General features: G+C 46.5%; 1 protein-coding gene, 1 long non-coding RNA gene and 1 pseudogene across 2 annotated transcripts; 2 read left to right on the top strand and 1 right to left on the bottom strand.

Annotated features, from left to right (window-relative positions):
• Window positions 1–5,151: 5,151 nt before the first annotated feature.
• LOC102018942 (leukotriene-B4 omega-hydroxylase 3-like) lies at window positions 5,152–16,220 on the top strand. Its single transcript, XM_013505064.1, has 12 exons — window positions 5,152–5,358; window positions 7,613–7,757; window positions 9,187–9,240; window positions 9,333–9,460; window positions 10,995–11,116; window positions 12,277–12,517; window positions 14,074–14,140; window positions 14,344–14,473; window positions 15,092–15,225; window positions 15,309–15,373; window positions 15,530–15,612; window positions 15,986–16,220. Exons 1-12 carry the CDS (start codon window positions 5,152–5,154, stop codon window positions 16,218–16,220), a joined length of 1,611 nt encoding a protein of 536 aa, XP_013360518.1.
• Window positions 16,221–34,649: 18,429 nt separating this feature from the next.
• Window positions 34,650–46,044, top strand: LOC102018617 (annotated as a pseudogene).
• An 8,529-nt stretch (window positions 46,045–54,573) lies between these two features.
• Window positions 54,574–58,819, bottom strand: LOC102003152. Its single transcript, XR_264168.2, has 3 exons — window positions 58,787–58,819; window positions 56,702–56,750; window positions 54,574–56,579 (listed from the first exon to the last, which is right to left on the bottom strand). It is a non-coding gene; the product is annotated as an uncharacterized LOC102003152 (long non-coding RNA).
• Window positions 58,820–64,335: the final 5,516 nt, after the last annotated feature.

Raw genomic sequence — 64,335 nt, 5'->3', positions numbered from 1 at the left:
ATTTTATTGGTACATTTTAGGTATATAGAATGATCACATTCATCATAGAGAAGTTGTACCTGTGCATGTTTGTACATGTTTATACCTGCACATGTTTGTACATGTTTGTACAATGGGGGAAAAAAGAAACAAATTATGTTCCTTTTTCTTCCCATTCCACTACCCACCCTTCATTTGAAATTTAATATGGCTGAATGGAGGAGTAGTCATATTGGAGTTATTCAGAGAAAATCAACTAAAAACTCAGGTAATGGAAGAAAGGGAAGGACATATATCCTGATGCCAAAATCAATCTGAACTAAGAGACTTGTGGATCAAACAAAACATAGGCATAGGACTTCACAAAACGGTGAAGCAGCTCATAAAGCTGCCTGCAGGACCTCTGCCTGCATGTGGAGCAGAAATCGACTTTCTGAGAAGTTCACAAAAACTGATGAACTGCAATAGCCTGGCAAACTCAAGCCATACAGGCTAGATTTGGAATATAAGGGTCCTTGCCTTTTTTCCTTCCTCTTTTGTCTTCCTCTCTTGCCTGGCACCAATTTTCAGTAGCACACACAGGAGCAAATAACCAAGAAGCTGCTCCTTTCCTGATGGGCTCCCACTTTTTTTTCTTTTTTAAATGTGTGTGCCATAGGAGCTAACTGGAACCTCTAGTAACAACAAAGTTAAGGACTATGGTGGTGGTAGTGAAGGTAGTGTGTGGAACAGCACCATCCCTCCTGCCCTGTTCTCAGCAGTGTGAGGGAAGAGAGAGAAGTAGAACCTGAGCAGTCTTGGACTGTCTCCACAGCAGTGGCTGGGACACTGAGTCAGCCAACAGCACTCCTCCAGCCCTGCTCCCAGTGGCATGAGAATGGAGTAAGGAGAGAGACGGGCCAGTGGAGTGGAACAAACAAGATAATGCAGGGCCAGGAGGGACCAAGTATACATGGCACTGGGCCAGCCTTGGGCTGTCTGAGAGTGCCACAGCAACTGGGAGAGCAATGCAGAGCAAAACGGGGTAAGAAGACATGGGCAGACCACTGAAGGGCATCTGCAAAGTTGCTGGTTGAAGACTGTGGCCTCAGCCTCCACATTTGGAGGCCAAGATCAACCCAGTACCTAGCACTAATCCTACTGTAGACTTGGTGGGGGGTTACCCAGCAGGTTTGTGCTCTGACTTGGACATTACCACAGAACTATGGACCCAGAGGGATTTAATAGTTTTTTGTTTGATTGTTTGTTTTGTTTTCCTTTTTCTGAATTTTTTTCATTGTTTAGGTTTCTTTGTTTAGCTTTTATTGGTTTCTTTGTTTACTTTTTTCTCTCTTTCCTCAACTATTTTCCTTGATGTTTTGGTATTTTCATGTGAGTGAACACTGTATCTAGTCTTTCCAGTTCACTTTGATATTCTTTTGCTTTCTCCTTCATACTTTCTCTTCTGTCCTCCAGTTTCCCAAAGCTTGGGTGATCATGCTTTGTCCTTCAGCTTTACTTCTAGTATATCTCTATTTATCTCTCTATTTTTCTATCTTAATTGCCCCCTCCTCCACCCAAACAGGGCAAATTCACTCTATTAAGGAGAAACTTGCCACATACAAGTCCCTGGTTTATGTTGGATTTTTTTTTCAGGTAACTGTAGACCTTGCTCCTATGGTTAAAGGTACCAAGTTAATAACTGTAAATACTACAGTTTGTCAGTTTCCAGGCTGTGCTTGATGGTATTGTTATTGTTAATTGTACTACTTTAGCCAAGGTGTCATACTTGTTGTAATCAGTTGTTCGTCCTTGTATGACAACACTGATTGTCTGGGGTCATAATCATCACCATAGTCCAGTACCAAAGGACTGGATGTTGGACCAAGTAGCAACTTCTCATCCCTAGTAAATTAAGAAGGTAGGATTTGGGGACAGACATAAAGAACAAGAGGCAGGTACACCTTAGAGACATCTCTGAGGAACAGACATTTCCTAGGGAAGCCTTGATAGTAGTGATAAATCTACCTACCATAAGCAATTCACAAATATCAACATAGAAAACAAATTAAAATAAAAATAGAAAATGAGAAGACACAGAAGCAAAATGCAACTCCAGACCTCCAGCCCACCCAGGACAAGTATAGGTGACAATGAAGTCACCTATAGAAGTCACCCACCTGAATTTTCTGAAATGGTAGCAGCAGAAGTAAACAAGTAGACAAATGAAGCTATAGAGAAAATCAGATTAGAAGTAATCTGTCAGGTAAAAAAAGATGACAATCATAATGAAGGATTGCTTAGTGATTCTAGAATAGACACAGATAAAAAAGTAGAGCTTAGGAAATGGATGGAAACCATGAATGCCCAACATAGAAAAGAAATAGAATTCATGAAACAGATTCATACAGATATCCAAGAGATTAAAAATTCCATTGAAAGTATATGCAGACAAATGAACCAAGGTGAGGACAGAATATCAGATCTAGGAGATAGTATTGTGGTTAGTGATCATGAAAAAAAAAGATTTCTTAAAAGTAGCAAGGGACAATGAAAAATGAATCCAACAGCTGCAAGATGATGCAAAGAAGAACAACATAAGATTGATTGGTGTCAGTGAAAAAGCAGGAGACAACACAAATGACATAAAATGTCATTTGTATTGTTTTCTAATTTTTTTTCTAATTCCAATTAATCTTAGATTAGTCTTCTTTGAGTCACTTAACAGATGTTGGGCCCATCTTTCATGTTCTCTTGTTGGTTCCAAGGTATCTTTGAGTAATTGGTCACTGACATCAGCCCTGTCTTCTAGTTCCGACAGTCTGTTCTCACATTAGTCACCTCTGCTGCCTATTCTTTAAAAGGAATTTTTAATCTTTTGGATTTGTGTTTGATACCTTTTCTTGGATTCAAATTCTTTGTTAAACTGGTCATTCACATTTTGCCGCATTTCATTTAGTCAGCTAGCCATTTATTAGTGTCTTCTGTAAATTTGGTGACTATTTTGTTTATTAAGTCTATTATATATTTAGCTATTTCCCCTTTGAGCTCACAGTTTCCATGCTCCTGGAGTGCCTGGTTAGAGTTTAGAGCAGAATCTACATGACAACAGTCAGCAGAATTAAGAGCAAGTTACGGTCAGAGATGACTGCTTTGGCCTCTGTGTGCCCCTATCCTGATAAGATTGCCTAAACTGAGTCAACATGTGTCACGTAACAAACTGCCCCATTCTGGCCCCATCCCCTGGCAAAAACTCCTATACAATACATTATAAAATGCTTTTCTTCTATGTCTTTGTTCTCATGTCCTTGAGTTACAATTAAATAACCACAGAAGTCTCAGCTGTTTACTATTTCCCTGAGGCTCTCTTATACCCAAAGAACTCTGAGTTCTGTGACTGAATTAAATCTCCTCTCTGAGTAATGTTTCTAATGCTCTGCATAGTCCACACTGTGACAAAGATCTGACAGACACGGATTCCTTTAAGCTCTGAAACATTTCTAGGGGTTTGCACTCTCTGAGTCTGTTTTCTTTTTTGTAAAGCAGTCATTCTGGATACCATCATGTGGGCCTCTCTATCCCTCAATTGCAATCACCAGTGTTCTGATCAGGGTGTTGAGGAGAGGAGAGTGGGAAGCCATGGGCACTGTGACACAGGGGAGAAAATGTCACAAAGTAAGCACACTTTATGGAGCATGCCTGGGCCTCAGTAAACATGTTTGGTATAAAGTAGGTTGTAGTCAGTAGCATGCTCTGTGTGGAGTATGCAGCACATGGTAGAAATACTTCACCTATAATCTTTACACAAAGGAGAGTACTGGATCATAGCAGCTGTGGTAGGAACTTCAAGTCCCTTTTCTTCATTCCCTTTTTGAGGCTCCCTTCTTTATGGAGCCCTCCTGTATCCCTCTATGAGGGCCTCATCTGATGTTCCACTTTTTGGATAACAAAACTGAGCCCCAGAGGGCTGGTCTGCAGCAAATCAGAGCAAAGATAGAGAAGATCTAGAATTCCACTCAGGGACCCCTGACTTTTCTCTCTCCTTTCTAGAACCTGTCACCAAGGAACTTCTCATCTTTCCCCTCCTGTGTTTCCTTCTCCTTTTCTCTCTCCTCCTACAGCCAAAAGAGCACAGCCTCCAGATATGCTCTTTTAGCAGGGCTCTTTATCGCCCAAATCTGCTCTGGGGAATCCCCTGTAGGAACGGATTTTTTTTCTCTTGTTCCTAAATGTCATGTATCAACCGAAGCTCTGTGTTTGTTGGATGCAGGGCTTGAATTCTTGCCAGACTCTGCAGCTGGTGGGCCATTGGCTTCCATTCCTGAGCCTTTGAATTCTGCACTGAGAAATAGTGTGTGCAGCACTTCCAGCCCACATATGAACAGGACTCGGAGAGATGCTCTGGGACAAGGCTTAGGTTGGCCCTGCTCTAGCTAATGAATTCTCCATTTCATGCTGTTATCCCCTGTATCCTGGCCTCAGAAGAGCAGGGGCAGCTGTACAATTGGGGGCTCCCAGTCACCTTTACCTTCACCAAACTTGCTCCCAGTCTATGTGGAAGATGCCAAGTTCTGAGCACCCATTGTCCATGCTGTGATCCTGAGGTGGTTCCTCTCTGTAACTGGATAGGCCCACCCGCAAGACTTGATCACTTGTCTAGGCAGGAAAGAGGCAGATGGGCCTGTGGGGATGGGTTGGTCAAGTGCATCCTGGCTTCCTGTAGCTTCCTCCAGGGCACGAGATAGGGAAAAAGAAGTCCTAGAGAAGGAGAGAGAAAGTTGAGGGAAAAGCTGCTCCTGATAGAAGGTAACAGGCTGGGTGTGTTGGGGCTGGAATGCCCCGTCTGGGGAAGGGCAGAGTCATGACCAAGGACAGGGAGCTCCAGGAATTGTATGGTCCAGGAGACTAGTAGTTGTAGGTAAAAGTGCCTAACCACTTCTGTGATTCAGAGACATCAGGAGCCTGATCATTCTCTTCCTTTTTCTCCTCCTCTGCTTCCACATCTTTCTCTTCATGCTTCTCTTCCTCCTCTTTCTTTTCCTTGCTTCTTCCCCTGAAGTGCCCTCATTCTCCTTTCCCCTGCTTGCCCTTTTAACAACTCTCACAGACTCTGCCTCTCTGCAATGTCGCTGAAGGTCCCTGTCCCCTTCCTGGGCTACGGAAATTCCTAATTTATCCTTTCTGTCTTGCAGGATGACACGGCTGAACCCGTTCTGGCAGTTCTGGCTGGGACTGAGCCCAGAGGAAACCTTTGCTTGGCTGCTCCTGATATTAATTTGGGCCACCAGGCTCCTGAGCAAAATTCTGAAATGGACCTACTCCTTCTATGAATACTATTGTCACCTCCGCAGTTTCCCTCAGCCCCTCAAAAGGAACTGGTTCTTTGGTCACTGGGGCATGGTGAGTGTGGCAATGGTATGGGCCACCAGAGTGGATGGGTTCCTGAGGGGTCAGGAATAGAATCAGAAAGCTATGTGCTGATCAGAGGGCTGGGGTCTAGGACACAGAGAAGCAGCGGAGGTAGCCTGTTTAGTCGTGTGTGACGCCCTCATCCCATGCTTGTCATCCAAAGCCTCTTTCACATTTTTGTCCTCCTATTTCTTGGATTTATTTAAGGCCTGGCTTCCTTACCTTGGTGTGCCTGTGAGTAGTTCCCATGTTGAGTTAAATAGAGTGAGGATCCCTTGTTTCCCCACACTCTCCACCACTTGAATTGATGTGTCTTGGGGAGCACGGTCCAGGGCTACTTCCTGACTGGACTGTATTTTTATGTCAGCTCATCTCTGGGTTTCAGGTTCTTCAAGAGCATGAAATTTGATCTTTCCACACAGCACAGGGACAGAGCTGGGCTCCAGAAGATAGGTACAAGCTGGCTCCCCTGCTTCCATTCCTGGGATAGCTTTCTCTTATCTTGTTCTTCTCCCCAAGATGCCTCAGTGAGCCTTCTTGCCCAGTCTGGAGAAAAGCTAAGCTGCTCAAGTCCTTCAGAAGCCTTCATTGACTGCATCCTTAAAGGCACATTTTGACCTTTGACTTAGACCTGCTTACCCTTTTAAGTGACATGATTTTGGTTGCTTCACTTATATAGGGACAGTTGATGAGCCTGTATATAAGTTCAGTGAGATCTTGAACCTTGGATGCTTTGTTTCAGAGTCTGGTGAGCAGCAGATGTTCATGGGTGGGAGAATTGGAGGTCTCCTGTTCTCCTGGGGTTTGGAAAGTCCATGGTATGAGGAAGCTTCTCTCTGGGAGGAACTGGCTGTGGTGTGGACTGGTCAGGACATGAAAGGATGTGGGCCAAGCCTGAGGACAGTCTGAAGGCCACACTGCTGCCCATAACCTCTCTCCTGATTTTAACCTCCCCTGTGTCTGCACATTGGGCTAGAGCTGCTTGTGGTAGGAGAAAATTCTTCTCAATTCAAGATGGATTTCACTGTGAGCAGACATTTTTCTTCTCTATGTACCCTGGGATGTACCACTGGAAGTTGGATATGGCCTTGAGGTGAAAGGAACAAAAGGAAGCAGAGATTCTTCCCATTCTTAGAAAATCAGAAAGTATGTTCATCATAGATGCCATGTCATCTCCATGGGCTGAAGAAGGGAATTGCTATGGCTCCTGGGATTGGTTATCAGCCAGGATTCTCCAGAGAAACAGAACCAAAGAACATGCACATTGTTATGCATCACTTAATTATTTTGACACCATTTGAGAATTTGTGGTGGAGTGATTTTTCTCCCTGTGCCAACATCATAGAACATGTCTTACACATATCTAAATGATCTAGACTATTACACACCCAGGCTAACCTATTGTTCCTTGTATACAAAGCTGTACAGCACGATACTGTTCTGAATATTATAAGCAATGTACCACAATGATATTTGTGTATCTAAAAGTATCTAAACTTAGGACTTGTACACCAAAATAGTAGATAGCAAGGAATTTCTCAGCTCCATTGTAATCATATGAGACCACATTCATATGGACAGAAACATCATTAAGTAGCACATGACTGGGTATAAAGTCAAATACACACACATGCACATACATATCATATAGACAGATACACACATACTTACAAACCTGAGAGAAAGAGAGAGACAGAGACAGACAGAAAGGGAAGAAAGACAGAGAGCGTGAGTGTGAGAAAGAGAGAGAAGGAGAGAGAGTATTTATTATGGTTTTTAGCTTAGGCAATTATGGAGATTGAGAAGTCCTGTAATATGCCATCTGCAAGCTAGAGAACCATGGAAGCTGATCACGTATTTCACTGAATCTGAGTCCGGAGGCCTGAGAAGCAGGAATGTGTGGCGTTGCTGTATATCCCAGAGTCTGGAAGTTGGAGGGCCTGGAGTACTGATGTCTGAGAGTAGAGAACATGGATATTCCAGCCCCAGTAGAGGGAGTGCACTTCCCCTTCTGCTGTGTTTTTGTTTTATTGGGACGCTCAATGGATTTGATTATGTTCCCCACTCTGGTGGGGGGATCCTTCCTCAGTCTATGCGTGCAAACACGAATGCATTCTAGGAACACCATCACAGAGAGTCCAGGAATCATGTCTCACCAGCTCTCCAGCTCTTCAGGGGGCCCGCACCCAAGTTGATACCTGAAGTGAACCATCTCAGGGGCTGACCACCAATGCCTTGCTTGCAGGTGCCTTCCACGGAGCAGGGTTTGAAGGATATAGCTCAGCTGGTTGCCACTTACCCCCAGGGCTTTATGATGTGGATGGGCCCCATGACACCCATCATCACCTTGTGCCACCCTGACGACATCTGGTGTGTCCTCAGTGCCTCAGGTATCGCTGTGGAGCTTGTGGTGGTGGGTGCCATGGTACCTCCCAGCCCCTCCAGTTCCACACCCCATGCCTCTATGCAACCCTGAAGTACCTTCCCTCTCCTCTCAGCTTCTTCCTCTTTCTCTTATGTGTTCTCCAGCCCCCATTTTACTCTCTTCTTTCTCCGTTGCTGTCACCTGCACCTATTGTGAACCTGGAGTTCTGGGCACCCCGAGGGCTCCAGGAGACCTCGAAATAATATGCAAAACATCTCTATGTACATACAAGACGTGATTGAAATATACAGTATTTAAATTTTTAAACTTTATTACATTAAAATTTACATTGTCGTGAATCCCCCTCAAAATACCCGCTTCTACCTTGAACACACAATTCTTGGCACTTTTTGAAGCACAAAGTATACTCCTGGGAGAGGAGTTCCCCAACGAGGTCTGAACAGTGAATCAGAAGATGTAAAGAGGGGCAGGGGATGCAGTGGTCATTGCTAGCGTCTGAGAGCGCGTGCAGGGTTTAGTTTCAGCCTTGCTTATCAAGACCCATGGGTCATGTCTGGGACTCAGCTGAGGCCAAGAACACTTGGGAGCAGGTCCAGTTTGTCTTGTTCTTTCTGACCTGCTCTTTGACAGTATCTTTGTGTCTTGCTGTTCATATCTGGACTATGTTTGAGGCTAGCCTGAGGTTGGAACCCAGGGTCCTTCCTAAAAATGACCAAGATCTTATTTCAGTCTTGTGTAAGTCAGGTCTTAAGGTATATCCAGATCATGTCTGAAGCCCACTTGTGTAATATCAGGGCCACATCTGGGGTAATAATGGGACAATATCTGAATAGTGTATGTGGGGCTCACTGAGGTCTTGTCAGACCAAAATCTCTGATGCTTGTAAGAGCATGTCATACCATGTCATGTTAGGTCATATATACTATGGCTGTACTAGGACATATGCACACATGTATGTCCATGTCTCATGGCCCAGGTCTCTATCAGAATTCAGAGAGTGCCATGGTGGACAGCATGCCCTAGATCAAAGTAACCATCAGTTAAGTGATGCGTGCAAACATGAATGCATTCTAGGAACACCTAGAATGTATTCCATGAATACATTTCATGAAATCCATGAATGCATTCTAGGAACAGTGGAGATCTTTGCTGAATGTTTTGCTACATGCAGGTGTGACAGAATGTGTTGGACTATGTAGGAGCCATGTTAAGGTGTACTCAGCATGTTATCCTGTGATAGGCTGTGTCCCTGCTCTAACCTGCTGCATGATGTGCTTGATCTTTTACCTCTCTCCCACCCTCTGTCCCTGTCTCCCATCCTGCAATGCTGGGCTTGGAGGGCAAACATGCAGACCCCTGGCTGTGACCCTCCACCTCACTCCCAAGTCCACTCCTTATCCCTCTCCATTGCCCCAATGTTCTCTTTGTGTCAGCTGAGGTTGCAGTCAAGGACATCTTTGCCTACAACTTCCTGAAACCATGGCTGGGTGAGTACCTGCAGGTGAAGGGAGTTGGGAACAACATGGGGGTTCAGGGGAAGGTGCTGCCCTTTGCTCACTACCCATGGCTTCCCCACCAGGGGGTGGGCTCTTGCTGATTTCTGGTCACAAGTGGAGCCACCGCCGTCGTGTACTGACACCTGCCTTCCATTTCAACGTCCTGAAGTCCTATGTGAAGGTTTTCAGTGACTGCACAAATGTCATGCACGTGAGTCCTTGAGCCCAGGGTCCCCGCCGGAGCCTGGAGGGTGAAGGGGCCATGGTTCATACCAGCCCTTCCAGGTCCACACCCCATGCCTCTATGCAACTCCTGAAGTACACTGACAGACAGATCAGGCCAACAGTCTGGCTCTGATGGTTACTTTGAGGACATTGCTCTTTCTATCTCAGCCTTGGTTTTCTCTCTGTAAAATGGGGATAAAAATCTTTACTTAAATGATGGTCTGGAGGATGTAATGCACTCACATCCCCAGCACATGGTAGTGCTCAGAAGGCTTAGCTTCCATGCTTCTCTCAGAAGTTCTGTGTGCTGAACACAAGAAAGACGATCACATGAAGCTATTGCTGGGTAACAAACCACTTCTTAACTTATTGTTTTAAAGCAGCAAGGGTCTATAATTCCTAATAAATGTGTAGGTCAGTTGACTGGTTTTCCTCAAGGAAGGCATCACTCATGGCATATATCTACTGTGGGTCTGGTAGGCAGCTCTGCTGATCTGGGCTCAGTTCTCTCCCATGTTTGAGATTTGGCAGACATCAGGTTGATTTGGAATGGCATCAGCTGGGACAACTTCCAGAAAAAATAGAATGGGATATTGGGTAGCAGGAAGTTGTCTATGTGCTCCTCTCTCTTCAGAAGCCATCATATGATTGGTCACATGGCAACAACTTGGGAGTGAGAGGAGGATTAGATTCATTGGAGTTATGACCTCATCACTTACAACACATGGTTCTGGCTAAAGTCAGAAATCTAGCACAGGAATATAGGGAGGAGGATAGGGTCCACCTCTTAATGTAGTTGCTGAAAAATCACAATGCACAGAGTGTAGGTACAGGAAGCAGGGAAGAACTGGACTTCCCTTACAGCATTAATGATGTGGGAAGTCATCATTCATTGAGCACAGGCAATATTCTTTAAATGCTGCCATGGAATAATCCCATAATCCATCCCGTTGAATGTAACTCTCACACCATGTAAAGTAGAGAGGTCTTTCCCCATTAGAGATGGAGAACTGGAAGGTCGGACAGATTTGTAAAATTTATCCAGTTAGTAACTGAGCTAAGATTGATGCAGAGCCAGGTGTGGTGGTGCACGCCTGTAATCCCAGCACTTGGGAGGCTGGAAGATTGCTGTGAGCTCGAGGCCAGCCTGGACTACATACTGAGACCCTGTCTCAAATGGAAAAAGACTGATACAGCAGATACTCTATCCTGATTTATTGAGCACCAAAGCAGGTCAACTTAACAGGAACTGCAGACTTGACAGGTGGTATGCCGGGAAGGCAAGGAGACGACAAAGGCATGTGGAGTGTGGGAGGCACGCCTGAGAGGTAAACTCAGGGCTCCTGAACTCCAGCCTTGAGTCTTCATCTCCTAGTCATGAGTTTCTGTTCTCACATAAGCCTAGTCCTCCTGGGGGCAGACGGCTAGCAGTATGCAGTGAGTCCATCCTGATGGTGAGGGTTTGGCAGGGGTTTAAAGGAACCACGGCTCGGGGCATTCCTGATCTCTTTTCTGTGCAGGCCAAGTGGCAGCGCCTGGCCTCAGAGGGCAGCACCCGTCTGGACATGTTTGAGCACATCAGCCTGATGACCTTGGACAGCCTGCAGAAATGCATATTCTGCATCAAGAGCAACTGTCAAGAGTGAGTCCTTTCCCTGGGCTGGGAACCTGTGCCATGCATATAAGAGAGAAGGTGGGGAGGGAGGACTGACCAGTGGCACCAGAAGAACCTCCCTGGAGGAGGTAAGTCAGACCTGGGCATTGAATGATAAGAGAGCAGAGGGAGAGTGGTCCTTCCCTACTTGTCATTTGAGTAATGACAGAGGAACTCAAACAAGCAAAGTATGTGCAAAGAGGTGCATGGTGCGGGAGGTACCTTGGAGATGAGGTTGGAGAGGTAGGTGGTGGCTAGATATTAGGACACTGAAAGGCCTATTTGATAAGGGTATGTGACCCTCTTAGAAACCATGGAAGTATTTAGAGGTTGTCTTAGTCAGGATTGTGTTACCATGATAAAATGCCTGAAATAGTCCTCATAAGTGGAAGAAAGGCTTGTTTTGGCTTACAGTTTTAGCAGCTTCAGTCAATGGTCCATTGACTCAGTCACTTCTGGCATTTTAAAGCAGTGCATCATGGTAGGACTGTGTATTACAAAAGGGTGTTTACCTTAAAGGAGTTGGGAAGAGACAGAAACAAGAAGTGGTGGGTTCCCAATAGCCCCTGAGAGGTACACCCTCAATTGTCTAACTTTCCTCCAATTTGTCTCACATTCTAGAGACTCCACTAGACCCAAATAGCACCACAGACTGGGGATCAGTCCTTGGGCATATGTTCCTCCTGGGGACACTTCCTAACAATAGCAGAGTTGGTGATGGGTGTAATCAGATTTGAGCTCTGTGGAACAATAACTGACATGCAAATACTAGAGACATGGAATCCAAGAAGGCTATGGAGTTTTTGGCCCATGGGCCAGCTGGAAGAGAATAAGGTGAGATTTGTGGAGAGTTTCAGGAAGGATAAGGAACAGAAGTGGATACTGGACAGTAACAAATGGAGAGGAAGAATGTGTATACTATGTTCTGAGTGCCTAGTAGATAGAGGCATCTCACAGAGATGGGAGGCCCATGAGGAAGAGGCTATGGACAATCACATCACAACTCATCCCCGCCATGGATCTGTGAGGCCATTTGCCTCAGGATTCTCAATTTCCTGACGTGACTTACTCCAAGCTAATGGTGAGAAGTGTTCCTCAGGTTTCAGGTATGTGAAGTTTTTGCCTTCCTTTATGGCCCTCTCTTACAGGAAGCAGAAGGAATATATTTCCACCATCTTGGAGCTCAGTGCCCTTGTGACAAAAAGAATTAATCAGCTCCACCTGCACAATGACTTCCTGTACCGTCGCACCCATGATGGGCAGCGCTTCCAGAAGCTCTGCAGACTGATATATAATTCCACATATACTGCCATCTTGGAGCGGTGTCTCACTGTATTCAGGCTCAAGACCAGAACTCTTAACTTCATTGATGTGCTTTTGCTGAGTGAGGTGGGTTCTCAGGAGGTAGAATGGGTCATGAGGTTAAATGTTAGATCAAATAACTTAGGCTTGATTTTTGGGCATTGGGAATTATGGAAACGATTGGAGGAAGGAGGGACAAGCCAGACAGATTTTATAGATGACTCTTGGAATGCAGGGATTAGGGGACTGTTATATTCAAAACTATGAAGGACCTGAAGGTTTCCACTACTGACAAATTAATAAGTTAGAATGGCACAGTTATATGTATACTATTTACAGTATTCCTATCTATATCTATATCTATGCTGACAGATGTTCCAAGCTCTTGGATCAGGCAGCCCATTTGTTACAGTGATAACAGCAGCCAGAGCAGGACTCCCCTTCCTTGGGTGATGCAATGCTTTTACTTGTATGTGCAGCAGGATTTACAGCCCAGGAAAAAGGGCTGTACATTGAGTCTTGGAGCTTACGTACAACAGCTGGAATATCTGCCTCTTCTCTCAAGGGAGATGGAGAGAATAAGAAAGAGGCAGGGGGAGAGGAGAGGGGAAGAGAACTTCATTCTGGAATATCAACAAGCTCTTTTCAGTGCAGAGGAAAAAGTGTATAGGCCTGCACACCAAATGCCTCTAGGGGAGATAAGTCAAGATTGGATACATTCGCTGAGAATATAAGCAAACGTTTTCAGAATAGTTCTTCATATTTACCTTCCAAGGGAAATTTTCACTTAATCATCTTTTAACTCATATTACCACTAACTTTTTCTCAGAAACCTCTCATAAAAGGAAAACTAAAAATATTAATAGATCATTTCTTTTCCAACCAAGGATCAAAGAGGAGCCAAGGAAGCCAGGGAGGATGTGTGTGGGATAGAACTCTGGCTAAGGACACCGATAGCCAGCTTTTCACTGCTGTGAACAAAAAGCTGAAGGAAACTTTTTTTGTGGTATTGGAAGCTGAAGCCAGGGCCTTTACACTGAGTTACACCCACAGTTTATTTTATACTTTTCATTTTGCAATAAAATCTCACTAAGTTGCTAAGTGTCCCAGGCTGAGCTACAACTTACAATCCTGCCTTATCCTCCCACAGTGCTGGGATGACAAGTGTATGCCACTCTATCTGGCTAGAAAAACAGCTCACCAGAGGAATGATTTATTATGGGTCACAGTTTTTCTGCATGGTCAGCTGGCTCCATTGCTTGGCCTGTGATGAGAAAGAAATATCATGGCACAAGGACATGGTGGAGGAAAACTGCTCATCTATTGGCAGCCAGGGTAGAGATAAAAGCCAGAGATGAAGGCGCTGGCGACCAGATATAGTCCCCAAGTTCACACACCCATTACGTACCCTCCTGAAGTAGATCTTACCTTCCATTTCCATAACCTCCTAGTCATATCATTAAGCTATGAATGGATTAATCCACAAATGAAGTTAAACACGAGAGTTGTTGGAGACTGTTTTAGATTAAGGCAGAATAGTTACTAAGGGAAATCTAGTGGTGTGAGAGGACTTGGGTTTCTATACAGGTTTCTCAGAAGCCCTGAAAGCCGGTGTGATTCAGGCGTTCTTGCCTTCTCTCCAGGATGAAGATGGAAAGGACTTGTCACTTGAGGACATGGGGGCAGAGGTTGCCACTTTCATGTTTGAGGGTGAGGGTTCCAGTGTGGGTCTGTAGATTGAACATGGCTCTCTCTCTCTATCCCAGGGGCATAGTGGGTCCTTCCCGGGTCTCTCCATTTTTCCTGCTCTCCCCATTTCTCATTCCTCCCTGGGGGGGTCTCAGGGGAGGGCGCTGTCCACCCTGTGGTGCTGAAGCAGCTCAGAGACCCAAGGCTGCCCTGCTGTTGCTCAGGCCATGACACCACGGCCAGTGGCCTCTCCTGGGCCCTGTACAACCTGGCGAGGCACCCAGAGTACCAGGAGCGCTGCCGGCAGGAGGTGCGAGAGCTCCTGAGGGGCCGTGAGCCTGAAGAGATTGAATGGTGAGTCTGGTCCTCATGGCCTGTTCCTGAGCCCCTCTCATGGCTCTAGCTCTCCTGCAGGGGGAGAGGAACTATGATTATAATTGCTTGGTGAGTATAAGAGCTGAGTTCAGAGGCAGGCCTCGTGCCAGGGACTTGTCACTTGAGGACATGGGGGCAGAGGTTGCCACTTTTATGTCTGAGGGTGAGGGTTCCAGTGTGGGTCTGTAGATTGAGCATGGGTCTCTCTCTGTCCCAGGGGCATGGACCACTGGGTCATCTACCTGTTGTCCTGAACAGCTGTGTCATTCACCTTTCCAACCCCATTCTCCAAACATTTTCTCTGCCTGCCCATTGCCATTCTGTGTCCAGCCCCATCTTGTACTATGCAGCCTTGGGAAGGATCCAGCTCAGGGTTCTGTCTTTCAAGAGCTCCTGGCGGGGGGAGGGCAGGAGCAGAGGCATGTCTTAGTTCAGGACATTCTTGGAACAATTTCTAGTGCTTTTGCTTCTCTAATTCTCAAATATTTCGTTCATTACAGCTTATATGATTCTAGGAAGAAAAGATTCACCAGGGGAACACAGGAGCTGGTGGCCTGTGTTTTTCCCCTGGGTAGTTGTGGGTTGTGGTTTCCTCAGGGACGACCTGACCCAGCTGCCCTTCCTGACCATGTGCCTCAAGGAGAGTCTGAGGCTGCACCCCCCAATCACCAGCATCTCCCGCTGCTGCACCCAGGACATTGTGCTCCCCGACGGCCGCGTCATCCCCAAAGGTGCCACCAGGGGTGGTTCCTGGGCAAGAATCAGGGTCCATCGGGCGTGGGTCCTTGTCCTGACGGTCCCCTCCTCTCCACAGGTGTTATCTGCCTCATCAGTATTTTTGGGCTCCATCACAACCCCGCTGTGTGGCCGGACCCCGAGGTGCTGCTTTCCCATCCTGTACAGGGGTTGTAGAGAAGGGGATATAGTGCTGACCTGGGAAATCAGACATCACCCGCCCCTGCCACAGGCGCGTCTGTCTCTCCCTGGCTGTGCTGGGAGACCCCACACAGCAGCTGCGGCTTGGTCTCTCTCCAGGTCTATGACCCCTTCCGCTTTGACCCAGAAAACATCAAGGACAGGTCACCTCTGGCCTTTATTCCTTTCTCCGCGGGGCCCAGGTGGGTGCAGCGGGTGTCTGAGCTGGGGATGGGCTGATGGGGGCGGGGTCATGGCAGGACAGGGGGGAAATCCGGGTGGGCTTCTCGCTGCCCCTGCGCAGCTTGTGCGCAAAGCTGTGAAGAACAGAGGTTGGGTAGGTGCAACGGGTCCCTCGATGGGCTCAGAACCTGCTCCCTGCCTACCTGTGCGGTTCAGGCCCTGGCGTCTCACCCTGGTTCGGAGACACACACGCCCAATTGGGGTCCAGGCACGATTAGCCCCCTCCCTGTCCCTGGAGTTGACCAGGGTGGGGTAGGGTCCCGGGCCAGGTTCAGAACGACGGGGCTGGAGGATCCCGGGCGCTGTCACGGTTCCTCCCCTCCCCGCCCGCAGGAACTGCATCGGGCAGACCTTCGCCATGGCCGAGATGAAGGTGGTGCTGGCACTGACTCTGCTGCGCTTCCGCGTCCTGCCCGACGACGCCGAGCCGCGCCGGAAGCCGGAGCTGATCCTGCGCGCGGAGGGCGGGCTGTGGCTGAGGCTGGAGCCGCTGAGCGCGAGAGCGCGCGGCGTCCCGTGGCCTGGGACCCAGCTGACCCCACTCACCTTTGCGGTCTCTGAGGAATAAACTGCGCTGTCACTTGCGTCTGAGTCTCAGGGAGAGCCGGAGGGGCCCTGAGGACCATGGATGGGTGTGGGGTGGGAAGGAGGGGTACTGATGTCTCTGAGCCTATGGCCCTGGCTGCTTCTGGCTGAACCCAGTCCCCGATGATGCCGGTGGGAGAGAATTTTGAGGAAGGACCAGGATCAAGGGCAAGTGTGAAGCTCTTAATCCAGGAGAGAACTAACTTTTCTCTTTTCTTTCTTGTCCTTCTTTCTTCCTTCCTTTCTCTCTTTCTTTTTTTGTTTTAAAAATTTTTATTAATACATATTTGATGAAAAGAAAGAAGGGGAAATTATGTATGTATGTATATACACGATAGCTAACATAGTTGTACTACTGACTTCTATCACTTTACTGAAAGGAACAGTTAATGATTACTTATTTGATCAGTCTTGCATGTCTCTACTCGTTTTCCTGAGAAACCACTTTGAAGATATCATTACGTAATACAACAACCGTTGTTAATGTCCTACCACTTTGTAATTCTGTATTGCTGGTATTTTTCTTATGCTATTTTGTAAATAGATGTCTGTTTGTTAATATATTTTCCTTCTTTTATTTTTAAAATAAATTTTAAAAATAAATGTTTGAGGTATTTAATGTTTACTTTCATCATTGGGAGTTGGTACACAACATACAGACCACATCTTAATTATTTTTTGTCCCTACCACTCTCTTCCTCCCCCGCTCCATGGAGCTCTTAGTTGTATTATAGGGAGCTAAGTAAGATGGAAATTAGTGTACAGTCAGAGAGGAACTGGGCTCTTGAGTCAACACAAAAATTAAGACATCAAAATTGTGGCTGGTGGCTCATCTGAAAGGCCAGGCCTCAAGCTAAAGGTAAAGATGCAATGGCCAGGCTACATGCTTCCCTAAGGAATAAACAATAACTTAAGATTATATTGTATTAGCACCACTTGGTCCAGTAAGGCCAGGTAGGCATCAGTCTCCCAGGTGGGTGATGAGAGCATCTGGACCCATTTGTTCTTAAAAATGCGTTTGTTCTCTCCATGTACCTTTGCTACCTGACTCATTTACCCATTTGATCAGTATTAGTTAAGTAGCTATACTTGTAATCTGGTAGGCTGATGGTAGTTTGACTCACACTGTACTCATGTTGTGGCTTTGTATTTTAAATTACTCCTGACAAAGGGCCTCGGTGGCCGTCCCATTCAGGACCCCTTCTGGAAAGCCAGGAGCTCTTCTTCTCTACTTATTTCCAGTAAAACTCTCCTTTGGTTCATGACATTATTCCCCAGTATCCTTATAGCCCTGGCTATCCCAATGATATTGGAGAAATAGAACTCCCAACCTGCTAGATGTCAGGTGTGCTGAGTTCATGTCTCCTGAAATTGAAGAATGAAATCCAAAGGAGGTTAAAGAGCAGGAAAGTTTTGTTGGAGAATAAGAATAACTCCTGAGAAGCAGGAGGGGTCCTGGAAGTGGGTTGTTACCAAGGGCATTTCTCTGAGAATTTTTATAGGGCAAAATCATGAGGTGGGTACAATGTGGGTCAAACTATAATCAACCAATAAGATTAAAAGTATAGCTGCTTAGCTAATATTGACCCAGTAGGGAAGTGGGGCATGTAGGAAGTGCATATGGATGACAGCATTAACCTTGGCTTATCAATGATTTCTAAAACAGGGAACATTCTGGGGAAGGGATGGGCCCAGGTGTCCTGGTCACCCCCTACTCCAGTTGTCTAATGCATATCTGGACTTAACAGACTGAGTCTTACCAATCACAGATAATCTCAAATTTCCATTCATCCCTTACAGATCTATGTAAATATGGCCATTGTGATTTTAATTTCAAGGGCTTGCCTCCTTCAGATGCACCTCCAGCCACAATTCTGATGTCTTCACCTCTGCCTGACTTCCTGAGAGCCCAGTCCATTTCTGGCTGTATATTAATTTTATCCAAACTAACTGCCTACAATATAATGTATATCTTCCTATCCAACTTGGCAGCAACCTTGTTCATAGGTTTGTGCCACAGAGCCACTGGGCACCATTTGTGGGTGGCCAACCTTTTCCAGCTCTTGCCTTTAAGTCAGTAACAAAGAACTTAGTATTATTAACACAATAGTATGATTTCTTTGTGTAGGAATCCATTCCATATTTTGGGTGACATTTTATCACAAATATGGTTTTCCTGTTTCCAACAAAGGGGAGCTATTTGGCTGAGTTGTCCCATAGTAGAGGTCAGATATGTTCATCCTAAACCTAAAAAATTTATCTGTGAATTGGTAGTTATCTTTTATCATGGAAGTTTTAGGAGTCAAGTGGAGGTAAGAATTTCTATATTGTCATATCTGAGTACTAAATTTGACTAGAGAAAAATTTTTCCTATGGCCCTTTAGAAGCTCATTTATTGGCTGTTGAAAGATGTTAGATCTGGTAACAAGCTTTAAAATCATCATTGCATTTTACTGTTCTTCTATAAAATTTTGAAGTGTTTCCAATCATTTCTCTGTAGAGGAGATATCCACTATGGTAGCCCAGGTGCACTAAAAGTAGGCAATTGTTCACAAATCCAGCATGTATCTTTGTTAATGTTTTTGGTATATTGCTAGGCCCAGTCAAGGAAAACATAAGTTCCTCCATTGGAGAATAGTATAAGTGTTAAAAAAAACAAAAAAGAATCATCTGACTTTGCTTTTAGTAGATATAGTAGAGTTGTGAGAGGAGATATATTTAAGCAAAATAAACATCAAATTTTTCCTAAATTGGCCTTCTTATTCTTCTTGAATATGACCTGCAAGTCCTCCAAAGACTCAGAACAGTATTGATTACAGGTCTCTGTCTCTTTGACTTCTTGATCTTCTAAAGTCTCAAATGGAATAGGCTTAATTTTTAATAAGTGATTCCATGATGTATATTTTGGCAGCTTCATTGCTGTGAGTGTGCTCAAAAGAACTTGTTAGGGTCCCTTCCGTTTAAGGAAGGGCTCATCTAAAGGTGACTCTTTCTTCACTGAGTTGAATTTTAGGGACATGAATTACAGAGTCTGGTGCTGTAAGGACTTTAATACCATGTTTAGTAAAGACTCTGTACATGACCTAGACTAATTATGTATATAATCATTTCCTATGTTTTAGGGTTAATGACTAGGTCTGAAGTCATAAATGGCCTCAAATAGAGCATTTTATAAGGCTTAGTTGCAGAGAAGCTTTAGGGGAAATTCTAATCTTTAGTAAAGCAATAGGTAATAGTTTTAGTGAAGACACTAAGGTTTCTTGGAATAATTTTGCAACGGTGGTATTAATAAGTAAACTGGCCTTTGCAGCCTTTCCTGATGCTGAGAATGACAAGTAGTGTGGCGATAATAAGTTAAACTCTTGCATCACTTTGGAGACAATGGAAGATCCTTTATCACTCTGAAGTGTCTTAGGAGGTCCAAACCCAAGAATGATGTTTTTTAACAGCTTTAGTGACTTGGGTCTTTTCAATCCAGGTGGGATATGCCTTCTATCTACTCAGAAAATTTCAGCAAAAACTAAGAGGCATTTCTGTCTTTGGCACAGGGGCATCTGGGTAAAGTTTAGTTGCCAATCTTTTCCAGGACGGTACCTTGCCTTTGTACTGGATTAAGCAAAGGTAGAAGTTTAACCTTTCCTCCTGGAGTGTTGTAGAGGCAAAGGGAGCAAACCCTTGTGACTTCTTGAATAGTGGATTCAAGGCTTTTCTCCCTAAAAGCATGATTGATCAAGGTTGTATGCTTCTCTCCCTAGATGGTGTAAATCATTGATTCCTTTAATGATTTTCCATCCATCATCCTGAGGTAATAAAACTTTGTGATCTTCCTTTTTCATACACCAGCCCTCCTTTTCTGGCTTCTACCTATTTCATTATAATCTCTGAATTGTAAGGGTTTATACTTGAGCTTGGAGTCAGAGATATAAAGCCATCTGTGAAGCATCTTTTAGCACCATTCATTTGGCACTGTGATCTGTGTTGGATTATACGGTAACTGTCCTTTTAATGTCCTCTGCAGTGTATTACTCCTGCCTGGTCAGTAGATGCACTGCTTCTAAGAGGGAAAAAATCTCAGGTCATTCTTAATTGAAGAATTTTTTCCTGTTACATGTCTCCTTTCACTCCATATGGCCACATGACCATGAAGACCTGAGAGAGCATATCTGCAGTCAGGATAAATGTTTTCTCACTTGTTTTCTCCCCATTGTAAATCTCAAGTAAGGACAACAATTACAGCCTTTTGTGCTGAGGTATTTGAAGGAAACAGGGCTGCTTCCATCACCTGCTAACAACTGCATAACCTCTGCTCTGAATCCCATTATTTATACAACAATTGAATAACCTGTTCTCTAAATCCCATTATTTAGGTAAAACCCTTGAACCAGTCTCCATCAGGATTGTCTAAGGTCTGCTCTTTAAAATCAGGCCTGCTAGAGAAAACTTGTTCTACAGTTTTCACAAAGGAGGGTGGACTGTCTCCTTCTCCTGGGGTAGGAAGCAGGGTTGTTGGTTTTAAAGTGTGGCACACTTTGAGAGTAATCTCTGTAGGTTCTAACAGGAGAGCTTCACATTTAGATAGCTATCCTCCATTTAGCCACTTTGATTCTGATGGGGGTGGTTTGGGCTGCTAGTTAGTGCCCTAGAGTTAATTTAGTGGCTTCATAAACCAAGAGTGCTATAGCAGGCACAGCCCATAGGCATCCAGGTCATGCACATGACACAGAGCTTAACTCTTTAGCAAAGAAAACCACAGGCCAAGAAATGTCGCCCAGCCTTTGAGTAAGGACCCTCAGGGCTATGCCTTTCTTTTGGTGACAGATATGGTAAATGGCTTATCTAAGTTAGGAATTTCTAAAGTTGGAGCAGACAGTAACAGTTCTTCAAGCTTTGCAAAAGCCTCTGTCTCTCTTTTCAAAAGCCTCTCTGTCTCTATCTAGGGGCTCACAGTCAGGCCCTTGCGTGACTCCATAAAGAGGCTTAGCCATGAGTCCCAAACTGCAAACTACATCCTGCAAAATCCAGGCACCTGAGATAGCAGAGGAGAGCATGGTGCAGCTGGCCGGGGAAGTAGGCATGACCTGTTAATTACAAGATCCTGGACACATGCACAGGACAGCTTTCAGTGCCCTAACTGTGGACTTCTCCTGAGTACCTGAGTACATCTTTGATAGGATGGCCTAGACCTGACATCAGCCTGAGGTGTGGGATCTCAGCACCACCTCTCAGGACCTGTATGTAGACGTGTTTGTGGGTTTCCTCCAGATTCAGACAGCATAAATGAGAGGTGCCACAGGAAGAACTTGCTATCATGATTTTCTTCATGGCATCTCAGTGTTTCCTCCAGGGTGTCCTTTTACTACTTTTTCTCCTTTTACTCAACCCATGCTCGCTCTGCAGAGCCAGTTTCTCCCTCACTATAAACTTTTACTTTCTCAAATAGACTTTCTCACTGTTTTTTTGCTCATTTTGTTCAATTCTTTGTTCAAGTTGAGAAGAACCTGGACTCTAACTCCAAAGGGAGAGGCAAGCAATCCAGAACCCATGCTTTTAGTTCCTGAGCCACTTTTCGAAGCAGGCTACCCAGTGGCCTCATTACTGGAAGCACGAGAGTCCTGCTTTGGGACTGGCAATGGAACAAAATGCCATGTTTGAGGAATTTAGAAGTTAGAGGCTGAACCCCCTGGTGAGCCTCTGGCTTAATAGGATATTGTCATTTATGCAGATAGCTGTGTGGATGTTTTAAGAAAATGACAACAGGCTGAGAATGAACTGTCTTTCCTGGGGTTCTAGTACCATAGACTCATGGATCTATATCTGATAAAATTTCCCTGGGGATATTTCTAAATGTATTATGTAGTGGATCTGATGTCAATGCTCCAGAAAAGAGTAATTTAGTGTCAGAGAAAGAGTTGCGTCTAGAAAGACAAAAAAAATCTCTTTATAATATCAAAGTGGGCCATTCTGGGAAAACTAGGAAAGCTTGAGTGAAAATTAGTTTCCCAGATCTGCAGGTTAGAGGCACTGTACAGTGCTTGGCAGTAGGGACATCGACACCAGTCACAATACAGGTCTTACTAGAAAGGGTTCAGGGGGTTCAAGCAAGTGTCAAGAGAATGACACTCCAGTGTCCAAGAATATTAATTTATGTCTGCCACATGGAGTTATCCCAGGCTCTACCAGGATGAAGCCCACTTTGTTGAGAGTGGCTCTAAGAGACCTCAGCATCTTCAGTCTTCCTGAGCAGCTAAAATGGAAGCAAGTGGCCTCTCCTTCCTTCAGTGATGAGGACAGTCTTGCTTCCAGTAGTTCCCCCCTTGCAGAGGGCACATCCCAGGTAAAGGGCTTGCTTACCACAGTCTTTTCAGCAATGTCCAGGCATCTCTGCAGTGGTAGCAGCCATCTTGCCTCAGATTCTCTCTCTTCACACGTGGAGTCTTGAGGTTTCTCTGAGGAGGCAAATATTTTATTTGCTAATGCCACAGTGATAAATTTGGCCTGTTTTTGTGCTGGTGGTCATTTTCCCTGGGTTTTGACATTTGTCTCTATTTTGGCCCTGTTGGTAAAGATCCCAAAGTCCAAGTTTAAAGTTCATCAGTAGGGGTTTAAGGACCCATAACCTGCTTAAGAAGCTTTCTACAAATATCTGGACAGACTGGCTAATAAAATACCATTCCAATAAAATTTGTCCTGCCTGTGAGTTAGGATCAATATTAGTATACTTAAGGAGGGTCTCAGTGAAACATCCCAGAAACAAAGTAGGATTTTTTCTTTGGGTGATTTTCCTAATCTTTTCATAATTGACTGACTTATTCATGCATGTTCTTTCTCTCAAATAATCATATGATCACACTTCTCACAGCCCTCATTTCCAATTTGATATTGCCAATCAAGAGCCCTTGAGGGTACTGCACCTATACTCACATCTTTGGTAGTATTTCAGGCACGCACTTTGTCACCCTTAGCCCGTGCTGCTGTCCATGTAAGGGCTTTTTCTTCAGGGGTGTAGCAAGTAGAAAATGGTACTTTAAGATCCCATATTTGATCGTAAGTTACAGTCAAAGTCTGAAACTTATCTATGAATCTATCTGGGTCCTCCAAAAATCATTCATATTATTGTTTACTCTGGGCCAGATTACTCATGGACAAGGGAAGATGTATTCTCATAACACTCTGCACCCCTCACCTCCGTGACTTTCTCAGAACAGAACCATATTAGTTTTTGAATCAGTGGGATGGTAAGAAGTGCCACTTCTTGTTACACCAGCAGGGTTGGATTCCTTTGGTAATGGGAGCTAGATAGGTTGATAAGGAAGTAAGATGTAGGAAGTGGCCCTGGGCAAGATTGGAGTACAGAAGCAGCTGAGCTAGGTTCTGAGCTTTCCTCAGCAGCCTTTAGAGCCTCTCCTGGCTCTGTTATTGGTGTCACAGGCATCTGGGGTGCTCTGCTTGGAGCACTCAAGAGTTCAACTTCTGGGACATTTTCCTCTATTCTGACCAGCCCTACTGGCACTGGGCATAACAGATTGATTGTACAAGATCCATCTTGATAGAGGGCTACAAAAACCTGGACACAGGGATTTCTGTACATATTTCCTCCCTCTTACAGAACAAATCAAACTGGAATATTGTATGAAAATGTAGGTATGTATGTATTCTCTATTAGTACATGTTTGCAGTACATGAAATTTACATTCATCTTGGGGAGTAGGTACATGTACATAACATATCTTTATTCTGCTTTATTCCCCTTCCCCCCACCTCTCCAGATTTCCTCTCTACATTTCCATTATTATTTTAATTCATGTTTGTGGCATATAATGTTTACATTCATTGGAGGTATTTGTTATATGTACATGACATATCTTAAATCTTTTGCAAAAATCTATCTCCGAATTTTCTTATCAATCTTATCTTTTGCTGTTTATTTGTACTTTGCTCAAATTTGTACTGCTCAAATGAGAGAAACCAGGTGGTATTTGAGTTTGTGTGTCTGATTTATTTCACTTAACATTATGTTGTTCTGGTGTAACAAATTTCCTACAAAAGCCTCAAATTTATTCTTCTGTATAGTCAAAGAGTATTCCATTATGTACAAATAATATATTTTCTTTATCTATTCATCTGTTGATGGATATATAGGTTGCTTCCCGGATTTAGCTACTATGAATTGTGCTGCTATAGACATTAGTATGCATGTATCTCTGTAATATGATATCTTTAGCTCTTTGGAAAGATATCTAGAAGGGGAAAACCCAAGACAAATGTAATTTATAATTTTAATTCTTTGAGATTTCCATAATGGTTCTACTAGTTGGCATTCACACTTATGAGGAAGAAGTGTTCCTTTTTCACTGTAGTCATTCTAGTATTTGTTGTTATTTGATTTCTTGATGATTGTCATTCTTTCTGATATAAGATGAAATCTTAGTGTTGTTTTAATTTGCATTTCTTGAATAGCCAGAGATGTTCAACATTTTTTCATATGTTTATTGGCCATCTGTATTTTTTCTTCTGAGAAGTGTGTATTCATTTCACCTGCCCATTTTTTGATTTTTTTTTTATTATGGGTGGTCTAATCTTTTTCACTTCTTTATATTCTAGATTTGAATCTTCTCTCTGAGGAATAGTTGGTAAATTTTTTTTCCCATTCAGTAGGCTGTCTCTTCACCCTGTTGCTTGTTTCTTTTTTGTGCAAAAGCATTTCAATTTTATATAATCCCATTTGTTGATTCTTGCTGTTGTTATTTCTTGTGCAACTGGAGTTCTATTCAGAAAGCCCTTGCCTGTACCTCTGAGTTTTGCATTAAAATTTTAAGTTCTTTTTGGAGGCAATGTCTCCCCACTTTCTAACTTATACTGAGTTCATATTGAGTTGCAAAGGAAAATCATCTTTTTCCTCTTAAAATCCTCTGTTTTAAAAGATTCCCAGTTTTGTAAAATACAACCTAAAGGTGACATTTTAGTAATAGATACTGAGTTACACATACTCTAGTAAGAAATAATACCTTCAAGATTTCCCTTGTGTACTTCTGGAAAGAAGAGAGAGAAAGAAACAAAGAAAGGAAGGAAGGAAGGAAGGAAGGAAGGAAGGAAGGAAGGAAGGAAGGAAGGAATAAGGATATAAAGGAAGAAAGGAAAGAAAGAAAGAAAGAAAGAAAGAAAAAAAGAAAGAAAGAAAGAAAGAAAGAAAGAAAGAAAGAAAGAAAGAAAGAAAGAAAGAAAGAAAAGGGGATCTCAGGGTCATATTTCCTAAGTGAAACCCTTCTTTATTTCCCAGAGCCAGAACTGACCATGGGGGTAGCTCCATTTTGTTATTCCAGGATCAGAACCACTCACAATTGGCAGTTTCTCCCTGATATCCCAGGGTTAACCCATCTGTGAATGGCATCTTCATCAATGACACCTTGTCGTTGACTAGTCCATGTGTTTTGTTTCTTTCCAGATGGCTGCAAGTACATGTAGGAGCATATAGTTATAGATATAGATACAGATCTTCTCTTGCCCGGTGCAAGTTGAAGAGCCTGAGAGAGGGTGACTAGTTCTGTCTCTTGGGCAGAAATCCCAGGCTAAGTTCCCTTGCTTCAATGACCTGGAAAGGGCTGACTTGGCCTAACCTGCCTTCCTAATGTCATGCTTTGTGAAACTACTGCCATCATTGAACCACGTGCTATCCGTGCCTGTCAGTGCACTTCAGATCAGGGTGGCTGCTATAATTCTGAGCAATGGCCTGTTCATACTCATGTTCTATCTGTTGAATGATTGGGAGGAGGGGAGCTGGATTTAAAATAGTGAAAGACTCAAGAGAGACATCTGGGTTTTCAATAAGAATAGCCTAATATTTAGTGAGCACTTGTTTAGTCATTCACAAATGTCACTTGAGTTCTACCAGAGCCTTAACTTGGTGTGGAGTTAGAATTAAGAGTTTTGCCCCACAACTCTCTTAGAGGCTTCTTGGACTGACTGCCACAGTAGCTATTTTCACAGTGAGCCAGAGCAGCCCTGTGTTACCACATCTAGTTGCTTGGAAAAGTAGACAGTTGGTCTGTTTTCCTGGTAAGATACTGAGTTAGCATTCCTGTGGTTACTCTTTGTTTCTCAGCCACAAAAAAACAAAAAGGTTTGGCTAAGTCTGGGATTCCTAATGCTGGAGCCTGCATCAGGGTACATGTTAAGGCTTTAAAAGCCTGTTGAGTGGTTGCCATCCATTGTAATGGTCCAGTTTCTGTTCCTAAAGTTGCTTTATATACCATATTTCCCCCTAAATAAGATCTGATTGCAAGACAAGCCCTAGCATGATTTTTCAGGATGCTCATAATTTAAATCCTACCCTCCCAAAGCCCCAGTTAAGACTGTCACTCAGACAGATGAATTTCTTATACCCATTGCAATACACAATGGATGTATTGAATTATAAAATAATAATATTAAAATATAATTAAATATAAAGAAATAACATTATTGACATTAATACTTAAAAATTATAATACAAATTACAATTATGTACTTGTAAATACCCACGTGAGCACCTTTGGATGAAAGGTAAATGCCTATGTAAACAGATGGACTCAGGACTTATTGTGGAATAACCAATCAGAATACAGATACAATGCACAAATAATGTCCATACTTGATAACCAACAGATGTGGTTGTGTCTAATATGAATATTCATGATCTAATATGTTGTGTAATGATGCTCTATGAGCAGGCTACCTGGACAAGAAGTGCTTATTTAAGGAGAGCTCTATTGCTGAACATGAAAGATTGGTACCAGTGGTTCTACAGGAAATAGAGTCACAAAAAATTCAGGCCAGAATTCAGGATTTGGAGAGTTATGATGATGTTCCAGAAGAAGATGACATAGCTGTATTTGAATAAATGTAGAGTTTTTACATGACTAAACATAGATTGTTGTACATGAAAAAAATAAGTAGTTCCCTGAAAATAAGACCTAGTGCATCTTTTGGAGAAAAATTAATTCTAAAAACCTGATCTTATTTTGGGGGGAAATACAGCAGGAGTGTGGCTATTACTCCAAAATGGAGTATTTATGTGTGGCAGATGCTTGTCATTTCCCATGTAGCCATCAGTTGTTGATCAGAATCTGGAGGGTCCAAACAGCAATTCGCCTCCATTCTTCTTGGAGACTGAAGTCTTTGTCTTGGTGTTAAGACATATCCCAGATATGTCACCTGCTGTCGAGTAATCTGGGATTTATGTTGGGATACCTTGTAACTTCTTTTTGCTAGAAAACTGGAGCCTTAATGATGTTTTTATCAGATAAACCCATAGTGGGGCTACAAATAAGGAGGTTGTCTCGTATTGTCATAGGCCTCCCTTTTTGAACTTTTAATCCCTCAGGTCTTGAGTTAAGACCAGAGCAAACAAATAGGGGCTATTTCTAAAACCCTGAAGAAAGACAGTCTCAGTACATTACTGGCCAAGTCCTGTCTGGGGATCCTCCCATTCAAACGTGAACATATATTGGGAGTTGGGATCCACAGGGATAGAAAAGAAGGCATTCTTGAGATCAAGGACAGGGAACCATTCAGTATTTCCTGGGATCTGCGTTAAAAGGGTATACACATCTGCTACTAATGCATGTATAGGTACCGTTGCCTCATTGATGGTTCTGAGATCTTGCACTAGGTGATATTTTCCTGATGGATTGACTATTGGTAAAATGAGTGTATTGCACAGAAAGTGACATGCTGCCAGTAACCCTGTAGTCAAAACTTGTCAATAATGGGCTTTAACCACGGTCCAGCTTCTTTTTCAAGGAAACACTGTCTTCTGTGAGGATATAGACTAGGGTCCTATAGTTTAATGACTACCAGAGTGGCCTTGAAAGTCCTCCCCAGGCATGTTGTTATATCATGCTTGGGGATCAACTTCTGGCAAGACATCAGTACCTAGCGACTAGGACATGGATGGCCAGAGGTTTGAATGTTAGCGTGGTTCTGAGTAGGAAGAGCATATCTCTTCCAATTACAGCTACAGGGCACTCTAGTATCACCATGAAGGTAGCTTGGAAAAGGAAATATTCCAAACAGCAGTTCAGAATGGAGGTAAAGAAAGCTGTCCAGTTAACCCCTTCAAGGCTCACAACTTTAGAACTGGATGAAAGCTCACCCCAACAAGAAACTAGAATTCAATAAATCACCTTAGCATCACAGAGAGATATAATTTGTTTGTCTGTGACTTCTGGAGTCACCTGAGGCTCCTGTAAATTGATCAGAATACTCTTGTGCCAGAGCCTTGTAGGCTGCTTCAGGCACCATCATTCACTGTCCAGGCCTTGTCCCCTGATCACCATGGTGAGGGATGACCTCCTCCCTCTCTGGGAATAAGGGCAGTCCCTCTTCCAATGCCAAGGCTCTTCTCCCATGTTCTGACAGGCCCAACAATTGTCAGGTTGTTCCTGGGGGCATTCCTTTGTCCAGTGTCCTGATCACTTGCACTTGAAGCACTCTGGCCTTCTTCCAATACCCACCAGACTTCCTTAGTTTCCTCTAGCACTAAGGGCATTGTTCTGAACCTTATCAAATAGAGTGAGCATGGCTTTAGACTGCCTCTTTTCTCTATGTAACTGTCTTTTGTCCTCTACTTTATCACAGTTATTAAAGACCAAATAAGCTACATTGACTGATTGACTTATCACTCAGGCCCTTCACGGAACCAAAATAACATGGAAGTTGGCTAACTGTGAGAGGGTTATTTCAGTTGATGGGCTTAGCTGGAGCTTCTAGAGCTTTTTTTCTAATATCTAGAGCTGACCGATGAATAAATACTGTTGTAGGATAATCTGACCTTCTCTAGACTCTAGGTCTAAAATAATGCATTTATGGAGTGCCTCTTTGAACTGGAGGTGAAAAGCAACTAGATTCCAATCAAAACCTTGACTAATAGATGGGAGCTTATTATACTTCACAGGTTTCAGCATTCCTTGTTACATATCTGCTAAGATAGAATTGATGTGTAGCTTTTGTTTGGCTTCTCCACCCCTTTTGTTATAATCCCACTCAGGCCCTTCACGGAACCAAAATAACATGGAAGTTGGCTAACTGTGAGAGGGTGAAGCTGTGAAATCTTCATCATTAGCCTGCTTAGTAGTCCTTATAATCCTTTTCCTTTCTACTATGGTGCAACAGGAAACCAGCATGAACTGGAAATCTTGCCAGGTCAGGTCAAAAGCCATTGTTAGGCTTGGAAACCATCAGCAAATTTTTCAGGATCCTCAGAAAATCTACCCCATTTTTCCTTGCACTGCTAAATATCCATAACTGAAAAAGAAATTTGTTGAAATGACATTTAAACAGGGAGTCTGGTGGGATGGATGAGGCATACCCCAAAGTGAGTTTTGTGGACAGGAGTTGTGGGAAACCTAACATCCCTGTCCCTGAGTATCCCTATCCTGATCCATTAGCAGGGGCCTGACAGCATCTCCTGATAGGTCCGGAGCCTTTCAGCCCCAGGCTCATGACCCAGTGACTCTGAATTCTTTGGGATTAGGACATAGAAACCTTAGAGAGTCTTTCCCTGAGTTAGTTCCTGCATGGGAACCTGAAAGGCCAGACTCTAGATTATCTGTAACTGGTTTCAGCTTTTATCAGAGCTTCCACTGATAAAGTTGAACTCCCTGGGGCAGCGGTGCATGTCTCCAGCCCCGCATGGGCTCACACCACTTCCCTTTTTGAAACATAGAATCTCCCCTATGACTACAAAGAGGCCAGACAAAAATCCAGAGCTGGGATCCCTTACTGGCTAGATGCTACTTAGTCAGTTTTAAAACCACCTAATATCCTGCTTGGGGAGGGGTAGCAATCACCTTGCTCAACAGAACCCCAAATCCAGACAATTTCCCACAGATGTGGCTCTTAGTGCCTTCTGGCTGAGAAACAGGTACTTCTACAGATGGTTTCTCACTATCTGGAAGTCTAAGACAGGGTATAAGACCTGTTTCTAGGGAAACCCACTTTCCAGATCCCCTCTTGTCTCTCTCAGGAGCTGCCTCTCCCTTAATAAAATGTTCTACTCTTTAAAAAAGACTTGTTCCTAGAAAAAATGCTCATCTCTAGAACTTTCCACACCAGGCTGTTCTCATAGCTAGCGCTACTATCAGAGCCTCAGATCCCAGTTCCAGGCCTGTCCCTAGCTGGGCAGGCAGTATATTAAAGAAAAGCCTTGCCCCTGGAAGCAGCTCCGAGTATTTTCTGGTAGGTACGGGTGGATGTAGGTACTAGTTCCCTCACGCTGAGTGGATGACTCTGCAGTACATACTCCATGATGTCTCTCGGAGCTGAGGATCCAGCTCCCCACAGTGGAGACTCATTTCATCAATCTCTCCTACCTTCTCTGTTCCTTTCCCTCTCTCTCTTCCTCATTGTTCTATGCATATTTCCTCGGGTCACTTCCTAAAGGGACAACTTGCAGTTGAACTCTTGCTGAGGATCACCTGTCAGCGAAGTATTTGCACTTGAATCCTTCAATCAGGGCCAGTTTTTGGGGATCCCAAACTAAGACATACTTGCTGGCCAGCTCCTTCAGTCTGTACAGGCCTATTGTGGTGCTTTTTTTTCTTACCTGATAAATAATGTGAGTCTCAGAGAGGGTAAGTCATTTGTCTAACATTACACAGCTGACAAATAGCAGAGTTCTGCTTTAACCGTGAACGGTTTGATTCCACATCAGGTGTTGCTGCTTTCCTAAAGGCCTATAAGGGCCATGGAAATGAATTGGGGATGTTTACAACCTAGCAATGTTCCTGACATGTGTCCCAAAGAAATCCAAGGCTCAGAGCTGGTGTCTATGTCTCTAATCTCTCTATGTCTCTAATCTCTAAGAGTAATAATGGCAAACATAAGATTAGTGTTGGAATGCTGGAACTTACAACAGCTAAATATTGGAAGTAGCGTATATATCAACCAACAATGGATGGATAAAGAAAAAAATATTTATGTGCCATAAAAAAGGACAAATTTGAGTCATTTGTAGGGAATGGACCTTGAGATTATAATGTTAAGTGAAATAAATCAGACACAGAAGCTTAAATATTGCATGGTTTCTCTTATATGAGCAACCCAAAATATAAATAAGTCAAACAGAACAAGAAAAGATAGATAATAGGAGATAAGGAGATAGACCTTTTGCAGATGGGAAGGGGATCTAGAGATGGAGGGAGGAGAGCGAGAGGAAGGGAAGAGGAAGTAAAAAGAATTAAGATGTTATATACATGTATCAGCTATCTAAGGTGAGTGTATTCATTACACACCACAAACATGTAGTGACAAAAATATGATGGTGCTGACTGTATGTGAGGGAGGGTTGTTGTACGCCTTTACTAATTTGAATTTGTTTAATGAATCTTAATTCCTTCTTATTAACTTCAATTTTCAGGTGAGAAAACAGGCACAAAGGAAAAAGATGTGCTTAATATCACACAGCTGGTTGTGATGTGAGCCAAACAGACTTTCCCAGAATCCTTGTTCTTAACCATGATACTTTCCAGCCTCTTACAAGTCACATTTATAGAGTCCTACTGCATATCAGACATAGAACTAAGCAGTTTCTATCTTAAAAATACAATTGACTGACTTATAGAATTGACAGTTCTATTGTATGTTGGCTTCCCCCATCAAACATGAGCACCATGATGGCAGGGATTTTGTTTTACTTTTTTGGAGACAGGGTCTTGCTATGCAGTTCAGGCTGTTCTTGAACTTACTTTGTAGACCAGGCTGGTCTCAAACTCATGGTTGTCCTGCCTCAGCCTTCCAAGCATTGAGATTACGGACAAGAGCCACCACACCTGGCCAAGGGATCTTGTATATGTAGTTCACTCTGTGTCCTAACTCCCAGCACTAGGCCTGTACAAGCAGCAGGAGTGGAGGTTCTGGGGAGGGTCTATGTCACCCTACTGAGGGTGGTAGGACCAGCTACCTGAATCTCCTGAAGGGCTGGGTTGAAGATGATAGTGAATGTCCGAAGTGGGAGTGTTAGGGCTTCCCTAACATCTTAGAGTGTCATGAAACTCTGTCTCCCCAGTTCCTTCTCAGCAACTCTGGTGGAAGCTGATCCCTACCTGATAGTACCTCACTTGGAAGGATCCAGAAAAGGACAGGAGGGTAGCTCTAGAGCTAGTAGGGGGCGAATCCTGGGTATAAGAGGAGAAGCCAGTGATAGAAGGGCTCCTATGGGAGCATCACATTGCCTGAGATTCCATCGTTATAAATGTCCCTGGATTTGAGGTAGACAGACAGTATGCAGATGGGGAAGTGATCTAGGGATGGCAGGTGGAGAGGAGGAAGGAAAGAAACAGGGAAGTAAAAAGGACTAAAGTGCAATATGTATACATACCAACTCTCCATGCTGAATGTGTTCATCGTGAACATATACTAATACAATTTTTTCCAAAGCCTCCTGGATGAATAAGGTATCTCCTAGTAAATGGGGATAAAGCATCATAGCACAGGAAGGGTTTGGGCTTGCAGGTGTGACAGACCTGGGTTCCTTTGGTGTTTGCAATTTGGCTTAGAGGCTTGCCCTCTCTGAGTCTCAGTTTGGGCATCTTCTCTCCTCGGGCTGCCATCACTTGGTTCTGCAGAGCTTATCCTCGGGGTTCTGGCTCAGGGAGCTGAGGAGAAGGCAGCGAGTACTGTGAGGCATGCTTGACGCAGTGCAGGACTTATGTAGAGCACTGGCACACAGCAGACGTCCTTTATTTATAGTTCTTTGCAGAGAGGACAGTGCTGGAACACAGCAGCGGAAGTAGTCATTTCCAACCTCTTTCCTTCGGTGCCTTTTTTGGGGGAGTCCCTTCTCCATGGAGGCCTCCTCTGCCGCTCTCTGAGGCCCTCATCTGACATCCCATGTGCTAATGTGAAGGCTGAGCACAGGAGGACTGGCCTGCCCCAGGTCAGAGCAAAGATGCAGCAGAACAAGGTTCCATACATGGTTTCTTGGCCCTGCCCTCCCTTGCCCACACTGTCTTCTCAGTCCTCTCACTTTCACCCCCACCTCAGGCCTTCTCTCTTCCCTCTCACCTCCCAGGTACAATCTAGCCTGGCCTCAGGTGTGCTCTGATCCCTAGAAGTGACCTGTCAATCCCTGGTGGGGCTGGATACTTCGTTCTTGTTCCTAAAAGTCCTGTCTCAACCCAGGCACTGGGCAGCTTGGAGGCAGGACTCAAACTCTGGCCAGGATGCGCAGCTAGGGGACCAGAGGCCCCCATCCCTGAGCCTCCTAATTCTGCACTCAGAAATGGTGCGTGCTGCCCTCCCAGCCGATACACGGCCAGGAACCGGAGAGGTGTTCTGGGACAAAGCTTGGCTGGCTTTGGTCTCCTGGTACCCGAACCCTCCCCAGTCTGTGCTTTGACCTGCTGCACCCAGTCTCGGAAAGTCAGGGATGGTCATAAACGCTGGGGCCGAGTCATCTTTGCCTGGTCCCACATTTTCTCCCTACCCCAGGTAGGAAGTGCCAAGTCCTGAGGATCCAGTTCTGTTGGGAGCGGCGGAAGCTGGAAAGTAATTACGTGTGCGGACGAAGCCAGCCCGAGAATACGGGAGCTCCTCGAAGCACGTAAACAAGCCATTGCAGCTTGTTAACTGATTGCTGGGCAGAGAGGCTGAAATGAATATCAACCTCTTGAGCGTATAAATAAACGCTCTGGTGGACTTTGGCAGTTCCTCTCCTCTGCTCAGGAGAAGGGACCTCCACCTGACCCAGCTATTTGTCTCTTGTCTCTCTTTGCCTCATTTTCGCCACTGTTCCTTCCCGGGATACAGCAAGAACCCAGTGAGTGGCGACACAGTTCCCCTTCTGCATCACCCTCAGGTGGTTCCCACAGCACTCAGGTGGCCCCACCTATGTCTTGGCCACCTTCCCAGGCAGGTAGGCGACAGCTGGGTCTGCAGGGATAGGCTGGTGCTGCCAGCTCAGCCTCCCACAGCAACCCCTTGGGCCAGAGCCGGGGACAAAGAAGACCCAGAGGAGGGGAGAGGAGGGGAAAGGAGGTGTTTGAGGATAGGCAGCCCCTGACGGAAGTCTCCAGGCTAGGAGCAGTGAAGTTGAGGGGTCCTGGCCCAGGACAATAAGAGTGCTGACCAAGCTGGGGGTAGCTTCGGGGAGTGGTGTGAGCAGATATTCTTTTGACTTCTGGGTTACGGTGCCTGCCCATCTCTCCATGATTCAGGCAGGTGTGGGGTTTCAATTCTTCTGTCTCTTCTTCATTCTCCTTTTCTGTCCTTCTCCTCCTCTCTTGTTCCCCATCTTCTCATGTTACTCTGAGTCTCCCTCCCCTCTCTGAGCCCTGCCTGCCCTTCCCACAACATTGCTTTTCTCCAGTATCATTGGAGTCCTCTGTACCCTTCCTAGACCTCAGAAATTGCACCCCCATCCCTTCTGTCCTGAGGGATGGCACAGCTGAGCCTGTCCTGGCTGGGCCTGGGGCCAGCTGCAACCTCTCCTTGGCTGTTCCTGCTACTGGTCGGGGCCTCCTGGCTCCTGGCCCAAATTCTGACCTGGACCTAGGCCTTTTATGAAAACTCTCATTGTCTCCGATGTTTCCTCATCCCCCAATATGGAACTGGCTCCTGGGCCAGCTGGGCATGGTGAGTGTGGGTTATTGGGGTGGATGGACTTCGTGCGGACTCAGAAACAGTATCAGGGAGTGGGACAGCAGAGAAGCAAAGGAGGTGACTCACTCATTCCTGAGTGACAGTCTTGATCCACATGAGTCTCACGCCATCCTCCCAGCCATAGTCTTCTTTGGATTCATTTCAGATCCAATGTTCCATGTTAGTGCACCTGTGAGAAGCCCCCAAAGTGGACCACACAGAGTGGGAGCCCCTTGTATTCCCACATTCTCTTCTGTTCAACCTGAGGCCTTCTAAGGGTACTGGCCAGGGTCTGCTCCCTGTCTGGACTGTGTCCTTGGGTCAGCCCATCTCTGGGTTTCCTGTTGTTCACAGGAGTGAGACTTGATTCCCCACAGCACAGGGGCACAGCTGGTTCCTGGGGGAGCAGTATTGGCTATTTCTCCTGCTCCCCTCTCTGCGACACCTTTCTCCAGTCTTGCTCTTCTCAAAGATGTAACAGTGAGCTCTGTGGTCTGATCTGGATAATAGCTGACCATTGACTTCCCCTTTCAGAAACCTCCCTTGATGTCTACCCCTGCACACCACACTTTGACGTCTGACTTCAATCTGCCCACCTCTTTGGGTGATGTGGCCTCACTTACTTCATCTGCAAAGGGCACGGCTTCTTGGCCTATGCACAGGTTCAGTGTGATCGTGCACAGGACGCTCTTCGTCACAGGCTGGTGGGCAGCAGGTGCTCACAGGTGGGATCCATCTCCCTGATGGAGAGTTAGAGGTCATTTGTACTCCCCTGGGGTCCAGGTGGTCCTTGGTAATGTGGACCCTATCCCATGGGAGGTCAGAACATGAAAGGACATAAATGAAGCCTTACGGACAAGTTTGTTGCCCACGGAGCAACCGCCAAGGGTGTCTCCTCTTGGGGCTGGAACAACTTGCAGAGTGGGAAGCCCATCTCCTCAAGCCAACGTGGACATCTCTGTGCACGCCCTGTGTAACTTCTCCATCCTCCCTAGTATGTACCTTTGGGAGTTGGAGATGAACACTAGTGGCACTTAGCAAGAAGATGCAGAAATCCCCCTCATCTCTGCTATGTGCAGGCACATGTTCACTACAGCGGCCACATCACTCCACAGACTGAAGAAGGTGGGTCCCCTGAGATGGTTTTTCAGTCAGGGTTCTCCAGAGAAACAGAACCAGAAAGGAGGGAGAGACAGAGACAGAGACAGAGACAGAGAGACTGACCCATAGCTCAGGTAAATTGACCCCTGAAATGAGCCATCTCAGAAGCTGACCACTTGTGTGCAGGTGCCTCCCGCGGAGCAGGGGTTGAAGTACATGGCTCAGCTGGTTGCCCCTTACCCCCAGGGCTGTATGATGTGGATGGGCCCCATGATGCCCATGGTCATCTTGTGCCACCCTGACGACATCCAATGTGCCCTCAGTGCCTCAGGTACCCCTATGGATCTTGAGGTGATAGGTGCCACAATGCCAAAGCTTCTAGCTCCTCCACCCTGTGTCTACATGGTTCCTGTAGCAACTTGGCCCCTTTTTGAGTCTTGTCTCTCTCTCTCTCAGCTTCTCCCCATTTCTTTCAAGTGGTCGTCTGCCCGCATTCCACTCTCCCTCTCCTGTTGCCACCTGCACCATTGTGATCTTGCTATTCTGGGCACTCAGTGGAGGGACTGCTAATCTCAAGGAGATTGGGCAGAGACATCTCGTCTGGTCAGGAGTGGGGCAGAAGGAGATGGGCTGTGTCAGCCCACTGGAGCAGGGAAGTCCCTACTAGGCAGGCTGGAGGATTGGGAAGGATGAGATGGGGCACATTCAGGGTGGTATGGTCGTAGGTGATTCTGGGAAGGAGAGCTGGGCAAGGTACAACATGCTAAAGGTTTTGAAGCAGGGCGAGGTGATGCAACAGTCATCAGAAGCGCTGGTGCTCTCTCCCAGGTCTGGCATCAGCTGTGTTCATCCACAGGCCTAGAGAAATAGGCTTGCAGCTGGTGGAAGATCTGGGCTCCCAATTCCCTGACACTCAACTCTGCCGGGTTGTTCCTTCTGCCCCATCCTGTGGCTTTTCTACTGAATGTTCATCTTTCTCCTGTTCCAGGTCCCAGAAATCTCTGCTACATTTTACCTTGACCTGGTTTCCTTCCCTTTCCTCTGCCCCTGCAAGCCTGGATAGACCAGCTGAGCAGAGGAGGAGATGATGTCCACACAGACCATAGCCCTGACACAAAAATTCTGGGTGATTCTGGGAACTTCTCTGGGTCTCTCTAACTGCTATAGTCTCTTTCAGTTCTGAAGTAGACACTGTCCTCCATGAGTTTCAAACAAAGAAAGTGAGTCTGTTGATTATAAAGACCAGGGAGGGTGGCTCTCATGTATGGCTGGATCCAGGTTGACAATGCCTTGGAGAACCTATCTTCTTTCAGTTTTGCTTTCCTTTCCCTCTCTCACTTTTGTTTTCTCAGCATCTCTTTCCTTTCAGTCTAAATGATGAGTCCCAGGAGTTCAGTTTTGTGAGGAGCTCACCATCACCAAGATTTCTCATAAATGATCTGTGATTCACTGTAATTGCCCTGGCCTCAATCACAGGGAAAACTCCTATTCAATTACTGTGACCCTGATAGCCCAGTTTGGGCAGACATGGGTCTCCCAAAGCCACCATTCTGGGGGACTTGAAGCAGTTTAATGGCTAAGAACTCAGGTTGTGGATTCAGGCAGACCCAAATTTGGTCTAAGAGGACCCAATTTAGTATTTGGGAGATATTGGGCAAATGACTGTATCATTCAGAACCTCAATCTCTTTGTCTGGGAGATGGGATGGAGCAGAACCCAGGTGAAGGTGGTGTTTGAGATTCAAACAAAGCAGAACTTTTTCTGTCTCTATAACGAAGAGACCTGGATCGCTGTGATTGGAGGATGAGGTCAGGGAACCCAGGAGGTGCTCGGCATGAGGATGAGGAGCTGCTGGAGATAATTCCCAGGGCTCCATCTGGGTTCCTGTATAGCACATCCATGTACGTTAGCCCAGAGGAGTGTGGGTTTGGTCCTCTTTGTCTTTCTCAGAGGAAGGTCTCCTGTACACCCAGGACCTGGTGCACACCTTTGATGTGTGCTGCTGGCGGGTGGGGTCTTGGCACGTGGTTGTGGAATCTTCCATCCCTTCTGCATCAAGCCTGTGTTCTTTCTTTTTTTTTTTTTTTCTCCGGTACTGGGAACCGAACTCACGATGTTGCGCTTGCCAGGCAGGTGCTTTGCCGCTGAGCTAAATCCCCAGCCCCAAGCCTGTGTTCTTTGCTTCAGGTAGATATCACCTAGTTTGCCGGTCACGGAGATCTTCATGCTGCCTCCAGCTGGTGGGCTGTCCCATGTGCAGGCAGAAGGGGCTGCGGCCACGATGCCCTTGCCTCTGCCTCACCTGGAGCTCCCCCCCAATCTCTGATGATGTCTGCTTTTCTCTAGAGTGCCTGTGACAGCTGTTGTATAGCCATGAATTTTGTGTGGCCAGGTCTTGTCACATTCACATGTGACACTTAGTTATAACTGTCTACGTTATACCTGGTCACACCTGGTTTATACCTGCTTTCTTGGTTATACCTGGTACTGTCTAAGTTTATACCAGGTATAAACTTAGATGGATGTGCTATACAGGAACCCAGATGGAGCCCTGAAGATGATCATATCTGAGGCTTAATTGTGGCCAAGGACATTTAGGACTTGTCAAAGTCCGTTCAGTTCTCAACTGAGCTCCTGTTTGAGACTTTTTTTTATCCTTCTGGTCAGTTTTAGGGTAATTTGGGATTTGTCTAAGACTGGGGCCCAGGGTCCCATTGAAAGGTTTCTGGGAATTTCTTTGAGTTTTACTTAAGGTGTGTATTAAAGTGAATGCAGGTGATGTAGGAGACCTAATAAAGTCCCTGTGGGCCTAGCCTTTCAGACGTTAAGGGGGCCACACTTAAATCCTCTCTCTGGACTGTCTGTGATCATACTATGGCCATGTTAGACCATCCTTGGCCATTTCAGAACATGTCCTATCATGTCATGCTGACCGTGTATGTTGTGCTTATGTCAGGACATGTGAACACGTGTTCATCTCACATGTTCCATGTCTATTTCAAAGATGTTAGAGAGTAGCAGGGTAGGTGACCTGTTGTAGGTCTTTATACAAATCTCTGTTTTGCTGTGCACAAGTGTGGCAGGACTGTGGGATGATGTAAAAGCCATGTCAAGGTGTGCTGGGGGTGTTGTTCTATATTAGGCTGTGACTTTGCTCTAACCCCATCATCTAGTCACATTTCTCCGAACATGCCAGTACTACCTGACTTCCTTTCTGTCATGCTGGGCTTGGAGGAGGGAAGTACAGACCTCTGGCTGGGACCCTTCAGCTCCTTCCATGGTCTACACCCACCCTTCTCCGTGATCCCTAATGGTTCTCCTTCATATCAGCTGAGGTTGCACCCAAGGACTTCTACAACTTCCTGAAACCCTGGCTGGATGAGCACCTGCAGGTGAAGGGGCTTGGGGACAACCTGGGGGCCAGGGAGGAACTGCCTTTGTCCACTGCCCATGGCTGCCCACTAGAGGATGGGCTCTTTTTTTGGTTTTTCTCCAGTACCGGGAACTGAACTCACGACCTTGCGCTTGCCAGGCAGGCGCTTTTGCCGCTGAGCTAAATCCCCAGCCCTGGGGATGGGCTCTTGCTGAGTGCTGGTGACAAGTGGAGCCGCCACCGTCGCATGCTGACACCCGCCTTCCATTTCAACATCCCAAAGCCCTATGTGAAGATTTTCAATGACAGCACAAATGTCATGCATGTGAGTCCTCGAGCCCAGGTTCTCAGCTGGAGCCTGGAGGGGAAACGGGCCACACACCAAGTCTAGAGTCCTGGCTCTGATGGGTGGCTTTGCAGCTCTACCTTAACTCTAGAGGATGTATGTAATGGATCCATATCTCTGGCACGTGGTATGTATTCAGAAGAGTTACTTCCCAAGTTTCCCCCACAAAAGCTGTATAAGTCAAACACAGAAAGGATAAGGATCACATAGAAGTTATTGCTTGGTAACAAGCCATTCCTATACTTTGTGTGGATGCAGGGTTTAAGATTGCTAATAAATGTGTTGGTCAGTAGGTTGGTTATTCTGGACAGCGATGGGGATCACTGATGGTGTACGATCAGCTGTGGGCTACTAAGACGCTTTGTTGATTTTTGACTCAGTTTCCTCTTGTGTTTGGTGCTTGGCAACAACAGCTGGACTCAGCTGGGACAACAAGACCGTCAGATATATGATCCTGTCCCTCAAGAGGTCATCTAGGGGTGTTCTCTTAGCAGGGACAGAGTGCCAGGGGAGTGAGAGGAAGTTTCAGGGCCTCTTCAAGCTTAGGTTTTTTTGTTAGGATCTCATTATTTTTGCCATATCATGTTAGCCAAAGCCAGACGTCTAGTCTAGAGGTAAAAAAGGAGTGAAATAGGCTTAAACTCTTAATAGAAATTGCTGGAAAATAACATTTCATAGAGTGTGGATATAGGGCTACAGGAAAAAAAGGGTAAGGATTGGTAGAGGGGTGAGGGTTTTGTGAAGTTCTTTTTCTTGAAAGCAGGGATGTTAGCTCGTTACCGTTCCATGCATTCTCTCAGAAGACACAAGTATTCAGGGTCAGAGACAAACTATAGTTGCTTACTGATGGGGCATCAAGTAGCATGTGGTCCTTGTCGGTTTTCTTTCTTCACGCCACTCAAATCCCATGAAGTGACACAGGTGGGCTACACTGGTGCCTGCTCATGTATATATCGCATTATAATTGAGAAGCCTTGACATAGGAAACCTTCCTCTATAGCTGGCAGAAGCCAGACTGATATTTGTTAGGGGGCTGCCATTCCTTTATTCCTGGATGTTATTCTCTGCAAACAGCTCTGAGAGTTGTTAAAATATGAGGGATAGTGCCTTCTTGTAATATTTGGAAAGGATACCCAGTGTCCATGGAAGACTCAATGCAGTGATATTTTATTGAGTTCACTCAGAGTTCCCAGCTTGGGCCTTCATCTTGTAATAGTAACAGCTCTGCTCTCATATGGTTCTTTCAAAGGTTGAGTGCCTGAGACAGAGGATCTGGAGAGCGGGTCTTGGGGAATCTAACCTAAGCACTGTGGATAGAGAAGGGCTCAAAGGTGCCAAGGCCCAGCTCCAGCCCTGTCCTCTTCTCTGGCCAGGCCAACTGGCAGCACCTGGTCTCCCAGGGCAGCACCTGTCTGGACATGTTTGAGCACATCAGCCTGATGACCCTGGACAGTCTGCAGAAATGCGTGTTCAGCTTCAACAGCAGCTTTCAGGATTGAGTCATTGCCAAAGGCTTAGGAACCTGTGCCATGGAGCCAAGGTGGGGAGAAAGGATTGACCAGAGAGCTCTTCAGCAGCTGTTTGGTCAAATGTGGGCATGGAAGGATAGGGGAGGGGAGCAGGAGAGTGGTCCTTCCTGGTGGGTACAACTGTCTAAAGATGAGATGGCTTGGATGAGCACAGCAAGTGTGCAACATGTAAGATGAGGAACTTTGGAGATGAGGTTGCAAAGATAGGTAGCAGCTAGGTTTTAGGGCTATTGCAAAGCCTGTCAAAGGGGTGTAAACTTTATCCTGAGCTTCCAGAGAAGCCATGAAAGTGTTTGATGTGGTGATGGGCGCGATCAGAGCTGAGCTCTGTGCAGCACTGTCACATAGACACTGGATGGAGTTACAAGGACACAATAGATACAAAGAGGCTATGGATGGGGTTGGGCATGGACTACTTGGAAAAGAATGAAGTCTGAGCCTTGGGAAAGTTTCAGATGGAAGGAATACTGGATACTGGGCAGGAGAGAAAGGAGAGGAGTACAGTGCTTTCTGTATGCTCTAGGTGCCTAGGGGATGGAGGGAACTCACAGAGATGGGATGCAGGGAATAATGAGATTGTGGTTATCAAGTTCCATGGTTCATCCCTACCATGTATCTGTGAGGCCATGGGTTTGTGGATACTCAGTTTCCTAATGGGACATAGCACCCAGCTGCTGGTGTGAGGTGCTCACCTGGCTTCAGGTATGTTAAGTTGTTTTCTCCCTTTATGCCTTCACCCTGCAGGAAGCCCAGTAGATATATTTCTGCCATCTTGGAGCTTAATGCCCTTGTGGCCAAAAGGCACCAGAAGCTCCTCTTGCACGTGGACTTCCTGTGCCATCTCACCAGTGATGGGCAGTGCTTCCGTAAAGCCTGCCGCCTGGTGCACGACTTCACAGGTGCTGTATCCAACAGCGGCACTGTACCCTCTCTGGTCAGGGTATTGATGACTTCCTCAAGGCCAAGGCCAAGTCCAAAACTTTGGATTTCATTGATGTGCTTCTGCTAAGCAACGTGGGCTTCTCAAGAAGTAGAATGATCTCGATACTCAGTGTCAGATCAAATGACTTGAACTGGATCCAAAAGGCACTAGGGACTCCTGGATAGTATTTGAGAAAGAGAGGGACAAGTTAGAGATAAAAGGATTTTTGAGATGATTCTGGAGTGCGGCCAGCAGCAGACTGCTACATGTGAAACTGGGCAGTGCCTGAGGTTTTATTCTAATTACCAGTTAATAAGTAATTTCAGCAAATTATATCTGTTTAGTTCTACACTGACAGTTGTTCCAAACTCTTTTGATCAGGCAGTACACTTATTACTGACAGCAATCTCAACAGCCAGAGCAGGACTGTAGCAAGGGCCCTCCTTTCTGACGCCTCTCCACTTCTTGGGTGATTCAATGTTTCACTTTTGTGTGGAGCACTGTTCATACTTGGGAAAAAGCCCACACGATATGAATCTTGAAGCTTATATTGTACTAGCAGTTCTGCTTCTTCTTCCCTCTAGGGAGAAGGAGAGAAACAGAGGGAGAGTATAAAGGATAGAAATAGGGAGATAAAAAGAATAAAGGAAAGGGAGAGGTAAAAAGCAAAAGAGCTTTCTTCTGGAATAGAAACAAATTCTCTGCAGTGCAGAGGTAAAGTTTACAAGCCTGCAAAATCAAATGCCTTTAGCAGAAGTAACAATTTCTGGATTTTTCACCTGAGAATATGAGCTAATATCTTTGGAGTCAAGCTTAATCTCCAAAATTCAATGTAAGTTGTCATTCAGTCATCTCATAACCCTGGTTTCCAGTAACTTTTAATCAGAACTCATTGTTCTACAGAAACATTCATCACTCATTGATTTCCCCTAAGGGAAAAACAGTAGGCAGGAAATCGAGAGAGGACGCTGATAGACTATGGATTCTGGTGGTAGTGACTGAGAGAGGTCTGGCATGGCAGTGGAGTTTGGTTTCTGGATGGAAGATGGATTTTTTTTTTTTTGAGACAGGGTCTCACTACATAGTCCAGGCTGGCCTCGAATTTACAGTGATCTTCCTGCCTCAGCCTCCCCAAGTGCTGGGATTACAGGCATGTGTCACCAGGTCCAGCAGGAAGATTTGTTTTAAGAGACTATCTTGGGTTATTCATAGGGGCCCTAGGAGATGGTGGTGATAGGGCAGGGGGAACTCCATGTTTCTGGTTTTAACTTCATAGTAAGAGAGGTCACTTAAAGTTCACTTAAACTGCAGTTGCCCCCCACGCACCCCAGTCCCCTTATCAACTTGCTTAAAAGCAGAGCAAAGCCACAAATTGGGAACAGAACAAACAGAGCAATCTGGGAAGTAGGTTAAAGGCTAACCCACTATGGTCATTGGAATTTGGTTGTCTGACCTCCTGGGAGAAAGGTAAACTTTGTATTAATTATGTGACGTTCTTGTGAGATTCCTGAAAATGAATAATGGTAACTATGGAAACCTGAAGTGTACTAAAATCAAAGGTGAGGCCCAGAGCAGGACTCTGGGTTAGAGATGTTCGTCAGCAGGCTCCAATAAAGCTCTGTTCATTCATGCTTTTATGGTTTTCTTGTGAGTGTCCTTCTCGATGGACTCGCTTGCCAAAACAGTGTGACACAGGGGTTCTTGCCTTCTCTCCAGGATGAAGACGGAAAGGAGCTGTCAGATGAGGACATACGAGCAGAGGCTGACACCTTCATGTTTGAGGGGGAGGCTCCTGGATCTTGATTACAGAGGGGATATGGTTCTCTCCACCCAGGAACCCTTTGGGTTGACCTGCATCTCTCCATTCTGCCCATCCTTCCTCTCGACTTCCTCCCTGGGGTCTCAGGGGATGGGCGCTGGACACCCTGTGGTGCAGAAGCAGCCTAGAGGCCCATGATGCCCTGCGGAGGCACCCAGAGTACCAGAAGCGCTGCCGGCAGGAGGTGCGAGAGCTCCTGAGGGGCCGTGAGCCTGAAGAGATTGGATGGTGAGTCAGGTCCTCATAGCCTGTGCTTAAGCCCCTCATGGCTCTGCTTCCCAGGTCGGGATAGGATAAGCTTAGTCCAGAAGGAGGTCTTGGCTGGCAAGGGAAAGGTTTTCCGTGAGCCTTGGACTACTGAGAGAGCTAGTGACAATGTAACAATGTATGAGGGGAGATGATGCCACTTGCAAAAGTTCAGCAATGAGCTCCTTCTCTCCCTTCTGTTCCTCTCAAATGCCATTTTTCAGATATCTTCTTCCCTGAATGTTCTTTTCCTGTAACCTAATTACTGCCAGTACTGTACTATCAAGTCCAGGGATTCACAGGGGTGATTGGGGGTCAAAGTAGTCTATTTGTTTTCCAGAACACCTGTCTTATCCATGCAAGCATCCTTCATCCCACAAACACCCCAGCGTTGCCCTCACATCCCCAAAGCTGTGTTGAGCCACACTTTGTGCTATAGAGACCCGGGAAGGACCCAGTCCAAAATCTGTCTTGCAGCAGTTCCCAGCCTGGGGGAGAATGTGGCCAGGATATTTTTCTAATACGCAAATAGTTGATGCATTTGGGTCACTGCTACGATTGGGAGAAGAGTTCACAGGGGAAATCTGGGCTGGTGGACTGTTCTGCTTCCCGGTTAGGTGACTGTGGCTTCGGGGTTTCCTCAGGGAGGACCTGGCCCAGCTGCCCTTCCTGACCATGCGCCTCAAGGAGAGTCTGCGGCTGCACCCCCCAGTCATTGCCGTCTCCGGCTGCTGCACGCAGGACACTGTGCTCCCTGATGGCCGGGTCATCCCCAAAGATGCCCACATAATCAGGGGGAGGAGGCTCCTGGGCAGGCATGAGTGTCCCTCAGACCCCAGGGCCTCGTCTTTACGGTCCCCCCCCTCCCACAGGTGTCATCTGCCTCATGAATATTTTTGGGACCCATCACAACCCCGCTGTGTGGCCCGACCCTGAGGTGCTGCCTGTCTCCCCTCCCCCACTGTGCCTCATGGCTGGGCTCCTACGAGACCCGCCCCTGCCACGGGCACTTCTGTGCCCTGTGCCTGCTGGGAGACCCCGCCCAGCACCCACGGCTCCCTCTCTTCTGCAGGCCTATGACCCTTTATGCTCTCACCCAGAGAACAGCAAGCACAGGTCACCCTGGCTTTTATTCCTTTCTCCGCCGGCCCCGGTGAGGGTGGTGGCTGTCTGAGTTGGGGATGGGCTGATGGGGGCGGGGGAAATCGGGGAACTTGTGGGCGGTCAGAGGTCTGGGTTGGCTTCCAGCCATACCTGAGCAGATTGCGTGCAAAGGTGTAGACAACGAGGGTTGAGTAGGTGCAAGAGGGGTCCTCAATGGGTTCAGAGGCCCTCTTTTGGGGGCCTGGGGATTTAGCTCAGCGGCATAGAGCCTGCCTGGCAAGCTCAAGGTCGTGAGTTCGATTCCTGGTACCGGAAAAAAAAAACCCACAGAGGCCCCCTTTCTTGCCTCTGATCTGATCTGAGCTCGGCGCTAGAGTCTAGGCTAAGCTGGGGGGCACTCTCAGCCTAGCGGGGGTCCGGGCATGGATAGCGCCCCTCGCTGTCCCTGGAGCTGACCAGGGTGGGGTGGGGTCCTGGGTCAGGTTCGGAACGACGGGGCTGGATGGGCCGGGCGCTGTCACGGTGCCTCCCCTCCCCGCCCGGAGGAACTGCATCGGGCAGACCTTCGCTATGGCCGAGATGAAGGTGGCCCTGGCGCTGACTCTGCTGCGCTTCCCGTCCTGCCAGACAACACCGAGCCGCGCAGGAAGCCGGAGCTGATCCTGCGCGCAGAGGGCGGGCTGTGGCTGCGGCTGGAGCCGCTGAGCGCCGGGGCACAGAGACCCACAAGGCCTGGCCAGGAATCCAGCTAACCCCACCCTCTTTTGCAGACCCTGGAATAAACTGTGCTGTCACCTGTGCCTTCTCAGTGAGCGCCAGCAGGGGGAGTTGGGGAGCCACGGTGGGTGGAGTCGGAGAGGAGGAGGGCTGGGGTCTCTGAACCCAAGACCCTGACTGCCTCTGGCTGAGCACAGGACTCCATGCTGACGGTGGGAGCCATGGGAGGTGCTTGAGCAGAAGAGTGACCAGAAACAAGAGCAGGCTTGAGGCTCTGAGTCAGGGAGGCAAAACATTTTAGTTGCACTGTATTTCCACCACCTTGACTTCCGTTCTTATCGAATAATACACCCCTTTTCTCACTCCGGATTATTCTGTCTTAGTCGTACTGAGTTATTATATTTGTTTAATATCAGTAGCCTGAAGCTGGTGGTTTGTTGTTGTTGTTTGCTGATTTGTTCTTGTGTGTGTGCGTTTTGGAGGCAACCTATTTATGTTGCCAACGCCAGTCTTCAACTCGGGCTGAGTAGCTGGAATTGCATTACCTGTCCCACCAAGCCTTGCTGGGCCTGCTTGTTTTATAGTGTGTTTGATCATAGCAGCATCTGTGTGTTTTATATTGCCTGGGGGTTTTTTGCTGATTTTTTTCTCATGAGGTCACTGTGTGTGTGTGTGTGTGTGTGTGTGTGTGTGTGTGTGTGTGTCTGTTCATCTTTGCCTGGATGTCATATTTAAAAGAATATAAACAGAATTTGAATACAGCAGCTTTCTCCAGAGAGGAGTCCTTGAAGTCCTGCTGCTGGAGGAAAATGATAAATACAAGTTTAAGGCTTGTGGTGTTGTCTTCTCACCTGCAGTCTGCATTCAGTTCTCTTCTGAGCTGCCTGTCCCACGTAGGTGTGCAGCAGAAAATGCCCCCCAGCCAATCTGTCAGATGGCCAGGTAATAGTTCCTGTTACAGTTTCTGTGACTACTGTCTCCTAGGAAGAGTTGGTTTCTGTGATGCATAGCTGATCACTGTGATATGTATTGTCAGAACCCATCAAAGACAGCCAAGTACTCTCCCTTCTTGCTTGCAAACCCCTAAAAGCCTCCCTCCCTGAGCCTGTAGGGCCTGACATTTTGAGGGACAATCGATTCCTTGTCAGTGCCCATCTGACATTAAATAAATCTGCCTCCAAGTGCTGGGTGTTGTTTCGGTGCTTCTTTCTGCCATTGCATCTGGTACGTCATCAGGGGAGACCAACCACGCTGACCAGCTTGGTCACCAGTCATGGCCCTCATGGACAGAGCAAGGACCTCTCCAGGTCCCAGTGGGAAGGTGCACCCTCAAGATTTCTTGAGTCTCCTTGAAGATCTGGAGGAGGATTCTTGGTTCCCCACTGAGTGGCTCACAGTGGATCCAAAAGGGAGGAGGATGCTCTCTGGCCTGGTCATCAGATAAGGTAAGACTCTGGGGGCACTCCAAGTAGTCAGTCCTGCTCAGCTCTAGCAGGAGAGCTTAATCAACTCTCATTATTCAGGACCACCCTTTAGGGAAGGGGGTTGGAATGTTTCAACCTCTGAGTGCTGTGGAGGACTACCTAGATGACTCTTGTTGAAAGGGGAGCAACTGCCTCCATTTTGGCTGAGCCTGACCCTATTTCCATGTATTGATAGGTATAGAGCTGGCTAGGACCCTTTTATTATCCCTTCAGTTGGCTTTAAGCAATGCATATCAGTCTGGAGGTGCTGTGGTAGTCTTTGAAGACGGCAGGCATGTTTCCCTGGACCCCAGTTGTTCCCACAAGTGAGCCGCAATGAGGCAGGATGTGTGCACCAAAGTTCCACACTGTCGGCAGGGATGGAGCCTCGAGATAGAGGCTATGACTTCCTGGGACTTGAAAGATTACACATCAGAACTGAAGCACTGACTTCAAAACATTAGATACTACCTCAGTTGTGTTATTCAGATTGCTCTTTCTGCATATCCTTCTCTCTGCATATGGCAGAGGGGATTTCAGGCCTCCTCCCTAGCCCAGCTCATGGCACTCACGTACTTCCCACCACTCTCACAGTCACTCATCCTCAAGCCACTCCCTTCTTCACAAATGAAGGGGTTTGGTCCTGGATAAGGGCCTTTGTTCCAAATGGTCATCACTGTGGTTGGACTTCGGACCCCTTGGCTCCCCATAACTACAGATATGCCTCAGTGTCTTTATTCTCGCCATGGATTGCACTGGAAGTGGTAGATTTGAATTAACCCACTAGGGTTCCAATAGCTTTTCACAGGATTACAAATATAAACTTCCTGGGCCTCGACAAGGACTGGGAAGGGCTCTCTATAGAGTGCCTGCTGAACGGATGTGTGAGTGAGTAGGCTGGACCGCATAAGCAATAGGCTGCTTTATCTGTGCTCCAAGACCGGGAAGCACTGGTTGTGGTGGCTGACTGGGTCCTCACCTGCAGTTCCACAGTGATTGATACATGGCATAATGGAGGCCTCCCGCCCTCCTTAGCTAAGCTGCACCTAAGTCCTCGTGAGGAGCACAGTCAGGCAGGTATCTGAATGGTCTCTCTCTGAGGGGCACCCACCCTTTCTTTGTCTGCTGTATCCACCTTGTTCCAGGGTACATAATACATATGCAGGAAGTCAGACATAGGAACTAATTAGTCAAAACCCACAGTCCCTGACTGCAGGAAAAGGGGCTTTTTTGAGATTACAGAGTTAAAAATAAAATCAAACCGCTCAAAGAAAAAAAAAGAGCCCCATTCTTCTTGAGAATTCCACCTTGGCCCCCCTGTGGGCCACCACAGCTGCTGCCAACATCTAGAGCTTCACCGTCCACTCCTGACTCATCTACCTCCAGCCGGTTAGTCACTGCCTTTCTTTCCGCCACAGAGGCCCTCCCTCCAGAGCCTCCTACTTCCTGTCCTGGTCAGATGGCATCATCTACCACCTACCTTGGATAATGTCAGCAGTTCCATATTTTGACTGAGGAAAAATTGGACTATCAGTCCTGATGAATGAGATGCCCTGGCCTTTCCCAAAGGTTGTCCTGCCTAGAAGCATAACATCAGTCAAGCATTCCTCAAAGACATCAAATGGGGGGAGGGACAAAAAGCCCATCAATATGTTACTGCTGTTACCCAGAAGCCTGAGAAAGCCCTTATCAGTATGCAAGTTATAAGGGCTATGGACATTAAAAGTACAGTGGAACAGAACTCTCTGCCTTCAGAAGTCTCCTCTGTCAGAAAAATGTTACCAGCACTGGGGCAACTGGGACTCTTGTCTCTTGCCCCTTCTGCCAGGCACAAGTTTACAGTCTAGGGGGACATCTCACTAAACATGAATTCCTGTCACCAAGCCAGTCAACTTCCTTCTCATTTAACCTTGCACTTTCCCTGAGAGGAAGATGGTCCCTGCATCAGCCTGAGACAGATACCACAATCCTGAAATTTTGAAAACTCTGCTCCCAGAGGTAGAGCCAAAGCCTCACCCCCAGGCCTGAGCACTAACTGTGCTCCCATAGTGGCTGAACTCTGTGACCCCCAGTGACACTATGCTGTGTCACGGGAAGCACACAGGCATCCAGCCACACCTCAGCCACCTAAAGCGCTTTGGGATCCTGATGGACCGTTAATCACCTTGGAACGCTCCTCTCCTCCCAGTAAAAATGCCTGCCTGGCTGTTCCTCAGGCCATGACGCCATGTCCAGTGGTCTTTCCTGGGTTTTGTACAACTGGTGAGGCATCCGGAATATTGGGAGTGGTGCTGGCAGGAGGCGCGAGAGCTCCTGAGGGACCGTGAGCCTGAAGAGATTGAATGGTGAGCACAGGTTTTCATGGCCTCTTTCTAAGCCCCTCTCATTGGCCCTGCTTCTCAGGTGGGGAAGGCAGATGATGCGCTTTCTGATGTTTCCATTAATGCTGAGTGGGAATATGAGCTGAGTCCAGAAGGAGGCCTTGGTTCTGAGCAAGTCTAGCAATGGAAAAGTTGTTGGCTTTTTGAACAGAAATATCTGGTTTAGTAAGAACATTTATGACAATGTAAGGGTAGATGGTGCTTTTTGCATATGTTTAACAATGGATTCCTCCTCCTCTCCTCATCTTTTTTCTCAAATATCATTTTTTAAAAAAATCATCCCTCCCTGAATGCTTGCTTTTCTCTTGCACCTTAATTCTTACCCTTTGGAGAAGTCCATGGATTCGCAGGGGACCTCAGGTTGTAAGTGTAATCAAGTGGTTTGTGAGAATATCTGGATTTTTCATCCTTCTAGCTTTCTTTCTGCAAACACTCCCAAAGTGCTTTTGTACCCCTCCTTTTATGCCCAGCCCCATTCTGTGCTATAGAGACCTGGGAAGGACTCAGCTGAGGGATCTGTCATCCAGGAGCTCCCACCTTGGAGGGAGGACAGTTACAGGTCATGATATCCCTAGGACATTTTTCTAATTCTCACTCATTGGACCCATCTGGGACTTATATTATTGGGGAGAAAAGCCTTTGCTTGACATCAGAGAACTCGGTGGACCATGTTTTTTCTCCCAGGATAACGGTGGGTTGGGGCTTCCTTTAGAAAGGACCTGGCCCAGCTGCCCTTCCTGACCATGTGCATCAAGGACAGTCTGTGTCTGCACCCTGCAGTCACCAGCATCTCCCACTGGTGCACCCAGGACATTGTGCTCCAGATGGCTAGGTTGTCCCCAGAGGTTCATTTCATCAGAGGGAAGAGTTCCCTGTGCAGGGACGGGGCCATGTTGGACAACAGGATCCTGTCCTGATGGTCCCCTCCTCGCCCACAGGCATCGTCTGCTTTATCAGTGTTTTCAGGACCCATCACAGCCCACTTACGTGACCTGAGCCTGAGGTGCTGCCTCCCCTCTCTGCTCACTCAGACTGATCCATTGTAGGGGTCCCAGAGAGAGGGGCAGGCTTTAACCTTGCTATGAGACATCACCTGCCCCTGCCACATCCACACCTGTCTCCCTGTCTATAGTGGTAGGCCCCATCCAGAACTGTTGCCTGGTCTTCCTTCCTTTTCTGCTTTGACCCCAAAACACCGAGGACAGGTCACCACTGGCTTTTATTCCCTTCTTGGTGTGTCCTATGTGAAGGCAGCAGGAGTCTGATGGGGGTGCTGTCTGGGTATGATATTAAGAAAAAGGGGGGAAATTACAGATGGTCAGAGTTCTGTCTAGGCTTCCTGCCATTCCTATGCAAAGGTTTGGGGGAAAGAGGGTTGGGTAGATTCAAGAGGACTCCATGGCGTGGTTAGATTCTCTGACTGGTGCTGGTACAATGGGACCTGGATGGTTTCCAGGTATAGTCATTGTCTCCACCCTGATCACAGAAACTGGACTGGGGAGACCTTCACCATGAACAAGGTGAAGGTGGCGTTGGCACTGACTCTGATGTGCTTCCACATCCTTCCTGGGGACACTGAGTCATGCAGAAAGCTGGACTGACCTTGTGTGCCAAGGGCAGGCTTTGGCTGTGGATGGAGCTGCTGTTCCCGGTGTACAGGGACCGCAGAAGCCTGGTTTTGGACATGAGTGACTCCCAATTTACTTTTGCAGAGTCCCAGGAATAAACTGTGCTGTTACCCTGTGTCTGAAATAAAAGTTGCAGGCACCTTTGTGTGGCTGGAGACATGCAGTGCGTTGGGGGTTCCTTAAAGAGGAAGGTCTTTATGTAAATTTCCTTTCTTGTGTCACTCCTGAGGTTTGATTTCCCTGCTCTCTCTTTTGGTCTTTTTGAGACAGGGTCTCACTATGCAGTTCAGGCTGGCCTTGAGCTCACCTTGTAGCCCAGGCTGGCCTCACACTCGCAGTGATCCTCCTGCCTCAGCCTCCTGAGTGCTGGGATTACAGGTGCATGCCACCGCGCCCAGCTTCCCCCCATCTTTCCCATCACTGAGACACAATACCTACATCCCAGTGTGAAGGAGGAGAGCTTTATTTTGGCTCACAGTTTCCATCCATGGTTGACTGGCTCCAAGTCAGAAACCAGAAGGTAGAGAGGCCTCGTGGAGGAAAAGCTGCTCACATCATGGGGAACAGGAAACAGAGAGAGAAGGTAGGAGTCAGGGACAAGAATACACCTCCAGTTCCCGCCCTCAGCCACCCACCTCCAGGCAGGCCCCACCTTCTACATCAGCCATAAGACCCCATGGTTCAATCACCTTCTAAAAGGTGAACACATGAGCCTTTTGGGGGGGTTTCTAGATCTAAACCATCCTGCCATCATGAGGCCATTAAAATAGTTTCATATTTTCCTGACTTTAGAAATGGCTTTGGAGCAAAAGTATGCTTCATGTTCCTTTATGTCTAGCTTTCTATTTTCCTTTGGATAGTGTCTTTGTAATGCTTGTGGCATAAGCATGGATCCTAGGGCCCCCTGCAAGTTAGGTAAATGCTCTACCACTGAGCTATAGCTTCAGCCTTCATTACAGTTTTTTTTTAACAGTCTTTTCCTATCTTTTTATCTTTTAAGGAGTGAGAAAAGCATCCAGCTTTGAGAATTGTTTTAAAATACCTGGAAATTTAATCCACATAACTTACGTTGCCATTAACGGAGACCTCCAAAGCCACATTTCTTTGCTTATTTACTTTTGCAGTGCTAAGTATCAAACTCAGGGCTCCCCACATGACAGGCAAGTGCTTCTGTTGCATCAGAAACCAGAGCATGAAGATTCACCCACAGAGGCCGAGGAGAGATAAACAAGATTTATTAGGCAGCGGATGACAGGAATGTGGACCCAAGTGGGGCTATAACTACAGATTCATAGGGTCAGGGTTCCGGGTGGTCTGGGAGGCAAGAACATTTCCTTATTTGGCTTGTAATGTGTGAGTTCAGCAGAAATTTGCACGACAGGGTGGGGGTCTGTCAGCTCTTTTCATTGTGTCCTCTCATGGGCTGGAATGTCCTGCCACATAGGAAGGAGGGAAGGGAGTGCTGCTCAGGTTGGCTAAGGTTCATCTCAGTCCACGTTGTCTCTTCAAACCCGACATGGCTGTGCTCTAGCCCTAACACTTTGCCAATAAGCTCCATCCCCAACTCACTAAGTGAGATTTTAAACTGGCTTGCTACAATAATTCCTCCATACTTGGATATATTAGGACTGATAATTATCTTTGAGTTTATGGAATTCCAGTCCATGATAGCCCCATAGGAACTTGAGGGGAGGATTGCACAGCACTCAAACATACTGAACTTTGAGCAAGCTAGAGGGGACAGGTAAACTTTGGGTGTGACTCCCTTTGAGGTGCTGCGAGTTTGTTCCTTGTTAATGAATGAGGCTGTACAGTGAATACTTTGGCAACTCCCAGGATATACTGTCTCAGTGACTGATAACTGTGTACCCTCCTATTTGTGATCTCTTCTAATCCCCAATATCAGGTTAAATAGCCCTTAGTTATTGCAGGTTGATCAGGCCTGCAATCTCCCCAGCAAGTGAACAGCAAAGGCTTAAATAAATGAGACAATGGAAATGATTTCAGGGCTCCAAGAGGGTCTAACTCTCTTACAGCTTCGATATTCTCTGAGTTTAGGCAAAGAGTTCTCTGGGAAGCCTGTATTTATTTGATTTACAAACAAAGGAGGAGGATACTCAAGAAAACACAGGAATCTAGCAGGACCTTGGGAGAATCTTCCCGAGTAGTAAATTATGTCAATCAGGAGAACTACCTTATCTTTACATTGGTATTTACTGTAGGAGTGTGGAGCCTGCAGCTGCAGTCTCCTTGTAGTTAATTGGGGTTGGAGCCAAACATCCTCAGCTGTGGCCTCCTTATCTTGTCCTTTGAGGTGTCACAGCTTCACAGGCCAATATAGACCTCAGGATGACCAGTGATCCACAGAGGTTCATTTACTATGAGTCCGCTGCCCATCTTTAGACAAGGTGCCTAGGCTTCGGACAATTCACATGTAAACATGGAAATCCAGTTGGTTAATATTAAATCCTGCTCAGAGCCCTTTGTAGTAGTCCCCATCATCCCAATGCTTTTCTCAGTGTATGACACTTTGGAATCCAGACTATATTTAAAAGCTGTTCTTGAAGCTAGACTGTTTATGTGACTTGTCCTGTTCCATGCAGAGAAATCAAAGATTACACAGTATCTTAGTTACTTTTTTTGTTGCCGAGACAAAATAACTGACACCCAAGTTAAAGCAGGAAATGTTGATTTGGAGAGGTTTCAGTCCATAGTTAGCTGGCTCCAAGGCAGGGTGGCACAGCAGAAGGACATCAGAGAGGAGAAACAGTTCACGGCAGGCAGAAGGCAGCAAGGCAACAAGCAGCAAGTGACAAGTGACAAGAGGCAACTCTCTTTCTGTTCCTTAAATCTTTTTTTGGTACCAGGGATCAAACTCAGGACCTTGCATTTGCCAGATAGGCCCTGTGACACTGAGCTATATCCCTGGCCCTATCCCTTATATCTTCTTCAGGCTACTCACCCTTAGGGCAGGTAGCACTCACACGCAGTGTGGGGCAGCCTTAATCCTAGCATTGCACCATGAATGAATCCCAGCATCACATTCTTGATCCCAGCAGCACACACCCCAGATCCAACCCTCTCCAAAAAGCCCCACCTATGACTGCATGAAGCTTTGGGGGACATCTAGGTACAAGCCGTAACACACGGTAATTCAGGATACTTTTCCTGCCTATCCTGCCCTTTCCTCCTCCCCGCCAACTGCAGTATTGATGTGGTGGCTCCATCTCTCACCATGAGGACAAGGACTGCTCTGTAAGGAACACGAAGCAGATAGATAGAAAAAGTCAGGTCAGATGACACTGGATCCACGCCATGGTGTGTTGTGTCTCTGCAAAGATTATGCAGTGGAACACAGTCCCCAGAATTCTGGCATTTAGAGGCGGGGCTTTGGGGAGGTCACGGTCAGTCATGAAGGAGATTAGTGCCCACTTACAGCATAGAGTCCTCCTGCAGCACAGAGTCCAAGGGTGAGGGCCTTGGGGAGGCCACAGACTGGTCACCTGTGCTGAATATGGTTATGAAATGAGAAATGAACAGTGCAAAATGAGATGAAAAACATTTGGTATACTCTCAGTGGAAGGTTGAGATGTGTTTTATGCCAAGACATAGTTATAGGAGTGTAAGCAAGCAAAAGCAAGACAAAAATCACCTCCACTACCAGCATGTTAAATAAGCATTGTTAATAGCTGCTCGTACCCATCCAGTTCTTTCTTCTTCTCCTCGTTCCACTCCACCTTTTCTTCTTCCTCCTCTCTCTCCTCTTCCTCTTCCTTCTCCTGCATTTTCATGTAATCTTTGCCCATGTGGACAGAGTTTCTAAAGGGGAATTTATACTTGGGGTATATTAAAGTCTTCTTTCTTATTCCAAATAGGCTTTGAGATCCCTCGAAGGACCGTGACGGTGAGTGGATGGAGAGGGTGGGAAGGGTGGGTCTGCAGGTCCCCAGGACGCTGCTGCTACATCTGCGTATGTGATTCTCGCAGAACAACCAGGCCGAGTCCTGCCCCTGGCTGCTGTGGAGGCCTCTTCTGCTCCTGAGTGTGGAGGCTGCGCCCTCTGCTGGACAATATGGGGATAACAGGCTCTAAGTCGGCCTAGTTCAGTATGTGAGACTGTGTGGGTGACGGTGTGTAAGTCTACGTGTGACTGTGTGCAATTGCACAACTATATGCACACGTGTGTTGGTGCATATATGTGTATAAAAATGTCCATAGAGGCATGTATACGGCTGTCAGCCTAGCTTTGACCGTGGACTGTCTGCCTTTATACCAGTTTCCCAGGTCTTTCTGAAGTTTGTTCAAAGGCAAAGGAATGAACAGGGGATGTTTCTCAGCCAGAAAGACCTCTGACACTGTGAAGAGGAATCCAAGGCCCAGCCGGTGGCTGTGTCTTCAGTCTTTCAGAAGAATAATAATGGAAAACAGAGGCGTGGTGCTGACTGTGTGCCGTGGACAGTTGTGGTAAGACCTTTGCTTATTTTAATTTAGGTAATTTTCACAACAGCCTTGCTATTGCTGTCAGTCTTCGGGTGACAAATCAGGTGCAGAGAGATAAGGAGACTTGACTGAAAACACACACCTGGTCCGCATGTGACCCACGGATCCTCCCATCGAGTCCTTCTCCCAAGCCATGCACAGGCAGTGTTACTGCAAGCTCGGTGTGATGATAAGCAGTTTCCTTTTAAAAAATATAATCTCTAATTTTACACATTAGCAATTGTACTTTGCACTGCTGTGTAGGCTTCACAAAAGACAATGAGATAACTGGTAAGCATAGACCTAGAATAGAAGAAACATTTTTCTTTCACTTCTCTTTTCCCCATTCCAAAGCTGGGTGTAATTTCTCACACACTCATAGAAGTGTTAGTCCTCACGTGCTTGGTTTGTGGAGGTATCCCATTCCTGTGGGACGGTAGCTGGCCAGGACCTCGGAGGGGGATAATTGAGTGGGTATACAGGTGTCCCGGGAAACCATGACACGTTACACAGGACCCTGGCGATAGCATCACCTCATAGCTGTCACCACCCCACGCTGGTGGGGCCAGGGAGGAGCTGTTCCTGGACCTAGAAGGAGAAGCTCTGGCTGAAAAAGGACCTGCAGCGGAAAGACAAGGGCAGAGGAGTGACGTCATTCTCTGTCTTAGACTGTTTTCTGTTGCTAATAATGCTATAGCACAGACTGTTAAATTATAAAGAACAGAGGCTTATGTGGCTCACCATTGTGACGTAAGGTCTTCCTTTGATGGTTCTGCTGCTGGCCGAGTCCCTGGGGGACAGAAGGCATCACCCGTGAGAGATAAGGAGAGTGAGTGTCTAAATCTTCTGGTCCCTCTCCTTCTTACAAAGCTACCAGCGTTCAGTCCTGGGGCTGTCACTCTGATGGTCATATCTAATTCTCTTCACCTCCCCAAAGCATTGCCCATGAATCCTACAGCTGGGGGACGTTTCTACCCTTGTGACACTTTCCGATTGGGATTAGACTCCACCGTGAGTTTTGAAGGTGACAAATCACATTAAAACTAGAGTACCCCCTGCCCTTCTGATGTGTGCATGCCTCGTACTGACCAAACCACCATCCTCTTCTTTGATCTGAGGCGATAGAGGAAGATGGCCAAAGGCCCCTATCTGTTGTAATCCATCGGCTACACCGGGCCAGTGCTGGTCCTGGCCTCTGCAGAGTGTGTGGGGTTTACTCAGTGTGTGTGGAGAATCCACTCAGTTCTCTGCCTGAATGTTCCCCTTGTCCACTGGGTAAGGGAGGACAGAGTTCTGTGTCCCTTGCAGGCTCCTGCAGTAGTCCCCTGCCTTGGCTTTGGAGGAGAGACCTCCTTGTTCTGCACATGAGTGGTCCCTGTGCCCTGAGGTCTCCCCTTCTGGGGCCAGTGGCTGGAAAAGGGGCTTTGGCCAATCCTCAGAGTGGTCACCCCAACAAATTCCGCAAGGGCAGATTGGTACAGACTGTTGTGAGACCTCTGGTGCTTTCTTTGTGCCTTTTCCTCCCAAATGAGCTTACAGATCTCCCGGAACTTCTGCCAAGACACTAGCAACTGCAGCCAGTGGAGCTGCCCAGGTTATGGCTTCTGGGACTGACAGCTCCATGATCTTTGCTGTGGGGACCCTCGCGTGTGGGCAGATATCATCACTGTTGTGAGTCTGCGGTGTGGCTGGTTCTGCTTTCCCTCAGACCTAGAGGGAAATTGCTTCACATCCCCGTTCCCCTCAGCATAACTGAGGAAGGAAGCAAAGCAAGGACCAACAGATGGTTCAGGTCATGCAGCTGCTCCTTCTGGGGCTGGGTCTTCATACCCCTGACATGGCTGAGGGGATGCTTTATATACACAGCCCACTCATCATGTCATTCGGGTTTCTGCTCAAAGATCACCTCTTGGGAGGGGCCTCGCTGGTCACTGTGTCCACAACATCCCCCTCACCCTCCAGAATGTCACATTCTCTTTATTCCTCCTATTACCTCCTTCATCTGACTGGGCCTTATTATCTGCCAGCTGCTCTAGTCAGGTGTGAGCGCAGTGACGGCAGGGAACGTGTGTGTCCTGTTCACCCAGCTCCTATTACCAGGCCAAGGGGTTTCTCGAGGAGGGAACTAGGGGAGAGTATAACCCTGTCTCTCCTTTTTACAAAGGAAGACATGAGGCTCAGAAAGGGCAAGTGACTTGCCCAAAGCCACACAGCCAGTGAGTAACAGAGTTTGAAATTGAACCAGTTTGTTGCTTTCCTGACGCCTAAGGAAGGGCAAGGTGAACCTCCAGGCAGTGGGCAGCCAGCGCACCTGCTCCAGAGAGCGCTCAGGCGGATGCCTGGGAAGTCTCCAGGGTGAAAGAAAGAAAAATGGCTGCCTTTCATGCATCAGCTGCGTGCCCCTTCCTCCACTACGCCGAATCCTTGTTTCTTTTCAAAACTGTGTTATAGTCCTTCTGGTTACAGCAGCTCACAGTGAAAAAACGCCCAGAGATATATAAAAAATTAAAGAGGCTCTTCCTTCCATTCTGCCTCCTTAATTTAACACGATGCGTTGATTCTTAAGGAGTTTTTTAAAAATTCATGTACAAACGCATACACGCATATTGTTGTATTATAAAATGCACAGAAGGGATTTCACATATACTGTATTCTCTCCCTTTGTTTGATGGAATGCTTGCAAATTTCTATGAATCTTTGTGAGGCCCATTTCTCAGGTGCCAAAACAAGCTCACAAATAGATGGTGTCTTGGTTACTTTTCTCTCTTTGCTGAGACAAAATATCCAACACCCAAAATGAAGGAAGGAAAGGTTTATTTAGCTTACAGTTTGTGGAGGTTCAGTCCATACTTGGCTGGCTCGGAGGCAGAAGATAGCAAAGCAACAAGAGCAAAAGGGGGGAATTGCACCAGGCAGCTTCTTTCCCTGCCTTACATTGTAAACAGGCTACCCCCACCTAAGGGGCGTGTAGCTCTCACATAATCTCCATGCCTTCCTCTTCCACAGGCTCAGGATGTATACAAAGTAAGCACCCTGGCTTCCTGCTGAGTCACTTAGCCAAACCGCTAGACTCCCCAAGTTGACCCAATGTATCAACCATAACAGATGGGCAGCAGCCAAAATTGGTCACCCAGATAGTAGCACACACTGCTAGCTGGGTGCAGCTGCTACTCTCATGACCTGGAGTAGAGGTTAAAGGCCCCTGGCAAAAAACATCAGTCTTCCTGCTCCTGAACTTACTTCTCATCCCTACAGGACAGCGCATAAGCCAGGTTTATACAAAACCACTGGGGAGTTTCCCATCTCCTCAGACAAAAAATTCCTGGAACAGGGAACTTTCTCTTAAGGATTCCCCCTTCCACCTTGGTTTCCCCTGCTTCCACCTGATCCAGGAATTAGGAGCCTGCCTTTACCGTGGCTTCAGAGTCTGGCTGGGGCTTGGTCACGGCTAGTGAAAATTCAGCATCTGCTCAAAGGTCCAATATGTTGCCTGATTTTTTTTCCGACACTCACCTTCCCAAGGATAAATGGTATTATCCACTCACTGGTGATCTCAGCACAGTGTCAAAGGAGCAAGAACCCTCTTGCCTTTCTGTGTAGCTCGGTTGCCCTTGAAGGCTCTTCTTCCTCTTTTATGTCCCTGCCCAAAGGCCAACTTATCCTGGAAGCTTTCCCTGAACCCTGGGCCCTCCCTCCAGGCACATCAATTGTCACTGATTTATTTTTTTATCCAACTCTCCACCAGATGTGAACCTTTTGCCACTGGAGTGCTTACTGGCGACCCCCCGTACTCACAGCAGTGCCCAGTACACAGTATTTATGCAGCAAACACACAGCTGCGTGCAAGGTCTGGGAGGTGTAGCTGTGTCTTCCTTTTATTAACTAAAAAAAAGTCCTGAGGATCTGTGAAGTTGAGGGCTCCCAGCCCTGCATCCTTGCAAAACTGAAACCTAGAGATCTTAAATCAAGGCTTCCTAAACTTGATGGACTATCATCCATGCATCACTCACAGGTGTACTGGGATGAAATTCTGAGTTGGGATTTCTGGCTGGAGGTGTGAGCATCTGCATTTCATGTAAACTCTCAGGTGATAATGACGGTGTGGATCTCCGACCACCCTTAAAGTAACTGAGTCTTACAGCTCCAAGTTGCACATTTCTTTCCCCTGGACATGTAACTTTTCCCTGCCTGGCAGGCTTTGTTATCAGGTGCACTGTCATATTTATCTCATTTTCTGTGGTGCTGGGGGAAGTTACTTCACTTCTCTGAATCGCCAGTTCCTTTTCAGCAAAAAGGGCTCACGGAGGTGGTCACTAGGGTTGTTGGATGACTATTCAACAAAATAATAATAAAAAGCATTCATGGAGCTCCTTTACTATTTTATGCATTGTACTTGTTGCAATTTTGTGAGGTGGGTACTCCTCAAATGCCCGCTTAAGGACAAGAAGGAGTGCAGCTTAATCACTAATGCCACATGATGTGAAGCTAGGCTGCCTGCCTTCACCAGCCGTGTGACATTGGGTGAGTCACTTAAGTATCTTTGACACTTATCCCTCATCCATAAAATAGAAGGAGGATCTTAATATGCTTAAAGGGCTCTAACAGAGGGTTAGAGACTATGCAGGCAAATGACGGTGATGGCTAACACGTTGCTTTAGGGGCCTGACTATCCCCCACACATCATAAGGCTGCAGTGAGCTCAGCACCTTCAGCCACTGCGATGGCTCCAGGACGCCACCCGTTTATCAAACTCTACCCTTGCCCTTAACCCTGACATGGATGGACCTCCCTTCGAGTACCGTCTGTCCCAGGAGTGAAGGTGGGGATCAGGGTAAACACCATCTTTACCGACAGCTCTTGCACCAGCCACCAGGATCCCCTCCCTGATTGGGCTGGAGTAATAGTGGAGGAGGCAGGTGGAGGTCTGGGGCCTCCCTTATAGCCTAAGAATGTTGGAAGAACTGTGTCACCTCAGCCTTCCTTTTCAGCAGCCTGACTATGGCTGATATGTCAAGCCATCCTTCACCTGGGACACCCCAGAGGGCAATTCTGGAGAAGATCTAGAAAAAGTCAGGAAGTAGCCCTCAGTCTGTTAGGTGGAGCATTTTGGGTTTGGGTCAAGGAGCTACATGGCGATAAAAGGGCTTCAAGATATTCCTCTGTACACCTGCCACATTACCTGGTATTCCACCGCTGTACATGTCCCTAGATCAATGAGGCGTTATCTCCAGTGGGAACGAGGCATCACGGCAGCAGGAAGACTTTGGCCTTGTGGGTCTGACAGATCTGGGTCCCTTTGAGCTCCGCGACTCGGGCTAGGAGCTTGCCCCCTCTGAGTCTCAGTCTGCTCTTCCGAAAAACACACAGCTTCTCTCCTGCGGATGCCATGAGCCAGTCTCTCCACCTGAGTCCCAGAGTTCTGGCTGAGAAAACTGGAGAGAGGGCGGTGGGAGGCCTTGAACCTGTGATGCGTGTGAGTATGTGTCACAGTGCAAGCAAATTTTATCTCAAGTACCTGGGCCACAGCAGGCATGCTTGAGACGGCAGGTGGCGCTCCAGAAGCAGGCTTTATCAGAGTACCCAGCACACAGTAGAAGCACCTTACCTATAAGGTTTTGCACAGAGGACAGTACTGACTCAGCAGCTGAAGTAGTAACTGCCAGCCTCATCCTTGACCTCCATTTTTTTGGGTGGTCCATATCTTTTGTTTTAATTTTAAAAATAAAAGGAGGAAAACATTAACAGACAACATTTTACAAAATAGCAAAAGAACAGTACAGACAGTACGGAGTTACAAACAAAGTGGTAGGGAATTAACAATGCTTGTTGTATTACATATTGATATCTTCCAAGTGGCTTCTCGTGAAAACAGATATAGACATGCAATGCTGATCAACCAAGGACTGACTCATTGACAGTTTCTTTCAGCAAGGAAGTAGAAGACAGTAGAACAACCATGTTAACTATCCTGCATATACATACATACAAACTTTCTCCTTCTTTCCCTTCTCTTTTCCCACATCCCAGTTGTCCTTTACCTTTGAGTGCTTTCCTATCAATTCACAATGTCTATCATATCTCTTAGTTTAAATTAACTCTTTCAGGTTTTACACTAGTGAAACAATATGGTGCTTGCACATGTATGTTTGATTTATTTCACTTATGAGTATGGTCTCTAGTTGTGACCATTTACCTATAAAAGCCCCGAGTTTATCTTTCTTTACAGCTGAGTAATATTCCATTGTATAAAAGTACCACAATTTTCTTATCCAATCCTCGGTGGATGGACATTTGGGTTGCTTCCACACTTTAGCAATTTGGGTGGTCCATCTCTATGGAGCCACCCTCTGTCCTTCTGTATGGCCCCCTCTGACATCCCACCTTCCAAATGGGAAGGCTGAGCCCAGAAAAACTGGCCTATAAAATATTGGAGCAAGGACTCTACCCAGGGTCCCCGCCTGTGCCCTCCCCTGCCTGGACACTGTCACCCAGACAGTGAGGGACTGAATGGGCCCCTCTCAGTCTTACTCCTTTCCTCCTTCACAGCCAGCAAAGCCCAGCTTCCAGATGTGCTCCTCCAGCTGGGGTCTTTATCTCTGGACTGTGACCCTGGTAATGCTCGGAGGTGGGGCTGGAATGTTATTGCTACTCCTAAAAATCATGTCTCAACCAGAGACACAGGTTATAGGCATGACTTGAACTCATACCAGGTTGTACAACTGCTTGGTCAGAGACTTCCATCCCTTTGAAGAATGAAGATGGAGTAAAAGGTACCTGGAAAGTGTGGCCTCTCCAGGACCTGTCATCGTGACACCTGCAAAACAATAACTCAACAAAGAGAAAGAGAAGAAGAGCTCTGGAGATCAAGAAAGAGATGGCAGGAAAACTAGAAATCACAGAGAAAATGGAAAAATTGAATCCGGCACAAATGAAATGGTCTGAAATGCTAACCCCAGCTCCTGGGGAGGGGGTCTTTGTCTCCACAAATACATGGTCATCCCAGAGAGGGTTGGTAGCTCCAGTGATAAAAAATGGACCAGCAGTAATAGTCCAAGAAATGCCCATGATTATTGGAAGCTGCAAATACATGATACATGGCAGGTTAGCATTGGAGAAAAAAAATCCACTGCAGTGCCCGATATTTGGGAATGATGTACTGGGTTAATCTCCTTTTGAGAAGGACATCATTGTTTAAGACCCAACTACCCCAGGAATCAGAAATCACAGAACAACCACACTTGAGGGTTTCTGGGGTCAACTTACCGCAGTGACAGAATGAAGAATGGCCAAAGACAGTTGCAGAAAGGGGTTGGTTTAGTAACAGGCTCTCTGAGAAGCGTAGGCAGTGGTGAGCTCAGACTATTCTATTTTTAAGGGTGATATAGTCATAGCTCTCTCTCTCTCTCTTTTTTTTTTTTTTTTTTTGGTACCAGGAGTAGAACTCATGACCTCACACTTGCCAGGCAGGTGCTGTGCTGCTGAGCTGTATCCCTGGCACCTTTCATTGATTCTTAAGTCTTTGACTACTATTATAGCTGATTTCTATTGTTAATGGTGGCATAGTTGTTGTTTTCAATTGGTTTTACTGTATCTGGGTTGTCTTTGTGTCATCAATATTGCTATGATTCTGTTTTCCTGATCACTGAGTGGCACTTGAACTCAAGCCCTCAAAATAAGGTTGGATACTTAGAAGACTCTGAGTAGGTTGAAGAGGGGTATAAATGCCAAAACCAAACCCAAGGATACATCACTGAAAAGAAATTCTGTCAAAGCAGGTCCTGCTAGCTTGGTGGACATGTTACCAAACACGATTTCTTGTACATGCCTGAGTGCCCTATCCCTCTCCTGGGATGCGACCTCCTTTTCAGGTTGGGAGCAGCTATTTCTTTCACTCCAAACCAGCCAGGCTCCCTCACACTCGGGTGCACTGTCCCAGACTTGATATTGACTCTGACTATACCCCAAGAGGAAAAATGGCACCTACGTCAGCCTGAAACACCTGATAATCATAACCCTGAAGTTTCAAGACATTTGTTTCCAAAAGTATGGGCAAAGGACTCACCCCAGGGCTTGCTAATCACACCCCTTTGGTGATCGAGCTCTGCCCCAGTGCAACCCCCCACTGCTGTTAAGCAGTATTCCATGTCACAAGAGGTTCAGCTTGGCATCCAGCCCCATATCTCTTGCTTGAGATGGTTTGGAGTCCTGATGGACTGTCAGTCACCTTGGAACACTCCTCCCAGTGACAAAGCCCAGGGGGACCACCAGCTAGTGCACGAACTCTGCGCCATCAACTCAGCCACCACAACTCTGCCCTTGACAGTTCCCAGCTCTTATACCCCCTGGATCTGTTTTCCCGATGTTGCTTGCTTCAT

The sequence above is a fragment of the Chinchilla lanigera genome, unplaced genomic scaffold (genome assembly GCF_000276665.1).
Source record: "Chinchilla lanigera isolate Chin_1 unplaced genomic scaffold, ChiLan1.0 scaffold00094, whole genome shotgun sequence".
Taxonomy (NCBI): domain Eukaryota; kingdom Metazoa; phylum Chordata; class Mammalia; order Rodentia; family Chinchillidae; genus Chinchilla; species Chinchilla lanigera.
The sequence above is the reverse complement of the archived record's forward strand: the minus strand, read 5'-3'. Positions and strand labels throughout refer to the sequence as shown.

What these genes read in the sequence shown, in the direction of transcription:
- LOC102018942 (XM_013505064.1), top strand. Translation starts at nt 5,152, where the DNA reads ATGACACGGCTGAACCCGTTCTGGCAGTTCTGGCTGGGACTGAGCCCA. An exon ending in TCTTTGGTCACTGGGGCATG is followed by an intron (nt 5,359 to 7,612) that starts GTGAGTGTGGCA and finishes CCTTGCTTGCAG; the next exon opens with GTGCCTTCCACGGAGCAGGG. An exon ending in GTGTGTCCTCAGTGCCTCAG is followed by an intron (nt 7,758 to 9,186) that starts GTATCGCTGTGG and finishes TCTTTGTGTCAG; the next exon opens with CTGAGGTTGCAGTCAAGGAC.